General features: G+C 32.9%; 5 protein-coding genes and 1 non-coding gene across 6 annotated transcripts; 2 read left to right on the top strand and 4 right to left on the bottom strand.

The window, feature by feature from the left end:
- Positions 1 to 20,755: 20,755 nt before the first annotated feature.
- Positions 20,756 to 20,862, bottom strand: LOC139851064 (small nucleolar RNA R71). The gene has a single exon (XR_011760427.1). It is a non-coding gene; the product is annotated as a small nucleolar RNA R71 (small nucleolar RNA).
- An 8,369-nt stretch (positions 20,863 to 29,231) lies between these two features.
- On the top strand, positions 29,232 to 30,699 carry LOC139849778 (uncharacterized). The gene is made up of 3 exons (XM_071839402.1): positions 29,232 to 29,657; positions 30,209 to 30,367; positions 30,481 to 30,699. Exons 1-3 carry the CDS (start codon positions 29,232 to 29,234, stop codon positions 30,697 to 30,699), a joined length of 804 nt encoding a protein of 267 aa, XP_071695503.1.
- A 718-nt stretch (positions 30,700 to 31,417) lies between these two features.
- On the top strand, positions 31,418 to 34,169 carry LOC139847075 (cytochrome b-c1 complex subunit Rieske-4, mitochondrial-like). Its single transcript, XM_071836674.1, has 2 exons — positions 31,418 to 31,725; positions 33,332 to 34,169. Exons 1-2 carry the CDS (start codon positions 31,536 to 31,538, stop codon positions 33,961 to 33,963), a joined length of 822 nt encoding a protein of 273 aa, XP_071692775.1. The 5' UTR covers positions 31,418 to 31,535; the 3' UTR covers positions 33,964 to 34,169.
- Positions 34,170 to 34,625: 456 nt separating this feature from the next.
- LOC139847845 (protein COFACTOR ASSEMBLY OF COMPLEX C SUBUNIT B CCB1, chloroplastic) lies at positions 34,626 to 36,802 on the bottom strand. The gene is made up of 4 exons (XM_071837575.1): positions 36,421 to 36,802; positions 36,218 to 36,348; positions 35,099 to 35,251; positions 34,626 to 35,016 (listed from the first exon to the last, which is right to left on the bottom strand). Exons 1-4 carry the CDS (start codon positions 36,718 to 36,720, stop codon positions 34,827 to 34,829), a joined length of 774 nt encoding a protein of 257 aa, XP_071693676.1. The 5' UTR covers positions 36,721 to 36,802; the 3' UTR covers positions 34,626 to 34,826.
- A 562-nt stretch (positions 36,803 to 37,364) lies between these two features.
- On the bottom strand, positions 37,365 to 42,220 carry LOC139849777 (uncharacterized). The gene is made up of 6 exons (XM_071839401.1): positions 41,986 to 42,220; positions 40,004 to 41,623; positions 38,663 to 39,889; positions 38,324 to 38,393; positions 37,555 to 37,699; positions 37,365 to 37,469 (listed from the first exon to the last, which is right to left on the bottom strand). Exons 1-6 carry the CDS (start codon positions 42,218 to 42,220, stop codon positions 37,365 to 37,367), a joined length of 3,402 nt encoding a protein of 1,133 aa, XP_071695502.1.
- Positions 42,221 to 47,094: 4,874 nt separating this feature from the next.
- On the bottom strand, positions 47,095 to 49,692 carry LOC139849776 (replication factor A protein 1-like). Its single transcript, XM_071839400.1, has 9 exons — positions 49,674 to 49,692; positions 49,503 to 49,590; positions 48,765 to 48,880; positions 48,588 to 48,675; positions 48,409 to 48,502; positions 48,129 to 48,295; positions 47,902 to 48,022; positions 47,527 to 47,831; positions 47,095 to 47,179 (listed from the first exon to the last, which is right to left on the bottom strand). Exons 1-9 carry the CDS (start codon positions 49,690 to 49,692, stop codon positions 47,095 to 47,097), a joined length of 1,083 nt encoding a protein of 360 aa, XP_071695501.1.
- Between the last annotated feature and the right edge of the window lie 22,397 nt (positions 49,693 to 72,089).

The following is a 72,089-nucleotide window of genomic DNA, read 5'->3' as shown; positions in this document are numbered from 1 at the left end:
ATTTCATCGCACTTTTATTTACTGTCATTTTATTTATCACACTTCTAATTATCGTACTTTTTAATTATCGCAATTTTATTTATCGTCATTTTATTTATCGCACTTTAAATTATTGCACTTTTATTATCGTCATTTAATTTACGCTTTAAATTATGTCATTTGTATATTTAATATTTTACATTAGGTTTTAATTGCGACTTAAGACATAAAATCGACAAACCGGTCATTAAACGGTAAAAAAACCCCTTTTATAATAATAATACTACTTATATATATATATATATATATATATATATATATATATATATACAAATATAGTTTTAAAAATATAGCGTTAAACTTGGCTAGTTCCCTGTGGACGAACCGGACTTACTAAAAACTACACTAGTGTACGATTAGGTACACTGCCTATAAGTGTTGTAGCAAGGTTTAGGTATATCTCATTCTATAAATAAATAAATAACTTGTGTAAAATTGTATCGTATATACTAGTATTTCGAAATAAAAATATAACTATTTCGTACCCCTCTGCTTTAACATCATCTGTATAGACTACCGTTGTTTAAACGATGCCACAAAGAAAGATCATTTCCCACTTCCTTTTATTGACCAAATGCTAGAAAGTTTAGCGGGAAAGGAGTATTACTGTTTCCTTGATGGATTCTCCGGGTATTTTCAAATTCCCATTGATCTAAAAGACCATGACAAGACAACATTTACTTGTCCATTTGGTACCTTCGCATACTGACGAATGTCGTTCGGATTATGCAACACGCCAGGCACCTTTCAAAGGTGTATGATGGCAATCTTTCACGACATGATAGAAGGAAGTATGGAAGTCTTTATGGACGATTTCTCTATTTTTGGAGACTCCTTCGATTCATGCCTTTCAAACCTCGAGCGAATGTTAATTCGTTGTGAGGAATCAAATCTTGTTTTAAATTGGGAAAAATGCCACTTCATGGTGAAGGAAGGCATTATTTTAGGACACAAGATTTCTCGAGGTCGAATGGAAGTAGACAAAGCTAAGATCGATGTAATCTCAAAGCTTCCTCCTCCAACTAATGTAAAGACCCGTCCTAATCCATCCGGACGAAGTCCATATCGATTATAAACAATTCATAACAGTTGATTACATTGCGAGGTACTTGACCTCTATATGATACATTTTACACACATTGCATTCGTTTTTGAAAAGACAATCTTTCATTTCATCGAAAGTTGACGACATGTATACCATTTCATAATATATCTAACTATAATTGACTTAATAATAATCTTGATGAACTCAACGACTCGAATGCAACGTCTTTTGAAATATGTCATGAATGACTCCAATTAATATCTCTAAGATGAGCAAAATCACAGCGGAAGATTTCTTTCATACCTGAGAATAAACATGCTTTAAAGTGTCAATCAAAAGGTTGGTGAGTTCATTAGTTTATCATAAACAAACATTTCATAACTTTAATAGACCACAAGATTTCATATTTTCAATTCTCATAAATAAATGTCCCATGCATAGAGACAAAAATATCATTCATATGGATTGAACACCTGGTAACCGACATTAACAATATACATATATGAATATCCCCATTATTCCGGGATCCTCCTTCGGACATGATATAAATTTCGAAGTACTAAAGCATCCGGTACTTTGGATGGGGCTTCTTGGGCCCGATAGATCTATCTTTAGGATTCGCGTCAATTAGGGTGTCTGTTCCCTAATTCTTAGATTACCAGACTTAATAAAAAGGGGCATATTCGATTTCGATCATTCAATCATATAATGTAGTTTCAATTACTTGTGTCTATTTCGTAAAACAGTTATAAAAACAGCGCATGTATTCTCAGTCCCAAAAATATATATTGCAAAAGCATTTAAAAAGGGATTAATGAAACTCACGCATATAATTATTGTAAAACAGTTAATAAAACATTTGCATGTATTCTCAGCCCCAAAAATATAAAGAGTAAAAGGGAGCAAATGAAACTCACCTAATGTATTTTGTAGTAAAAATACATATGACTATATTGAACAATGCAGGGTTGGCCTCGGATTCACGAACCTATATCATTCATATATATATTAAAACATATAATCGTAATCGAACAATTTATATATATAATTAGTTATGTATTAAAATTAATATTCATATACAATTTTATTAATACTTATAATATATTATAATACTTATTCGATATGTAATATATTTATCGTTATACCAATATAAATAATATTATATCATGATATTAAGTAATATTAGTATACGTATATATTAAATATGTCCTTGTAGACATTTCTTTTGTTTACAAAAATATACATATAATAATATTAGAATTAGAATAAGTATAATAATAATAGTAATAATAGTTTAATACTAATAATAATGATAATGATAATAAATAATAATTTTTATTAAAGATGATAGTTTTAATAGACATGATAATTTTTGTACTAAGGATACTAATAATAATAATAATAATATTTAAAATGTTATTAATAATAATAATGATAATAAAGATAATACTTAATAATATTAACGATTAAGTTTTATGAGTATAAATTATAACATTCCTTTTTATCAATGTTATATAATAATAACTTCGTTCTTAATACATAATATTTTAATCATATTATTAAGTGTATTTGTAATCATTCTACACTTTTATATGTCCTACACGTTTTCAGGTGCGTATCAAGTTTATATCTATACTTATAAACACTATAATTATATCATTATGTCATGTCATACCTAATCATAAACATAATCATACTTATTTATCCATAATACAATAACTATAATAAAAGTTTCATTATTTTTATAACAATAACTATAATAATGAATAACAATAATTTAAACAATGATGATAATACTAATACTTAATAATAACATAACAATAATAATAATAATAATAATAATAATAATAATAATAATAATAATAATAATAATAATAATAATAATAATAATAATAATAATAATAATAATAATAATAATAATAATAAAAGAAAAGAGAACTACCTCTAAAAGCTCAAAAATATTAATAATCTGTCCAAGCCGGGACTCGAACCCTCGACCTCTCGTTCACCAAACAAACACCCAGACCATTGACCCATACACGTTCTTTCTGATTAAAACCAACCCCAATTTTATTTAAGCTATTATCGTATTCTTTCTTCTTTACCATCATCATCAGTATCCATTCAAACTAGAAATTCATTTGATCTTAACTATAATTACAAACATGATTTGGTATTTAATATCTAACACATAAACAAATATCAATGATTAATTTGATTAAAAATATATATATATATATATATATATATATATATATATATATATATATATATATATATATATATATATATATATATATATATATATATATATATATATATATATATAAAAAACAAAGAACAGCCTATGTCGCTGTTGTAAGCCAAAAAAAATAATTGGGTTATGAAAATTATAATGTTTTAGGTAATGGTTATAACATGAAAAAGATTCAAAATCCATCCTATAAGCTTTATAAATATTTAATTTCAACTGAAACAACAATTAGAACTCCAATTCGATCTTAGAATCTTTGTTGACTTTTGAAAACCCAAACTTTGACCTCAAAATTCTTAATCAAAAAAACGAATTGGGATTTAAGATTTTACAGAAAGTTTTGGTGAGGGATTCCTAACAACCTAGCATTATTACTTTTTGAAAAATATTACAAAATCGGTTTTTGATGTTCTTGGTCAAGAACAGGGGAGTACGTGCAGGAAGAAAAATAAATTCTGCTAAATTCTTTATTAAGCATTGATTTGTAATTGATAAGTGATAATTGAAGAGTGAATGAGTTACCTAACAACTGAGATAGATTAATTTATGTAACAATTTGGTGTCGACACAAGGAATCGACTAGTACCGAAAATAAATAAAAGAAATTAAAAAGTGATATAGACAGCTCACTGATTTTGGATTAGCTCTGTGCTTGGATTCGTTTATTCATCAGATTCAGAGACAAAAATAAAATTTATTACAGTATTATAGGTACTTGAAACACATCCAAATTCCTAATCCGTATATATATATATATATATATATATATATATATATATATATATATATATATATATATATATATATATATATATATATATATATATATAACATCATAAATAATTATATTAATAATAATCAATAATACTAATAATAATAGTAATACTATTAATAATATTATTAGGAATAATAATAATAATAATACAAAAAAATGATGATTTTAATAAATTTAGTAGTAATTAGAAATAATGATAATAATAATAATAAAAATGATAATAATATTATTAATAATGATAATAATAATATTGGCTATATTAATATTAATATTATTAATGATAATAATAAAAATGAAAGTTATGATAATAATAATATTAATATAACAATTATATTCAAACTTGTAATTAGATTTTAATATATTACAATTTATTAATTATATCATATTTATCAATTATATAATGTATTGAATCTTTAATATTTATATATATATATGTGTATATATATATATATATATATATATATATATATATATATATATATATATATATATATATATATATATATATATATATTTTACATATTTAACTCTACTAAATAATTTGTATTTTATTGTTTCACATTATTATATATACACATATATTTATATAAATAATATTAATAATTATAATTTTACTACTAGTTAACAAACTAAATGCGTCAATTTCATATCATAGTAGTTAATATTATCAATAGTACATATATTAATAATAGTAGTGAATGTATTATTAATTTAACTAAAATTAAACTTGTAACTATATTTAATATATTAACCTTATATTTCATTAATTATGTAATACCTAATATTTATATCATATTATAAGAATACATCTACTGTATATTTAACGTTTATATATTTTATAACAGTTACAATATAATAATTATTAATAGAAATCATTTATATATATTTATCTATATAGATTCCTAATAATATTATAGATATATATATATTCAAATATTTACACACAACTGTTCGTGAATCGTCGGAGATGGCCAAAGGTTAAATGATTTCATGAAACAGTTCAAAAATTCTGAGACTCACATTACAGACTTTGATTATTGTGTCAAAATCAAATAGAGATTAAGTTTAAATTTAGTCAGAAATTCCTGGGTTGTCACAGTACCTACCCGTTAAAGAAATTTCGTCCCGAAATTTGAGTGAGGTTGTCATGGCTAACAATAAAAATGTTTTCATGACTCATATGAGCTGGAATTTAGAGTTTTATCATCAGTAAGTGATATGGATAAAACAATTCATTTATATGAAGAGTACGAGTGAAGCTATCCCAAAATAGTGTAATGAGGAAAATAAATTTCGTCATAACTTTTGACGTAGAGGGTTGAATTTAGAAAAATAAGGTGCGTCTTAGCTTTTGACGTTGTCTTGGTTGAATTCCGAAATTCAAGGGATTTAAAGAAAATCTTCGAAATCTAAAAGATTTGATTCTTCGGCGAGTAAGGAAATTAAGATCTCTATAATTAAATACGGTGATCTGCCTCGATTACTCTGTCTGATATTTCCACTATACATTAAGCTCTTCCGTTCCATTATTCTCACCATTTCTATACTTTCTTTCTTACTTCATACATTCAAAAGATTGTGAAAATGCTTAATCCAGTTCTAATCCTTGATATTTTCCTAATTATCATTTCTGTCATCCTTCCTTTCAATCTTCCACCAGAAAAATCTGTTTGCTTTTAAAATAACCTTGGGGTGATACTATTCTTAATTATGCCGTGTCTTTATATTGCTATTCGTATTAATATCCACGGTTTGTAACTTCCGTGTTGTTATTGGGCTTTATATTTTCTCTTATATTTCAATGTTCCTATTCCTGTCTCCTATAATCACTGTCATCCACCATTAATACTCCCTCCTATTTGCTGCGATTTATACTCCAGATTCTATTTTGGAGCTTTGTTCTTCGTTTCTTCTTCTTGCGATTGGGCATCTCTTGTAATGGTTCAGAATTCACAGATATAAGTTTCAGAATAAACATTGTTAATGTCCTAAGAAAGAAACGGTAATAACACAATTTGACTTGTCAAATTACCAGAATTCAAGGAAAGATAGGACTATCAAGAAAAATATGTTCTTGATATGTTTATAGATTAGACAGAACGTAAGAGTCGTGTAACATGGCACATGATGACGTTATAATCTGTGAATCATCACGTTCCATTAGAAACTCAGCATGAATTACTGTAATATAATCACGTTGATCAAGTGTCATTATATTATACTAACTCATGCATCAGTTCCCAACATTACTTCAATAACATTCATATTTTAAGCTCAAAAGGTTACAGAATATAGAAACTAGCAGTTTCTATATGATGTAACACTGATAACACGAAGAGATTGATGATTTCAGATAAGAATAATTATAAAAATATCTTCAGAAATATGGAGGATATTTATAATGAAAGATACGATGATATCTCAGAATATCTAAGATCAGAGGATGATAGAAACTATTGTCTGCAAGGGTTTAGAGTAAGGAGCAAGATATTCACTAAAGACTTTAACAGACATTGAATCATTTGGATTCTTTGAAGTCAAACTTATTCTTTGTGATTTATCCACGGCTTTCTTTATAATTTCGCATAATATGCTTTTCGGTACTAAATTTTCTATTGAATGTTTCCAATATAATGATACACAGGAAGCACGAAGAGGTATATAATTTCGGACGAGAATATTTATGAAAATATCCTCGGAAATATTGAAGATATTGATGATGATATTTTGGAATTTCTAAGTTCGATGGTTGATGGAGAAAGATTTTCCGCAAGATTTTAACATGACTTCGGAGCAAGATATTCTCTAAAGATTTCAACGGATCCAGAATTACCTGAATCCTTTGAATATAGGGTTTGGTCCTTGTATTTGTCCTTGGTCTCCTTCATGGGTAGCTCAATCTGTTTTTCAATACCCAATTTTCTATCGAGCGTTCCTAACACTCCTTTCTATATCATCAAACTTTTGGCCATTTAGACCATCTACCATTTTTCTGTTTCCTCTACATTTAATGCTATTGTATATGAATCATCGGTTATTAATCCGAGGTGGTTTCAGGAGAATTGTGTTTTTAGATGATTAAGCGCTGATGGTAATAAGGTGGAATATGAAAGGTTCTCTGGTAACAATAAAAGAACACGCGTATATATCAACGTTATAATAAGGTTGTTTCGTACGAAAAGTCGAAGTTGACTTGCTGGAGCTGTGACAAACTTGGCTAATTTGAAAAGGGATCGCAAAGTTATTTTTGTTAATAAATGCCAAAGGATCTGACGCGGCTACGTGTTAACTTTTACTCAGTTGTCGAAAGTTTCTCAGGTGCATAACTATATGCATAAATCTTTCCTTCCATAGATGAAGTTCGATAGGTTCATCCTCTCGATTGAGGTGTTTTCAAGAATCATGAAAGGTTTGAACGCAGATTGTAATCGTCAGGATACAAATGAGGTTTAAGATGAAATCAAGTGGCAACTTGAAGAATTGTTTAGTTTCATATGTTATAGTCAATATTTTAATTCATTTTAATTGTCCAATGCTGGTAGTCCACGGTTGATAGTCCACAGTTAGCAATTCATTAATTCATATATAGTTTAATATATAATATTCGAATTAATTAATACGTATCGTGACCCGTATTCGTCTCAGACTCGATCACAACTCAAATTATATATATTATTTGAGAATCAACCTCAACCCTGTATAGAGAACTCGATCATTACTGCATATAGAGTGTCTATGGTTATTCCAAATAATATATATAAATGCGTCGATATGATATGTCAAAACCTTGTATACGTGTCCCGATATTTAAAGTGCGAAAAATAAATACAGAAATTAAATGACGATAACTAAAATGCGTAAAGTAAATAACAGAAATTAAATGACGATAAATAAAATTGCGAGAATGTAAATTGCGATAATTAAATTGCGATAAATAAAGTATAATCAGTTAGCTGGGAACAATTAGCTAGGAACAGTTAGCGTGGATTCTTAACAAAATTTCTCATAGTTAATTTGTTTGTTTCTAACAAATTTTATTTTGTCAAATGTTTTCTTCATTATGCCACTTGTTGGATTCTGATAAATCAAAATCCAAATATGAAATTGGATGGATATGGTTACTCTGTGGTGAACGGATTTGTATATCGGTGAATGTAAGCAGGATAGTAAATGACTGTTGAATCAGATTCGAAGAATGTACAGTATAACTTATTAATGTGAAATCTAAATATTCCTCAGGTATTACGTACCCGTTAAAATATTTTCACCATTAACAGTTTGTATGAAAGAATTTTTAATTACAATCTTTATGAAAATATATATACACATATATTTTCTTCAGATGTAATTATGGATTTAATGAGTCAATATAATATTAAACTTATTTAATTTTTCGGTTTGAGCTAAGATAAATAATCTCTAAAACTTTTAGAAACCACATATTCTTCGCAGAATATTTCTTCAATGAGGTTATGAATTAATACTTCATCGTTCATTGTTGTTGGTACTCCTTGGTATCCATGGTGCATATGACGTTGATGTTCGCGTGACAGATTGTGAAGTTGAGGTTTGCGATGCGGTTGTTTTTGGTGGTACTGTTGATGCCGGTGATGTTGCTGAAGCTGGCACATTTTGCATCATATTTTTCAAAGCTACAACTCGGGTGCGAAGCTCGTTGACTTCTTTGATTACTCCAAGATGATTGTCGGTAGGAACGAGCGAGTGAATAAGGTTTTGAATTTGAGATAGTATATAATCATAGCAAGATATTCAGAGAGTGAGGGTGAAAATGGTGTTTCGAACAGGTTCGCCGGTAAGTGATTCAGGTTCTTCGCCAAAAGGTGAATTCGGTTGGTGGAAGGAATCGCCTTCTTCGCGTCTCCATTGATTGAGTCAACTACGAATCCATCAGATGAATTAGGGATGGATGATTGGTTGATTCATTCTGGTGTCGTTGCTTCCGGAGCTTAGATGACTATCCATTCGGAATAACTGTCGGGATAACTATCAGAATAGCTGTCGGAATCCGAGGGACTCGAACTAGTTGAAGGATTCATCTTGTATGATCAGATGAAGGATTTTCGATAAGAAATAGATTATAGGATGTAGATTAGTGTCCTACAATACATAATTTACATATGCATATATAATACTAAAATCTCATAAGTTACGGAGGAATCTACAGAAGCTGTCAGGCAAAGATAACAATAACATATACGCTAAGATATGAATTTATCCATACACTGTTCATGCAATCTAGGCAGTAAGATATGTCTAGATTAAGAATGATAAGAAAGTGATTTCCTAAGAATGATAAGCAGGTAATTTTCGACACGAAATGATAAGCAAAACTTTTGACATGCAGACACGGTCTAAGTCCAGACTCACTAATGCATTCTAACGACTTATCAGTTAGACACACTAATGCAGACTTGGTTCGCTAAGACCACCGCTCTGATACCAACTGTAGAATAGTTGGGGACAACCACCGTCCCACCCAGTGCCTTCCCAGCTAACCGCCTGGTGACCACTGAGTGTACCTCGGTTACTGATTTTAGGGCCTGCCTCTCGGCTACTGCCAACCCTCGTAAGGGATCACAAGGAGTAAGAGCCAATGCTTCGTCACAGGTAACACTGTGAGAACCTCCTTTACGACTAACCCGCCACACATGGACGGCGTTATACCAGCTCTGATACCAACTGTAGAGACCCGTCCTAATCCATCCAGATGAAGTCCATATCGATTATAAACGATTCACAACAGTTGATTACATCGCGAGGTACTTGACCTCTATATGATACATTTTACACACATTGCATTCGTTTTTGAAAAGACAATCTTTTATTTCATCGAAAGTTGATGACATGTATACCATTTCATAATATATCTAACTATAATTGACTTAATAATAATCTTGATGAACTCAACGACTCGAATGCAACGTCTTTTGAAATATGTCATGAATGACTCCAATTAATATCTCTAAGATGAGCAAAAGCACAGCGGAAGATTTCTTTCATACCTGAGAATAAACATGCTTTAAAGTGTCAACCAAAAGGTTGGTGAGTTCATTAGTTTATCATAAACAAACATTTCATAACTTTAATAGACCACAAGATTTCATATTTCCAATTCTCATAAATAAACGTCCCATGCATAGAGACAAAAATATCATTCATATAGATTGAACACCTGGTAACCGACATTAACAATATACATATATGAATATCCCCATCATTCCGGGATCCTCCTTCGGACATGATATAAATTTCGAAGTACTAAAGCATCCGGTACTTTAGATGGGGCTTGTTGGGCCCGATAGATCTATCTTTAGGATTCGCGTCAATTAGGGTGTCTGTTCCCTAATTCTTAGATTACCAGACTTAATAAAAAGGGGCATATTCGATTTTGATCATTCAACCATATAATGTAGTTTCAATTACTTGTGTCTATTTCGTAAAACAGTTATAAAAACAGAGCATGTATTCTCAGTCCCAAAAATATATATTGGAAAAGCATTTAAAAAGGGATTAATGAAACTCACGCATATAATTATTGTAAAACAGTTAATAAAACATTTGCATGCATTCTCAGCCCCAAAAATATAAAGAGTAAAAGGGAACAAATGAAACTCACCTAATGTATTTTGTAGTAAAAATACATATGACTATACTGAACAATGCAGGGTTGGCCTCGGATTCACGAACCTATATCATTCATATATATATTAAAACATATAATCGTAATCAAACAATTTATATATATAATTAGTTATGTATTAAAATTAATATTCATATACAATTTTATTAATACTTATAATATATTATAATACTTATTCGATATGTAATATAGTTATCGTTATACCAATATAAATAATATTATATCCTGATATTAAGTAATATTAGTATACGTATATATTAAATATGTCCTTGTAGACATTTCTTTTGTTTACAAAAAAATACATATAATAATATTAGAATAAGTATAATAATAATAGTAATAATAGTTTTAATACTAATAATAATGATAATGATAATAAATAATAATTTTTATTAAAGATGATAGTTTTAATAGACATGATAATTTTTGTACTAAGGATACTAATAATAATAATAATAATATTTAAAATGTTATTAATAATAATAATGATAATAAAGATAATACTTAATAATATTAACGATTAAGTTTTATGACTATAACTTATAACATTCCTTTTTATCAATGTTATATAATAATAACTTCGTTCTTAATACATAATATTTTAATCATATTATTAAGTGTATTTGTAATCATTCTACACTTTTATATGTCCTACACGTTTTCAGGTGCGTATCAAGTTTATATCTATACTTATCGACACTATAATTATATCATTATGTCATGTCATACCTAATCATAAACATAATCATACTTATTTATCCATAATACAATAACTATAATAAAAGTTTCATTATTTTTATAACAATAACTATAATAATGAATAACAATAATTTAAACAATGATGATAATACTAATACTTAATAATAACATAACAATAATAATAATAATAATAATAATAATAATAATAATAATAATAATAATAATAATAATAATAATAATAATAATAATAATAATAATAATAAAAGAAAAGAGAACTACCTCTAAAAGCTCAAAAATATTAATAATCTGCCCAAGCCGGGACTCGAACCCTCGACCTCTCGTTCACCAAACAAACACCCAGACCATTGACCCATACACGTTTTTTCTGATTAAAACCAACCACAATTTTATTTAATCTATTATCGTATTCTTTCTTCTTTACCATCATCATCAGTATCCATTCAAACTAGAAATTCATTTGATCTTAACTATAATTACAAACATGATTTGATATTTAATATCTAACACACAAACAAATATCAATGATTAATTTGATTTAAAATATATATATATATATATATATATATATATATATATATATATATATATATATATATATATATATATAACAAAGAACAGCCTTCGTCGCTGTTGTAAGCCAAAAAAATAATTGGGTTATGAAAATTAGAATGTTTTAGGTAATGGTTATAACATGAAAAAGATTCAAAATCCATCCTATAAGCTTTATAAATATTTAATTTCAACTGAAACAACAATTAGAACTCCAATTCGATCTTAGAATCTTTGTTGACTTTTGAAAACCCAAACTTTGACCTCAAAATTCTTAATCAAAAAAAACGAATTAGGATTTAAGATTTTACAGAAAGTTTTGGTGAGGGATTCCTAACAACTTAGCATTATTACTTTTTGAAAAATATTACAAAATCGGTTTTTGATGTTCTTGGTCAAGAACAGGGGATTACGTGCAGGAAGAAAAATAAATTCTGCTAAATTCTTCATTAAGCATTGATTTGTAATTGATAAGTGATAATTGAAGAGTGAATGAGTTACCTAACAACTGAGATAGATTAATTTATGCAACAATTTGGTGTCGACACAAGGAATCGACTAGTACCGAAAATAAATAAAAGAAATCAAAAAGTGAAATAGACAGCTCACTGATTTTGGATTAGCTCTGTGCTTGGATTCGTTTATTCATCAGATTCAGAGACAAAAATAAAATTTATTATAGTATGATAGGTACTTGAAACACATCTATATTCCTAATCCGTATATATATGTTTTATATAAACATTATAAATAATTATATTAATAATAATCAATAATACTATTAATAATAGTAATACTATTAATAATATTATTAGGAATAATAATAATAATACAAAAAAAAATGATGATTTTAATAAATTTAGTAGTAATTAGAAATAATGATAATAATAATAAAAATGATAATAATATTATTAATAATGATAATAATAATATTGGCTATATTAATATTAATATTATTAATGATAATAATAAAAATGAAATTAATGATTATAATAATATTAATATAACAATTATATTCAAACTTGTAATTAGATTTTAATATATTATAATTTATTAATTATATCATATTTATCAATTATATAATGTATTGAATCTTTAATATTTATTAATTATATATATATATATATATATATATATATATATATATATATATATATATATATTACATATTTAACTCTACTAAATAATTTGTATTTTATTGTTTCACATTATTATATATACACATATATTTATATAAATAATATTAATAATTATAATTTTACTACTAGTTAACAAACTAAATGTATCAATTTAATATCATAGTAGTTAATATTATCAATAGTACATATATTAATAATAGTAATGAATGTATTATTAATTTAACTAAAATTAAACTTGTAACTATATTTAATATATTAACCTTATATTTCATTAATTATATAATACCTAATATTTATATCATATTATAAGAATACATCTACTGAATATTTAACGTTTATATATTTCTAGAACTCCTTGCAGTTGTATTTGCTTTCGATAAATTTAGATCATACCTTGTGTTGTCCAAAACGATTATTTTTACCGATCATTCAGCCCTAAAGTACTTGTTCAAGAAACAAGATGCAAAGCCTAGATTGATACGTTGGATTCTTCTCTTACAAGAATTTGACATAGAAATCAAGGATAAAAAGGGTGCTGAAAATCTTACTGCTGATCACTTGTCTCGTCTTGAGAATCCTGCCCTAGAAAAACTAGACGAGTCAGTTATTCATGACACTTTTCCCGATGAGTTTCTAATGAGAATAGAAACCGAATTTGAAGTTCCATGGTTTGCGGATTTTGCAAACTATCTCGCTGCAGGAGTTTTAATCAAAAACCAAACGTACCAGCAAAAGAAGAAATTTTTTGCTGACTTAAAGTTTTACTTCTGGGACAGTCCTAATCTTTTTCGAATAGGAGAAGATCAAGTTATCCGCCGATGCGTACATGGTAAAGAAGCTCAACAAATATTGGAGCACTGTCATCAAGGCCCCGTTGGTGGTCATTTCGGACCTAGCTATACAGCTAAGAAGGTCTTTGACTCAGGTTTTTATTGGCCAACTATTTTCAAAGATGCACACCATATGGTTAAAACATGTGATGTATGTCAAAGATCCGGTAACATCTCAAAGAGGGACGAAATGCCACAAAAAGGCATTCTTGTATGTGAAGTATTTGACATTTGGGGTATTGACTTCATGGGTCCATTTCATGCATCAAATAAATGTAAATACATCCTTGTGGCAGTTGATTACGTTTCCAAATGGGCCGAAGCAAAAGCTTTACCCACAAATGACTCCCGTGTTGTTGTAAACTTCCTAAAAACCTATTCTCACACTTTGGGCTTCCAAAAGCCTTAATTAGTGATCGAGGAACTCATTTCACGAATAAACTATTAGAAAAAGTGCTAATGAAATATGGAGTTACTCACCGTTTTTCAACTTCCTACCACCCTCAAACGAGTGGACAAGTTGAAAACACAAACCGAGGTCTTAAACGAATATTAGAACGAACAGTTAAGAATAATCCTAAAATATGGCATCGAAAGTTAGATGATGCGCTTTGGGCATTTAGAACCGCATTTAAAATGCCCATTGGTACTACACTTTTCCGATTAATTTATGGTAAGGCGTGTCATCTACCTGTCGAAGTTAAACACAAGACATATTGGGCTCTAAGAGAATGTAACACCGACCTTGTGGAAGCCGGAGAAAACTGATTCTTACAACTTAATGAATTAGACAAATTAAGACTACAAGCTTATGAAAACTCTAAAACATACAAAGAGAAAACTAAGAGATGGCACGATGCACGATTAAAAGAAAGGAAAGAATTCGAACAAGGGGATAAAGTATTAGTTTTCCAATCATGTTTTAAGTTTTCACCTGGGAAACTTAGATCCCGGTGGACTGGGCCATATATAATAAAACAGGTATTTCCATCTGGATATGCAGAGTTATATAGCAAAGACGGTGGAACTTTCAAGGTGAACGGTCATCGACTCAAGTTATACTTTGACAGAATCAACACTACGGAAAGAGACGAAATCACCTTCTACCCTAAGGACAAGTAAATTTGGGGTAACTTTAAGGTTTTCAACTCCATTCTCGATCTTTATTTTTATCCTTAAGAATGGGGTTCGTTCGGTCTTTCCCTAGCAGACACTAAAGAACTAGTCTTCTCCCTCCATTCTACCTTTTTATTTTCTTTCGTTCTTATTTATTTTTTTATTTTCAAGATGCGCGATCAATATGTTTACAACCACTTCTTTTTTATGTGCGATAATATTTTATCGAGGGATGTGGTATTAGATATAAAGAGTAGATGTGATCAGGCGAGAAAAGAAATAAGGCAAGAACTTAATGTGAAAAATTATGCAAAAGGCAAATCAAAATTAGCTAAGAAGCATCGAGCGCGTCATTTGGGCAAGTGTGTAAAATGTGGAAAACCGACTCACTATGGAGATTGCCCAAAGAACCAAACGGACTCTAATTACGAATACGTAACCTTGTACCGAGAAGGACCTTTTAAATGTTCAGAGGAAAATCTCTTAAACCAACGAGGGTACGCCTACGAAGCTATGGGGAGCGAAATGGTACGATTCTACTACGAGGCGAGTCAACGCGGTTTCACCCTCTAAATCTTTTTCTCGCTAATTATATGTTTGTGTGTGTTTGTGTTTTGTTGTGTTTTAGTTTGTATTTGTTTGTTGTGTGTTTTTATTAAAACGTTCTACCATTTAAAAAGTGATGAACCTTGAGTTCAACTTGTCTTCATTGAAGACGATAATGTTAAGTGTTACAACTGAATTGTCATTCTTCAAATTGCACGAAATTTCTTGTTGGATTCATAAGATATCTGTTAAATAGTAAACCATAAAAACAAAAGGAAAAAATATATATATATATATATATATATATATATATATATATATATATATATATACCTTTTTTTATCAATAACCGTAAAAATATATAACTTGTAATCTTTGTCATGGATAATGATAGGTGTAACAACCGAAATTATCTCTACCTAGTCGATAGAAAACAAAGTTTTAAGTTTGAAAATTAGTTGATTTAAAAGTATACAAAAATAGAGTGTAATTTAATCCCTATATTTTTTATTTTTCATATACTTGTCTTAAAATTTAAAAACATTAATCTTTTTAACACAAAAATATAGTGTTTTATTTTATTTTAAATTTGTCTTTGAAAAATATTAAAACTTTAACTTTTAATGCATTAAAATTTATAAATTAAATTTAAAAATTTATAAACGGATAAAGACTAGGTATAACAACCAAAATTTCCGTAACATCAAATATAAATTTTATAAAGGATATTTCAAAATTTTAATCTGTTATAAGTTATATATAAAAAAATTAATTTTAATGGTGTGTTTTTAATATTTTCTTTTGCTTTTATTTATATATACAAAATTTTTAAGTGTGGGGTAAAATTTTTTACTATTGAAGTACAACCTCATCTTGTGTGTGATTAACATGTTTGTTGACAGGTACCTATGATGATGATGATGCATTCGACATAACGAAACACGAAAGTTATATTGTGATAAAGGGATTGGATATGTTCATACGATAAACATTTTATGATCTCCAATTTTTTAACCAAGGAAGTTCTAACTACCTTTACACTTTTTATCCTCTCAAATTTATAAATTATTATCTGATTTTATGTAATGAGGGCATTACATAATCTTAAGTGTGCGGTGGGAATATATAAATTCTCGAGAACTTATAACTTGGCCATTTTTACGAAAATTTTGAAAAATTTTAAACAAATATACATAAGTTATTTGATTAAAACATCTAAAAAAAGAAAACCAAGTATAACAGAATTTATAAACCTATATGTTTAGAACCATTTATCACGTGTTTCTATGAAGTTTATTACAGATATCATTGCTTTGGAATGTATAAACCTGATTATCCCATTGATGCGAGTAATAAAGGATGATTCAAGTCCATCCTTAAAGGAAGTAAAGACTTTCGAATGTCGTTTTACTTGGTATAGCATACTTCCTAAACTATATCATTTCATACTAATATCATATCACAATATAAAAGTACCGTGAGAAGAGAAAGTCTTGAACTTTCAAACCCGAAAATAAACTTGGTAGGGTAAATCCAAGTCGTTATCCAGTACAAGACCGATTACGGTGTATAAGCTGGAGCAGGATCTGTCCCACGCGATAGCTCAGTCTTTGCAGTTTCAACCCATGAATTGAAATATACAAATTGTCGTAAAAGACCGATAGAAATATTGCGTCAGGGGGCGCCTGGTTATGAGTTCCATGATACTACAATCATGGAGGCGAATAGCTTACTAATCGCCGACTGAGACTACGATTTTCATTTACCCTTAACCGGACTTTGAGGTTAAAACCGGAAAACGTGTCTAGTGTAAAAACTAGCATGACATTTTAAAAAAATCATAAAACGTTATCACAAGATCCAATTTTCCCTAAGGATCCAAATTTTTAATTATTCGTGAGAGTTAAATCACAAAATTTCAACTTTGTTTCTGTTGTCAGAATTTCATTTCGTGTGGTATGTTTGTGATTCAATAAATATCATGTAGTGTTTCCAATGTGTTTCATAAATCGTGTGTTTTCATTTCGTGTGGTGTGAGTGTGATCCAATAAATTTCGTGTGGTGTGTGTTTTCGATCCGTGTGGTGTGATTTTCGTAAAAAAAAAAGCGAAAAAAAGAAAGAAAAAAAAGAAAAAAAGAAAAAAGCAAAAAAGAAAAAGAAAAAAAAGAATTGTGTGTGGATTGATTTGATATGTTTGATTCTTGTAAGTTTAGTATTGCTTGAGGACAAGCAACGTTCAAGTGTGGGGTAATTTGATATTGCTATAAATATACATATACTTCGTCGCAATATTAATACGAAATGTTATGATTTAAATTGTATTTTAGTACTTTTAAGTTTTTAATTAGTTAAAATGTGTGTAAAAATATAAAATGGCGTATGAAGTATTGTTGTGAAAAAAAGTGAAGATTTCAAGCTCAAAATGACGATAAAATGAAGCTCTCTAGTAAGCAACGAAAGACTACAACATCATGCTTCAAGACAACGATGATTTGGTCCAGACAACAGATTATGTGACAGATTAATATATATATATATATATATATATATATATATATATATAAACATAGAATGATGGTGCAATATTATACCAGATCAGTGATCCAGATTCAAGAGACTTGGACGGCTACTTTATGGGTTTAATAATCTTACTTTTCAGCCTTTACAACAAGTAGGGAATATTACAGATCAACATTTGGCTACATACTACTTCTACATCTAGCATTAAATACGGATTACTTGGACTGTGAGAGAAGACTAACTACTACATAATACAACATACTAGTTACACTAAAAAACTAGTACTTCCAAATTTAAATTTGCTACGTATCATTTTATATTTATTGGTTCCGTATTTCAATTTAATCTCAGTACTCCGTATGAGTTTATTTCTATTTCACTATCATTCCGTATTCATTTTAAGTTGAAGATTTAAGATAGTTTCAATATTAAGGGTATATTGTTCGTGATTAAGGGTACCATTGTTCGAGTGCAAAAGTGTTGTTATTGTAATTTTCAACCATTTGAAGTTAATGAAAGTGAAGATTTTCGTAAGTTTGTTCTACTAAAATTATTGTTATCATTTTTTATCATTATCATTATTGTTATTATTATGTTTGTATATTTATATTTTTATGTTCGTCATATTATAATGAGTAGCTAATTTCCTATAGTGTTTGCTTAGATGTAGAGCCCTAGTGAAATGGAATGTTATCATTTGTAAAAATTAAAATGTAACTTGAGTATTTTTAACATTGTGCCTAGCTAAAAGAACCATTGTTATGTAATTAGATATTTAATCCTTATCACTTAATTTATTAGATATAAATAGCGAAGGTTATTTCTATTAATATAAATTAAGCTTTAACACTAAAAGTGGTTTAGACGAACTTATGGATAAGTTATTAACACCAATTTAGAAATAAGGTTTGGTAGTTTGGGTAATATCATTAGTTATATAATAGTGAAATTATAAAAAGGGAAACCGTTACGATTTAAGGTTTTGGCGAAAGTCAAAACTAGGTTAGGTCTCAATTTAAATACTTGGGGTATAGTTAACTATCTAAATAAGATATGATGAAAATTAGATTTAATTTAGTTAGTTAAAACTTTATAATTTCTAAAGAAAATATAAGTTATATATAAAAACATTTTAATCAGGCTTAATCTCAAAACAATCCATGAATCTAGAGGCAAAACATTTAAGTACACACTCTCATTTAATTATATTACAAGTTATTATTTTTACTTATTACCATTCAGCAATATAATTGTATTATCATAAATAGTGTAATTTCATTTAATTCACTTTTAATTTAATGATTATAAATCTTGTAATCTTGTAATTTTAATTATCAAGTAAGTTAGTTTAATTAAGTTATTTTTTATTGTTATATTATATAATTTCTAATCCAAAACCCCCCTTTAAACTAGTTTAACATCAAAGACTATTAAAAACCATTAAACACTCCATCTCCTAGTGGAACGAATTGGATTTACCTATAAAACTAAACTACGCGAATAGGACTAGTTGCCTATATATGTGTGAAATCAACCCGAATTCATTAAAACACCATATATACAATAAATCAATTCGTGTAACAAAACAACTCAAATCCGTTCATAAATAAAGGTTACGATTCAGCACATCAACTTTTTGGCGCCACTGCCGGGGAGTTGGCAGTTAAATAAATAGATAATTTTTCTGATTCGTAGTAGTAGTTGGATTTGTACATGGACTCGATTATTGGAGACAAATAGTACCCAATTATATTGGGACCAAACGAATCCTGCCCCTCTGCTGCATCTTTTGGCTATTCGAAACGTGGGCAAAATCAGAAGGAAAATCTGTTTGTTTAAAGGTTTTTATCATTATTTTTATGTTATTCGATCCTCTCGAGGAAATTCATTTCCAAGAAAGTTCAATGTTTATGAATAAATCCTTTAGATCTTTGTACAAATTCCCAATTGTATGACCCGTTCAGGAAAGCCTAAACTCGTTAAACTTATTCTGGAACTGCAAAGAATTAATAAAGGACAAAAAAAAGTAGGAAGTACTAGTAATTTTAAAACACCGAAAAACACTAAAAAGAAACAAGTAGGTAACACTAGTAAACAGCCGAAGCTTATAACGGAATCTAAAACCATCGTCATTAAAGAAGAAATGGCTGAAGTACCGCCTGATCACCTGGCTGAAGTAACACCTGATCCTAATGACCTACCAATGTGGAATAGTAGACAAACTACTATTCCTAAAACACTTTCATCAGTTAGAAAACCCGAAATTTAAGCCGAAAACTTTGAAGTTAGAGGGCAATTCATGCAAATGGTTCGTGAGAATCAATTTGATGGAAGGCTTAATAATAATCCGATTGAACATATTGAAGGCTTCGAAGAATTATGTGAATTGTACAAAGCTAAAGGCGTTACTTCTGATGCATATATGCTAAGAATTTTTCCATATTCTTTAACTGGAGATGCAAAAGCATGGTTGAATGAATTAGAACCCGATTCTATCACAACCTTCAATGAGCTAAGAGATAAATTCATCTCCCGATTCTTTCCTCCCGCGAAAGCCGAAAGACTAAGATCCGAGATAACCATTTTTAAACAAAAATCGGATGAAAGTCTATACGATGCTTGGCAGAGGTTAAAAAGAATGCTACGAAACTGTCAACAACATGGACTACAAAAGAATCAAATTGTTCACATCTTCTATCGAGGAATTAATGAACATACTCGTAGTATCTTAGACTCCTCCGCAAGAGGAGTATTTCTGTATAAATCTCCAAATCAAACGTATAAATTGTTGGAAGACATATCTATTCACACATTTGAATGGACACCTTCTAGAGATCAACAACCTAGAAAAACAGTGGCAATTATTGATGAAGATTATGACACTTCTACAAGCATATCTTCTTTAGCAAACCAATTCAAAAAGTTTGGTAAAGAAATTGAAAAACTAAATTCAACAGTTTTAGCCTTGCAAGTAGAATGTGAAAACTGTGAAGAGCCACATTTCACAAAAGATTGTGATGTTAATGATAGGCTAATGGTTCTGATACCTCAAGTTAATTTTGTGGCCAATCAAAGATAAAACAATTATCAAGGAGGGAATTCCAATTATCAAGGAGGAAACAATGGATATCAAAATCCAAAGAATTTTGCCTTTCAAAGAAATGGACCACCTGGTTTTCACAATAGAAACCAACCTCCAAATCCACCTCCTCAAAACAATTTCTAACAACAACCGTTACCTCCGATACAATATCAACAACAAAACAATAACACGCAACAAGTAGAAAAGAAACCTAGTTTGGAAGAAATCATGTTAACTTTCATTAAAAATCAGTCGGAGACAAATGAACAGATGAAAAGACAAAACGAGCAAGTACAAAGGAATCATCAAGCGTCGATTCAAAATCTTGAAAGAGATATGGGAAGAATAGCCCAATTGCTTGCCGAAAGACAATCGGGAACTTTACCATCAAACACGCAACAAAACCCTAAGGGTAAGGAAACTCAAAACTCAAGTAACTTCTCGCAAGTAAATTCCATAACTACGAAAAGTGTTCCTATTCCTAACGAAAAAGAGTCTTCGGTGGAAGAAGATGAAGTGTCAACCATAAGTGAACCTAAAACTCAACCGCCATTAAGAGAATACAAACATCCAATTACATACCCACAACGTTTGAAGAAAGATAAATTGCAAGCACAGTACAACAAGTTTGCCGAAATGATTAAGCAAATTTGTATCAATGTACCACTTGTAGATGTTCTCGCGGGTATGCCAAATTATGGAAGGTTTATCAAGGATCTCGTAGCCGATAAAGGCAAATATGAAGAAGTTTCTTTATTGTTATTATTAGTTATTATTAATGCTACTAGTATTATAATTATTAAAAGTATTATAATTAGTATTGTTAACATAGTTATAAATATTATTATTATTATTATTATTAAATATCGTTATTGTTAATATTATGTTAATATTAATAATATGACTATTATCATTATCATTTTTAGTTATTATTAAGTAGTACCATTAAGTATTATTAGTATTATTAGTAATACCATTTTTATTAAAAGTAACATCTGTACTATCATTATTATTATTATTATTAGTAGTATTACCAGTATCATTAAAATTATTATGATTACGAAAATAAAGGTTTAAAGATATTGTTAAGGTTATGTGTATAAAAATAAAGATTTCATATACGCAAAAATGTATGTAAATTACATAACTTAACTATATTAATATTTTTATATATACATAAAATGAAAAAAAAAAATATATATAAATAAATAATGAAATTTATAAATTATTAATATAACAAATACCTCATTAACTATAATATATAGATTTATTCAATTACGAGTATGTATTTTAATATATATACAAATGATATAGGTTTGTGAATCCGAGGCCAACCCTGCATTATTCAGTATCGTCGTATGAATATTTTTACTACAAAATATTGTAGAGTGAGTTCATTTGATTCCCTTTTACTCTTTACATTTTTGGGGACTGAAAATACATGCTCTGTTTTTATAACTGTTTCCTAAATGCTTTTGAGATATATTTTTGAACTGAGAATACATGAACTATTTTTATAAATGATTGACGAAATAGACATAAATATTCAAAACTACATTCTATGATAGAATTATTTAGATTCAGAGGTTCGATTTAGTAGTTAACGGAGAGATGATTTTGTATTGCGTACGCATTAGCTCCCGTTTTAACTACCATCGGCGGGATGATTTTGCATTGCATGCACGCACTAGCCTTCGATGTATTGTATTGTATTATAGTCGACTTTGTAGTTGGTAACGGAGGGATGATTTTGCATTGCGTACGCATTAGCCCCCGTTTCAGCTACCCTCGGAGGGATGATTTTGCATTGCGTACGCATTAGCACCCGTTGTAAGAATTATATTGTATTAACTACCACGGTGAGATGATTTTGTCATTGCACTACGCATTAGCTACCATTGGTGAGTTGTTTGAAAGGTTCCGGTGTTCTTCATATGAATGATTTTACATCAGGAATAGACCTGCACAGATTGTTTTCTAATTATGAGTATCTTGTGGTCTATTATATTATTGAAAATGATTGATTATGAAAAACTAATGAACTCACCAACCTTTTGGTTGACACTTGAAAGCATGTTTATTCTCAGGTATGAAAGAAATCTTCCGCTGTGCATTTGCTCATATTAGAGATATTACTTGGAGTCATTCATGGCATATTTCAAAAGACGTTGCATTTGAGTCGTTGAGTTCATCAAGATTATTATTAAGTCAATTATAGTTGGATATAGTATGAAATGGTATGCATACCATCAACTTTCGATGTAATGAAAGTTTGTCTTTTAAAAACGAATGCAATGTTTGTAAAATTTATCATATAGAGGTCAAGTACCTCGCGATGTAATCAACTATTGTGAATCGTTTGTAATCAACATGGACTTCGTCCAGATGGATTAGGACGGGTCATGAAATAGTTAAATGTCTCCATGAAATAGTTAAAAATTTTGAGACTCAACATTACAGAATTTGCTTATCGTGTCGAAATCATATAAGAATTAAGTTTAAATTTGGTCGAAAATTTTCGGGTCGTCACAGTACCTACCCGTTAAAGAAATTTCATCTCGAAATTTGAGTGTGGTTGTCACGGTTAACAATAAATATGTTTTCATGACGAATATGAATTGATGAAATAGAATTTTATCATCATTGAGTAATACAGATAAAACAATTCGATTATTCGAAATGTATGAGTGAAGCTATCACAAAAGATTGAGATAGAGATTTAAATTTTGATGTAGTCACGGTGGATTTTCCGGAATTCAAGGGATTTTAAAGAAATCTTTGAAATCTAAATAGGATCTGATTCTTCGGGATTTAAGGAAATTAGGATCCTCTTTGAAATAATGAGGTACAACTTAAATCAATTGGAATTGAAAATGTAAAATACTAATAATTAAGTTACAATTAAAATGAATATATGTATAAATATATATATGATATTATTATGAACCAATATATGATTCCTATTAATAATTATTGAAATATTGTAATAAAATGTATAAATAATAAATATTCAATAAAAGTTGTTATATAATATATTACATGATAAAAAAATTACATAAATAATAATATATACATAATTGTTGAAGTAGTATTATTACTTTCACTATATTTAATAAAATATATAACAACATTAATAATATGATGATATAAATATAAAATTTGACGCATACATAATGTTATATTATTATTATTATTATTATTATTATTATTATTATTATTATTATTATTATTATTATTATTATTATTATTATATTATTATTATATTATTATTATTATTATTATTATTATTATTATTATTATTATTATTATTATTATTATTATCATATTATTATATTACTATTTAACACATACATATTGTTATATTATTATTATCATATTAATATTTTTATAATTAGTATCAGTATTAATATTAATGATATTATTGTTATAAATCTTATAATTATTATTATCAGAAATATTATTTATTTGTTAATCTTATTTATAAAATTATTATTAATATAATTAGTATTATTATTACATTATTTAATTATTAGTTATTAATCATTAATTATTAGAATTATGAATATTATTATCATTAATATTAATTTTATTATTATTATTACTTATATACTTATTATTAGTATTAATACAAGTATATATTTTTTAATACAAATTAAAATCAGATGCATATACATATACCAAATACATTACGTGTATACTCAGATACATATATAGATATATATAAAAATACAGTATAAATATATATAGATATAGATAAATACGCATAATAATTAAGAGAATCAAAATTCTGTTCATGTTACTTTCATACTATTTCTGATTTATGAAATTCGTACAAATCAAAATCTTGACACTAGGATGAATCCAAGTTTCTGTTAGCAATCTCATTCAGTTTTATATTTTTTTATTTTATTTTTGTACCAGATGATTGAACCTGTCAACTAGTAGAGCGATATAGCAAACGAATTTGGTCAGTTATATTAGTTAACTCATTCTGTACTTCATCACCATTATCAATTAAAATCACTCCAACCCTTTGTCTGATCGAATTTTTAAACAAAAATTTCAAAATCAAAATAAAGTCCCCTTTTCTTGAACCTTTTTATCAAAACTTCGAATTTCAAACCAAATTAAAAATCTAAAAATGTAGAGTTGCTAGAAATCCCTTTCTAAAACTGTCTGCAAAGTTTCTGATTCTAATTTGTTCTATCGGATTCCAATTATCGAGTCAAAGTTTGATTTCAAAAGAGTCAACCAACGTGTTCATAGCAAAATTTGTATTTGTTTTGGTGTTTCAATTCAAACTGACAATCTAGAAAGTTTTTAAGAACGTTTTACCACCTATTTCATGTTATAAGTTTCTTCTAAAACAAGCTGGAACTCGAATTCAAATCTTGAGTTCATATCGAGTCAGAAGTCTGTTATAGTGTCATTTTAAATTTCAATCTTTTGATTTAATTAACTTAATCAGTCATTTGTTATTTTGTATCATTTATATAATCTAAAATAAACGAGTTTTAACAGTAACGAATTCGAATTATACCCAAACGATTTGTTTTCTGATGATGAAGAAGAACATACACATATACAGTTTATATCAAAATAAAAGGGATATAAAACAGAAATCGGGCAACAGCCCAACTGGTTTAGGGGAGTGACGGGTTTCGAGAGGTCTCGGGTTCAATTCTCGCTTGGTGCAACTATTTTTTTTAGAGCTCCTAAGGTAGTTTTAAATACCAAAATTATTATTATTATTATTATTATTATTATTATTATTATTATTATTATTATTATTATTATTATTATTATTATTATTATTATTATTATTATTATCATTTACATTATTGTTATTATTATTATTATTATTATTATTATTATTATTATTATTATTATTATTATTATTATTGTTGTTGTTGTTAATATTATTATTGTTATTATTAGCTATTATTAATGCTACTAGTATTATAATTATTAAAAGTATTATAATTTGTATTTTTAACATAGTTATAAATATTATTATTATTAAATATCGTTATTGTTAATATTATGTTAATATTAATAATATGACTATTATCATTATCATTTTTAGTTATTATTAAGTAGTACCATTAAGTATTATTAGTATTATTAGTAATACCATTTTTATTAAAAGTAACATCTGTACTATTATTATTATTATTATTATTATTATTAGTATTACCAATATCATTAAAATTATTATGATTACGAAAATAAAGGTTTAAAGATATTGTTAAGGTTATGTGTATAAAAATAAAGATTTCATATACGCAAAAATGTATGTAAATTACATAACTTAACTATATTAATATTTCTATATATACATAAAATGAAAAAATATATATATAAATAAATAATGAAATTTATAAATTATTAATATAACAAATACCTCATTAACTATAATATATAGATTTATTCAATTACGAGTATATATTTTAATATATATATACAAATGATATAGGTTCGTGAATCCGAGGCCAACTCGGCATTGTTCAGTATCGTCGTATGAATATTTTTACTACAAAATATTGTAGAGTGAGTTCATTTGATTCCCTTTTACTCTTTACATTTTTGGGGACTGAGAATACATGCGCTGTTTTTATAACTGTTTCCTAAATGCTTTTGAGATATATTTTTGAACTGAGAATACATGAACTATTTTTATAAATGATTGACGAAATAGACACAAATATTCAAAACTACATTCTATGATAGAATTATTTGGATTCAGAGGTTCGATTTAGTAGTTAATGGAGAGATGATTTTGCATTGCGTACGCATTAGCTCCCGTTTTAACTACCATCGGCGGGATATTTTACATTGCACGCACGCACTAGCCCCCGATGTATTGTATTGTATTATAGTCGACTTCGTATTTGGTAACAGAGGGATGATTTTGCATTGCGTACGCATTAGCCACCGTTTCAACTACCCTCGGAGGGATGATTTTGTATTGCGTACGCATTAGCCCCCGTTGTAAGAATTATATTGTATTAACTACCATGGTGAGATGATTTTGTCATTGCACTACGCATTAGCTACCGTTGGTGAGTTGTTTGAAAGGTTCCGGTGTTCTTCATATGAATGATTTTACAGCAGGAATAGACCTGCACAGATTGTTTTCTAATTATGAGTATCTTGTGGTCTATTATATTATTGAAAATGATTGATTATGAAAAACTAATGAACTCACCAACTTTTTGGTTGACACTTGAAAGCATGTTTATTCTCAGGTATGAAAGAAATCTTCCGCTGTGCATTTGCTCATATTAGAGATATTACTTGGAGTCATTCATGACATATTTCAAAAGACGTTGCATCCGAGTCGTTGAGTTCATCAAGATTATTATTAAGTCAATTATAGTTGGATATAGTATGAAATAGTATGCATACCGTCAACTTTCGATGTAATGAAAGTTTGTCTTTTAAAAATGAATGCAATGTTTGTAAAATTTATCATATAGAGGTCAAGTACCTCGCGATGTAATCAATTTTTGTGAATCGTTTGTAATCAACATGGACTTCGTCCAGATAGATTAGGACGGGTCATGAAAAGCGGAAAGAAAAAACTGTGTGTTTGTGGAAAGACGAGCGACTTGGTCCCATGATTTCATAAATCATTCACATCTGATAGAAGTGCCTTTAGGGGGGAAAAAGTTTACGAGGATATGCGACAACGGTATAAAGTTCAGCAAAATAGATAAATTTCTGATCTCTGAAAAGTTCAGTAACTTATGGGGCGAGGTGGCAGCCATTGCTTTAGAGCGTAAGTTGTCCGATCATTGCCCTATTGTATTAAGGGATCGAGTTATAGATTTCGGACCGAAACCAACAAAGGTTTTTGATGAATGGCTCACAACTGAAGGATCGGGCCGGTTGATTCAAGAGGCATGGAACGTGAATGTTTCGGGTAATAGGCTTGATTGTGTTTTTAGGAACAAATTGAAAAATGTTAAGTTAGCTCTAAAAGAATGGAGTAAAGCAACTTTCGGGAAATTGGACAAAGAAATCAAGGATCTAAAGGTGGAGGCGGCTAATTGGGAACTAATAGCCGAAAGTATGAATTTAACAGATGAGGAAAGGGATGTGTGGATGTCAACCCGGAGAAATTGGATTGCAAAAGAGAAGATCAAAACCAACATGGAAAAGCAAAAATAGCGAGTAAAGTGGGCACTTGAAGGAGATGAAAAGACCAAGTACTTCCATTCTTTTATCCGAAGAAGATACTCTAAAAGAAACATCCGAGGACTTAATGTGAACGGGCTTTGGACTGATGACCCGATTATAATCAAACAAGAAACCTTTCGGCACTTTAAAAGACAATTCGAAAAAAGGAGTGCAAATAAGATGAGGCTCATGGACGGCACGTCTACTGATCAGGAGTAGCAAACGCTACTGCCATTTCATTTAAGCACTGATCAGGCCGATTCCCTTGAAAAAGTGTTCACAGAAAAAGAAGTTTTTGATGCCATTTACGAATGTAGTTGCTCGAAGGCCCCGGGCCCGGATGGATTCATCTTCAAATTCTACAAAATGCATTGGGACTTGATAAAAATTGATCTTGTGAATGCCATTAATTGGTTCGGGGATAAGTGTGAGATTTCGAATGGTTGCAACGCGTCTTTTGTCACGTTGATTCCAAAGGTGGCGGATACGTTAGGGCTAAGCAATTTCCGACCAATTAGCTTGATCGGGAGCTATTATAAAATTCTAGCAAAAATTCTCTCGATTCGATTAAGAAAGGTCATACCAAATCTAATCGGGGAAGAGCAAAGTGCGTTTTTGAAAGGGAGGTTCATCCTTGATAGCTCTCTTATTGCAAACGAGGCGGTTGATTTTCTCAATAAATCCAAGAAAAAAAAGCCTACTTTTCAAGGTTGATTTTGAGAAGGCCTTCGATAGTTTATGTTGGAATTTTCTCTTAGAGATGATGAAAAGGATGGGGTTCAGGGTAAAGTGGAGGAAATGGATCTTGGCTTGTCTCAATTCGGCATCTATCTCGATTCTTGTTAATGGCTCGCCTACCGACGAATTCTCGCTAGGAAGGGGTGTTAGACAAGGCGACCCCTTGTCACCGTTTCTTTTTATTATTGCGGCGGAAGGGTTGAACTACTTGACCAAAAAGGCTATTACAAGTGGGTTGTTTAAAGGGGTGGAGATCGGCTCGAACAAAGTTTTAATCTCTCTTTTGCAATACGCGGACGACACAATTTTCCTAGGGGAATGGTCTAAGCATAATTTTGGTAATCTCATGAAACTCCTGAAATGTTTCGAGAATGTGTCGGGTTTAAGAATCAACTATCATAAAAGCTCACTCTTCGGTCTAGGGGTAGTAAAAGGAGAAGTTGAAATTATGGCCAACAAAGTAGGTTGCAAAGTTGGTGATTTCCCCTTTTCTTATCTTGGTCTTCCCATCGGCCGAAATATGAATAGGGTGGAAAATTGGAGACCAGTGATTGATAAATTCAACTCAAAACTCGCGGATTGGAAAGCTAGAACGATCTCGTATGGTGGAAGGTTGACGCTTATTAAGTCGGTCCTAAGTAGTTTGCCGTTATATTATTTCTCGCTCTTTCGTGCTCCTTTGAGTGTCATTAAATGTCTCGAGAGTATTAGGAGCAACTTCTTTTTTTTGGGGGGGGGGGGGGGGGGGGACGGGTGAGGGTTCAAAATTGGCTTGAGTTAAATGGGACGAGGCCCTTTTACCTTACGGTGAAGGTGGCCTCAATATCGGGACTTTGAGGGGTAAAAACTTGGCGCTCTTGGGGAAGTGGTTTTGGAGAATTAAAAACGAAGCTAACTCCTTATGGGTGGCGGTTCTAAAAAGTATTCACGGATTTAACGGGCTACTCCCACCTTCGGGCCTAAACCGCCCGGTAGGGAAGAGTGGCGTTTGGTTTAACATTTTGCGTGTAGGTTACAACAGAGAAAAGTTGGGCCTGGATTTTGCAGGCTCTTTCGTCAAGACCATTGGAAACGGAGAAGGACTCATGGCTCTTTTCAGTACCCATCAACGAGAAATACAAGAGACTCTTCCATTTAGAGTCAAATCAGATGGCGATGGTGCGGGATCGGGTGACATGGGCTGATCAGGAGTGCAACAGTGGGATTGGAGTCGAACACCGGGTGGCAGGGCTGCTACTAACCTCGAGCATCTTTGTAATGAAATTGACTTGTATGTGAAACAGGATAGGATCAGGGACTCATGGATTTGGGGCTTAGCATCAGATGGGAAATTCACAACAAAACAACTTTCTCGGATTATAGACGATAAGCGGTTGGAAATCAACTCGGGAGAAGAAACGCTCGTAAATCACCTCGTTCCGATAAAAGGTACAAATCTTCATATGGAGGGTTCTAAAAAGGCGGATTCCGGTTCATACCGAACTCGACAAAAGAGGTATTGATCTAGATTCCGTTAGGTGTCCTCTATGTGACGATGATGTGGAAACAATTGACCATATCTTCTTCTTTTGTCGGCATTCTTTTTATATTTGGGAAAATGTATATAAATGGTGGGGGTTGGGTGCGGTCACAAATCTTAGCTTAAATGAAGCCTTTCGTGGGAAGTGCAACCGTACTCTATCTCCGCTAAGTTCGAGTATTTGGCAAGCTTTGGAATGGAGTTGTGCGTATTTAATTTGGAGCAATAGAAATCAAAAGATCTTCAAAAACCGTTGTTGGAATAGTGCGACGGTCCTTATGGAGATTCAACTTAAATCCTTCGAGTGGCTCTCAATTCGGATCAAGAATCGAAAGATGGAGTGGCTGTCCTGGATGTGTGATCCCTGGTCTTGTACTGTTTAACATATTTTGTCTTTCCATTTAATGTATTATAGTTCTTGTATCAGTTGCTCCCTTTGCAACTTAAAGTTAAGTGTTGTGTGCACTGTATGCTCGAGTTTTTGTAATCGGTTCGCCCCCCTTGGCCTTTTCGTGATATATATATATATCCGATCTTTGGAAAAAAAAAAAAAATAAAAAAAAATTCAGAAGTACTCCCTATTACATTAGTTAATTTATTTAATAAAAAAAAAGATTAAAAAGTTGACAAAATAACAAAAAGTGTAGTTTCATCCATCCATCGAGTCACACCGTGCCCGGTCTTCGTCACTCAGGAAAACAACACATATTTCTAGAGAGAAGCGATAATAGAAAATTTAGAAATAAAAATAGAAATAGCAAAAAGGGGGTAATCCCATTCAAACCCTAGAAACCGACTTAAACACGAACAAACATCAAGATGTTGCGAGCCGGAAGCAGGAGATTAGCAGCGTCTCTCACGTCTCCTTTTAGGCACGCTAATTCTGCATCATCTGTTTCTATCATCTCCAAAAATACGCACTTCGATGACGTCACTCCTGCCCAATCCGATCTCCGATCTGACCACGCTTCATCACTCTTTTACCATCATTTCAATCTCATGTCCAGAGGTTTGTTGCTTATATTTTATCTGAATCTATAACTGTATCTTAATTTGTTCTAATTTTGAATGTATATATTGCTAATTTCGTTCTAATTAACTTTCCAATTTCATTGATTTAAGTTTCTGTTATTCAAGCATCCGATTATCGAATGTTATCTTTGAAGAATCGAGAGAATTTATTACTCGTGTTTGCTAACTTAGGGTTTTTTTCGTTTATCTTGTAGAAGACATATCGTTTGTGATTGTACGTTTGATAAAACTGAATGATTTAGCGCTGAATGGTTCATAATACGAATGATTCTAAGGTTTTGAATGGAAGTTGCTTCTGAATGACAATAAATTGCTTGATAATCATTTTATACGAATAATGTAAAAAATGTAAAATTATCTTATTAACCTTTGATAAATGTAAAAACTACAATATATATTTGTTTTATAAGTGATCTTCATATAATTTAAAGAGAATATTACATAAAATTTTGGTGCTTAATGGTTAAGAGATAATTCCAGCTATGAATGCTAAACCATTCAGCAACACCATCTGTCATTCAGAGGTTAGAAACAGACACACTGAATGCTGAATGATTCAACATTCAGCGCTGAACCATTCCATTAAGAGGTAAACAAACACACCCTAAATTGCATAAAAAAACAATTCATTCTAATGTTAAAATGATGATCGGTAATTTTTCATGTAACGTGGGCTCATAAAAGTAGTGTGTGGAAGGTGGACTGTTGGAGTTACCCTAGATGAATGTTACTTAGGAGCAAATTTGTTACTGCAGTAACTTTATGGGTAGAAATATAAGGCTGTAGGTTTAAAGGTGTTGTTATCCTTGATGAATGTGTATGGAAATTTTTCAAGCATGTTAAGATTGGACAAGTTGATAATTACTGTACTAAGATGAATATATTTGATATCTTGATAAGATATGGTTATGTTCTAGTCTATATGCAGAGCAAAGAAAATGATGATCAATTAAATAGTTGTGATGTAGCTGTAGATATTGTTGCTTATCATTGTTTAAGTGTTCCTGAATGTCACCAGAATTTTATATGGTATTTTGATATTTACAGTGTTATGCAAACGCATAACAACAAAACTTGGCGTTGCACTGACTAATTAGTTTACAAATTTGTCACCTTTCAGAATCTTCATGGTCATCTTATTTCATCTTTTAATAAAAGTAATCAGATGAAGCTTTTTGATTATATATACCAGCTATATTTGATTCAGACTTCAGACTATATGTATTGTATGTATTAATAAGATACAGCCGTGTGTTGTTCAACTGTTAGTATCTTTTGATCATGTTAGAGATTTAGTGGACCGAAAGACATGTTCAAATTTTATGAAGGTTTGGATCAATAAGATGGCAAGCACGTTCTATGGTGTAGTGACAAGTCCTATTATCATGATTATTATTTTTTCCTTTTTGTTGCTTTCCTTCTATATAATTTTTTCTTCATAAATTAGGCTACAGAGATAATGAGACAACTTGTTGTAGATTTTTCATTCAGTTAATCTGTACATAATTAGATACTACTTAACCAAATGGCTTAAATTTAATTGTGATTATTATTATTTGTAAATTTAATTGTGATTATTGCAGGATTTGCATCCAACTCAGTAACTCCAACTTTTGAGGACAAAATTCCACCAACAGTAGCAGCCATCACCAACCCTACTTCCAAGATAGTATACGACGAACACAATCATGAGCGTTACCCACCTGGCGATCCAAGCAAGCGTGCGTTTGCATATTTTGTTTTGACAGGTGGCAGGTTCGTATATGCATCCCTAATCCGTCTCCTCGTCCTCAAATTCGTCCTAAGTATGTCCGCCAGTAAAGACGTTCTCGCTCTCGCATCTCTCGAAGTCGATCTCTCCAGCATCGAACCGGGGACCACAGTAACCGTTAAGTGGCGTGGAAAGCCCGTTTTCATCCGACGCCGAACGGATGATGATATAAAGCTGGCTAATAGTGTTGATGTATCAACTCTTCGGGACCCGCAAGAGGATGCTGCTAGGGTTAAGAACCCTGAATGGCTTGTGGTGGTTGGTGTGTGTACTCATCTTGGTTGTATCCCGTTACCAAACGCGGGTGATTTTGGTGGATGGTTTTGCCCGTGTCATGGTTCTCATTATGACATTTCTGGAAGGATTCGTAAGGGGCCCGCACCGTATAATTTGGAGGTGCCGACTTACAGTTTCTTGGATGATAATAAGTTACTCGTTGGTTGAAGATGGTTTGAAAAAACGAAACATTTTGTGACATTTACGATGTCCGGCATATTTAATTTTCTGGCCTAATGGACCTGTTTGCTACTTTTGAAATAGCCTCTTACACATTTGGGCTTGTTCAGTTTATATGTTTTTGTAACGTTGGATAATTCATTTCATGTTTCTGATGTTGGCGATAATAAGATTGATTACTTTACTTGTGACGATGATATCATGTTATTAACACGATTACATGATGTAACATCCATCATGTTACCGGACAATTTTTTATTTTTATTTATATTTTTTTTTTATTTTTAGGTTTTTGATCATTGACGTGTTTATAAGACTGCAAATCTGCAATACCCATTGTTGTAAAAGAAGTTGGTTGGGTCTTGTAGGACTAGTCGGTCAAGTTAGGACTAGTCAATCAAGTCGGGGACTATCCGTCTATCCAGACGTGAATCAACTATAACAATGGCTGATTTTGACCAAATTAATTTGAAATTTAACCGATTTTGACCTATTGACCGACTCAACCTAGTTGGGTGTACTACTTTAAAATCCCGAATAATCAGAGTTGAGTCAAAAAGCTGTTGTGATTTAGTTTTGTTCATAATCAGCGCTGTTAGATCTTGTATGATTCTCAGAATATGAAGTTAGTTACTCCATTTGAGTTCAAAATTAACAATTTAAAAACTGTTCATTCAAATGTCAAAAAACTAATTGCTGCAACTTTTAAAATACACATCCAAACTCCTCTTATTCCTCTCTTTTGGAATGTACCTTGTATGACTAACTACAAGTAATGTATCAATTTTTTATCAGTAAATGCAAACAAATGTAGTTGCTTAACAAATACAGGTGTCAATAATTGATATATATCATCTCTCGAAGATGCCTTTAACGTAAACCATGCCTTTCTCGCTCAACTTCAACTCCTTTCTCATCTGCTCAACCTGCTGATCATCTCCTTGAACAATTATCTCCGACAGGGTTGTTCCATCTTCCGCCAATATCATTTTTACCTTTATTTGCTCTTTTCTCGATGCTCGTTTCCAGTAATACGCCCCACTGTTCCAATTCTCCTATTCAGATCTTTCACGCAGGTAGTACATTAATAAATAAACAAGTAGAAGATTAAAAAACAACTTACGCCAATGGACTCAAAACGGTGAGGGCGAACCAATTGTTGCCAACATCAGGAACAGTGATCGTAAGCACTAGTGCTACGCTAGCTAAACTGATACAGGTGCAGAATGTTAAGAGTGCTGCTTGCCCTCTGCTCGGAACCATCACACCTTCAAACCTGTTGCACATCACATTCAAATGAAATAATTATAAAATAAAATAAAATAAATATTTAATTGCAAGTGTACTTTCATACGGAGTATTTTTCTAATGTATACCGTATATGGCTTACTCGAGTACTATTGTATATATGTAAGCAAACGAAACAAGCAAGAACTGGATTTGTTCACACATGCTTCTAAGTTCTAGCTTTAATCGCACTAACGACTAGTTCATGAACAGGTAACTAGACAAAAACCGTGTTTGTGTTTGTTTATTAAGAAAACTGAAACGTTATGTTCTTACGTTCACTCGTTAAAAAACATATACATACTATATATGTAACTTGAAAGTTGGAAGATTGGAAGCTCAAAACCAACTAGAAACATATAATTAGGTTTTAAACAAGTGAAATAACGAGACACCTATTGATAACCGACATAAATGAGCTTTCTGTCATACTTTCGGTCAGACGGTTAGCCAACTGTTCGGTTTGTTGATAACTAAGGGTATAAATTAAATGAGTCGAGTTGCTCGTGAATTACTCGAATTCAACTTGTTAAAAGTCGATTTGAGCCAAGCTTAAACGAGCCCGACCTTGAAGATCGTTAAGTAGCAAGCTCAAGCTCGAGCTTAAAAAACTTATGAGCCTAAACTAGACATTAATTTTTTTCCATAGATTATAAATTATTTAAAAAAGTACGTTGTGTTATTTCTTTATATAAAATACCTATTATATAAACGAGATGAACTCTTGCCGAGCTCGAACTTAGATATATTAAGCTCGAAACGAGTCGAATGCCATTTTAAACGAGTTAAGTTGCGCCTCGACTCGACTCGACTCGTTTACACCCCTAGTTATAATCCCTTAAGTGTATCTAACTTCTAATAATAAATGGATTTAGTGCTTCAAAATGGAATTAACTATTATATTCAGTAATTAACAAAAATTGACTTCCAATGTTAACAAAACAAACGGACTTACGTTATCGTCTCTCCTTTATCTACCACCGAGAAGTTATTCCGAGTAAAAAACGACAAAATCTCTCCAGCAACCTGATTAGGCGGTTTATTTTTCCCTTCAATTAATTCCTCCACAAATGTCTTCTTCACCACCTATATTAAACCCTAATCATAATTAACCACTAATTAACTATCATAATCATAACTAGTAATAACAAAACAAACCTTAGATTTCACAGAACGTTTAATGAGTGACCAAACACCAGGTACAGAAATAACAAATAATCCAAGAGAAGTGTAATAGCTGGCATTAGAATAACCGACAGCTGCGTCTGCAAGTAGAAACAGAGGATTTTGAATTGCAACTGTTGCAGTTTCGTGAAGTGATGCGGAAATTGCGGGAAGATGATGACGTGACTTGTTTGATTTTGAGTTCCATGGTTGATTGAAAGAGGGTGATTGTTTGGTGAGTTTGAATTTGGAAGGAGTGTTTAGAGATGGAAGAAGCAGCTTAGCTACTGCCATTGCTAGAGTGCTATGTTTTTTAATTGGTTGGAGTTGGATGTTGCTTCATCCTTCCTTGTTATCCTCTATTTAATTAAATGAATGTATATGTATGTGGAGACTGGAGTAGTATTGTTTTTATATATATATATATATATATATATATATATATATTTTAATTTTAATTAACCAATTAGTTTATTTTTTTTATTTTTTTTGAAAGGCAAGTTAATTTTATTAAATAAAAACTACACGAAAAGAAACTAGCAAGAAGCTAGAAATAAAAAAGCACGAGACTACATCCAACGACTACACCCAACTAAAAACTCACAACAATTAAGTACTCGAAAAATAAGAAACACAATATCGCGAGGACATAAAGTGACGCACACCACGACTAGACAGGCAGCTACGTATCAGACTCCGAGGACGCACAGGAAGAACAGCATGAGCAGCAACCAATTAGTTTATTTACTACGGAGTATACTATATTTTATACTTTTTATATTTATTATTTAAAATTATAATTTACCTATTGAAGTGATTTTAACTGAATTCATAAGCTTTTTTTTTTTTTTCTTTATTTCGGAGTAGAATAATGACTTTTTATGTTATAACTAGGTTTATTGCCCGTGCGTTGCACGAAGAGGATAACGGTTGATGTGTTACGTTCGGTTGTGCCATGGCTTGAAGGCTGGGTCCAGGAGGGTGTGGTTTTTGCTGTAAAAGTGGAGGTTTTGTTGCAAGGCGGTTAAACGTGCAACATTGTGCTAGAGATTTTATCCAAAAATGTAGTGGACAAAGTAAAATATAAATGAACCAATTATTAAGTCGAGTCCGTACACATACACATACACATGAGTAAACATAACTGTAAAATGAAAATTTGCAAGGAAGATCCATGAACTGAGCATTATGTTGCAGCATTGTTGTATTCATAAGTAGGTGACTCCAATGATCAGGCGGTGGGTACTTTCCTGGCTGTTCAAAAGGAGCTGACCTGCAGTTGAGCGACTTGTTAAAACTACAATGTATGCAAGTGAATGAAATATTGTGTGAAGATGAAAAGTAATAAAATTCAGGCTAAGGGCCAGACAAAGAGTCACCTTCATCCCATGCCCATTTTACATATTGAGTTTTTCCACCATAAGCTTGTATGTTATTAACTAAGCTAAACAAAAGTCTTACTCCAACTTGTCTCCCTTCTGCAATCATGTAAATCTAATGCCTGCAATGATTCCCATTTTATGAAATTAATCAGGTGACTTTTCTACAATGGATGAAGTCTGTATCACAGTTATTGTATGTATCACAGTTATTGTATCATGAATTCCGAAATGAATGGAAACTTACATTACTACCCGACACATAAGATATAGCGACTATATACTTTAAAAAAAAAGTTGCATAAAGAATGCTATAAATAATGCTAACAGTAAAAAGATTTAGAATCAGTATACAAAAGTCATTATCTTGAATCTACCCCTATCAATAATGATAACATCCATAAAAAATTACACTATCTTCCAACATACAAAATCACAATTGTAAACAGATTAGCAGGGTCTTTATACCTTGAATGTCAGCACATTGTTAACATTTATGAAAATAGATGAAAGTGTACCTTATGTAAAAGGAAGTAACGGGCCGGATATAATTTGCATTGTGCCTGTTAACACGGAGGCGCGGGTTTCCTGCAAAAGGTTTTTTAGTTAAAAATATAAGGTATGGGAAATCGGCATTCCAGCACCAGTTAGGTTCCGAGTTTTTAGAATTATAGTGTGTGAATGTTGTGTGTAAGGAGGTTACTGCTAATTAGGGTTAAGAAAAATAAAGTGATAATATTCAATTAAAATCGAAATTATAAGTAGGCTTAAGTGTTACCGTTATAGTTGGTGGTTTAAGTTGTTGAACGTTTCCTTGTATACGATATTTCTTGTGTGGTCCTTTAAACAATCAGAACTGTCATCCATCATCACGATTTTCAGGCCATCGGGGTCGGTTACGCGTGAGAGAGCTACATACAATTGACCGTGGCTGAATACAGGTTTAGGGAGGTATAGGCCTACTAATTTCAACGATTGCCCTTGACTTTTGTTTATCGTCATCGCATAACATGGCCGCACTGGGAACTGGATTCGCTGCATGACAAAGGGCCATTTTTTTTCTGTTGAAGTAAGGACTATTCTAGGGATTATGACCATTTTCCCTATATGTGATCCAGTGATGATTCGAGCGTGAAGGACAAACTTGGTAAAGTCGGTTATGATGAGGCGTGTGCCATTACACATCCCTGTGCTAGGGCTGAGATTGCGTAGTAGCATGACTGGCTGTCCAATTTTGAGTTTCAGTTTGTGTGGGGGTACGCCGGGGAAATTTAGCTTGTTTAAGAATTCAACCGGGTATGAATAGTGTTGGTCGATGTTGTCGGTTGAGCCCTTGCAAATTTCATCCGAGCTTTTAAACGTCATCTTTGCACCTTGCAATTTTTTGAACATATGTTTATTGATTTCAGCAGCATCGTCATTTCTAGGGGTCAAAATTGCCCTTTCACGCAGATAATCTTCATCTTCTTGGCTACTAATGAAGTTTGGGAATATTGTGTCTACAATTGCCTCAATGGGGGGTTTGTCAGATTTGACAATGAATTCAGCGGGGATGCGTATCCAGGTTGGTTCATCCTCTCCATCTTTACACAATGCGGGGACCTTCCCTTCACCTATATCTAGAACCCATTGGTTGAAAGTGCGTTTGCGGGCATCAATTTGACCATCGACTGTGTGTTCGTTGACCCGCATAATACGCGAAAGTGTATGAAGCTCGCAATGCTCCCATAAATCTGATCTATTGATGCACGCGTGGACGACCTCTTGTCTTTTACCTTTTGTAACAACGGGGAGTATTTGTCTGAAGTCGCCGCCCAATAAGATAGGCATTCCGCCGAATAACTTAAACCTGTTTGCATCATCTTTAGCTCCTAAAATATCTCTTAATGTTTTATCTAACGCTTCGAAAGCGTGTCGCTGCGTCATGGGAGCCTCATCCCAAATAATTAAGCTAACCTCTTGGATAAGCGCCGCTAGGTGTGTTTTTTGTTTAATTCCACATGTACTGTTTTCCATAAGTTCTAGGGGGATCACAAATCGGCTATGGGCAGTCCGGCCGCCGGGCAATAGGAGAGATGCAATACCTGTTGTTGAGACAGGAGGCTTGTTATTAAGTTTTCATGAAATGAAAGTCACTGTTTGTGGTAAATATTTATGATAATGTAATGCCTAAAAAAAAACCCAAGTAATGTACGTACCTGAGGATGCAACTGCGAGAACAATCAGCCTTTCTGATCTTAGTTTTGCGAGAACGGTATTATACAGGAATGTTTTGCCAGTCCCCCCGGGACCGTATAAGAAAAAGAGGCCTCCTTTTTTTGTAGTAACTGCATCTATAACCCGTTGATATATCGTTAGTTGTTCGGGATTGAGTGAACGGAACAGGTTTTCATGGAGCAGGTGCATTTCTTTTATATTGTAGTTTAGCTCCTCCCGAATTAAACGGTTGTCCATTTGGGTTAGCATAGATGGATCGGGCTGTGGTAGGTCGGGGTAATCATCCAGGGACTTGCCATTTCTATTTAATAAGGCTTGTAATTCCAACAGACAATAATTTTTAATTTGGGATTCTGTCAGAATTAGATCAGGGAAGTTAAATAGTTTCCTTCTTTTATGCAAGATGTCGTCTGACAAAGCCTCCCAACTTGATTCCCATAGTTGAAGCGGTTTGCTTATGTTACAAAAGAGTAACATAGTAACAAATAACTCACGTAGCTGTGAACCCGTAGCCCATATTTTTGCTTCTGAGATAGCCTCGGTCCATTCCTTGTCGTCATTTACTAACCCATATGCAAAGCACGCGTCTTTAAACGTTCGGTGCAAAACACCGTTCACTGTACGTAGTTCTTCAAAACACCGGGGGCCCTTAACTATATTTAGTAACATACGCAGGTAGTAACGTTCCCCCGATGCAGGGTTTGAGTAGACAATGCGACCGATGCAGGTTCTAAGTTTTCTCGGGCTCCATATTTTAGCATCTTGATTCCATACATAATGTGTAGGGATTTTTGCATAAGTCAGGGTACGTGCAAACTCATCTTGCTTGTTCAATTCAAACCATTGGGTGAACATCGTCTCTTTAATACTTTCCCTTTGTAAAAGTGCAGGCAGTTTTTGTGAGTCATGGAGAGTGATCGATTGCTGATTTGGCAGGTGGTATGACAGCTTAATGACGGATGGTTTAGAGTAGTGGATGTCGAACGAAAACAGTCTCCAAACAGCCTCGCAGGGGGATAAATAACGGCAATCTAGATAATTTTTTATCTCATCAACATCAATAACCTTGTCTCCACTGGACTCATCACCCGGAATTAGATTTTCTTGGATGACAATTGTTGCTCGATCAGGGCCCTTGTTTAAATATTTGAATAAGTATTTTATTGCCCGAGATCGATTACACCACTCAACGTTGATATGGGCATTGTATTTTAGTAACAGGTACCTGTTGTAGGGGACAACGGAGCTGTTGTCAAGGGGGGTGTTGTTTTTAGTGAACCTGACGCCATTGTTTCGTCGCCTATAGTTAGCATATCCTTCCTCGTCAATTGTAGTTTCTGTACAATACGGCTTCGGAAAATGCTTGGAACATTGTCGATCAATAATGCAGGGAGCGTTCATATGGACGCCACCGCACGGACCATGTAACATGTATTCAGTAACGGCCCGAAACCCCTCCGGGTCATCTTTCTCAGATGGAATCTCAGCTGTTATTATGTCATCAATAGCAGCGGGTGTTTTGCATTTGTGAGCAGAGATCAACCATATTAACATGTGTACATGTGGCAGGCCCCGTTTCTGGAACTCAATGATATGAATACCTGTAACAATGGAATTCAATTAACAAAATGGTAGTAAACTGTGGGCCTGCTAATGAAAGTGTATGTATCATGTAGGATTGTAAACATTGCGAAAAAATTTGAAGTTGCCAATTATATAGAATAGGATCTGGTGAGGAGCAAATTATTTTTAATATAAGCTGTCGACTAAAATGTAAAAATATGTAATTAAAACTTATTATTAATAAATAGGGAAATGTGTTAAAAAATATACATAAAATATATAAATAGATAACATGAGCTTAAACAGAATATTCAAAAAAAATATGGACATTTATAATAGTTTATTACGATTTCTGAAATATAATAATATTATAATACAGGAAAACAGTCGGGAAAAATACCTGCTTGGCATGTGCCAAAAATTTGTTTTTTCATTATGTCAGCCATGAGGTCGTCTAGTTTCATCTTGAATACTCGAGCGACAATGTCGGGTCGGTCAGCTGATTTTTGCCCATCGATATAGGAGATCATCGTATCGACCTCGGGCCAGCGCGGGTTGGAAGTGAAAGTGATAAACAAATCGGGGTTATCATATTCCCGGCATAAAGCCATTGCATCCTGGTAGTTTTGAACCATGTACCGTGGGCTGCCTGTGTGCGAGGACGGCAGAATAATGCGTTTCCCAATTGAAGTGGCTGATGTATCTCCCCTTGTAACAGCGTCACAAACATTGCTATACAAATCAAGCCGAAGTTCATTTTGGTGATGTCGTAGCCACTTCAACCTTTGTTCTTCTACGGCGGTGTACGCGTCAACCAAGTATTGCTAGAATAACCGACCTCCTCTAAGAATTGTTGTGCCCTCGCTTTCCCGTTGCTGAATTCGGTAACAGTAATATTCTCGCATAGTAACGTGGCCACGGGTTGTTTGCCTTCTGCCACTGTTTGTGTGATACGGGATCTCTTCATGGTAACCGGTTTCACCATAGGGAAATAGCAATGGGTATTGCAATGCCATATATAACTGGTGAAGTTCAGATATGCGCTGTGGGGTGTTATTTTTTTTTTGAACAATGATATCCCTTGTTGAGTTACAGTGGCCAAAGTCCCCGGTAATCAACGCAGCGACCTCAGCGACGTTTGGCGTGTTATATTGGCGCGAGATTGTAACCTTTGCGAGTAAACGGAGCCCACAATCTGACATTGTATTGTTAGCTGACCAATCACGTGCCATACGAAAAGCTTGTGCGACAGCGCTCGATTCATCGAGCATGGCAATCAAGTTACGTGTAAGGGTTTCATCAATTGTCGTGCGGGAATCATCACCAACGAAAGCAGACATACGGTTTTTTACTTCATTTTGAGTGTCATAAAAGTACAATTGTGCGTATTTTGGCCGGCCACCCTCTGGTAAAAGTGAACCGATTTTATGGTATGCTTGACCACTTATACGAAATGTATAAGGACCCCGACCCCGGTTGACAGAGTGGTCGATCTTAGCACCAAACGACGTGAAAGAAAACATGCTATTATAAATCCTTATTTGTTCCCGAAATTTTGCGCCCGTGGGGTCGTTGTAGTCAAGCAGGTTTTTTAACAATGTGGGAGGTTCGTTTAATTTCGGTAGCAATACTTTGCCACTTTGGCAGCACATTGAGAAGGACGGATTTCTTGTATGTTTGGGTTTGTTGTTCCTTTCTGCGTACCACATCGTAGCGTCACAGTTACGGCATTTATGGGCTGGAGGTCCTTGGTAATAGTAAGACACGGGTGTACCTAAAAGAATGAGCAAACAAAGTTTTAGGTTATCAAGTAAGTGGACAAAGTGTGCCAAATGGGCTGTAACGCTGAAACACCCAAAACCCACTACTTAAATACTCACTAAAAGTGGGTTGTGCATTCAATAAGTGGTTAGAGGGGCGAATATGAACCTGATGAATTTAGTGCGCTTTGCAAAGTAGGTTTACCATGCCGCGGTTTCTGTGTACCTAATCTACCTGTTGAAGAAGAAATATTAGAGTTTATGAATGAGACCACATAATAGGAGAAGGGAAATGTTATGTAACATGTGTCTTACTTGTTGGTCTACTTGTATGGGCCTGGCGATCGCTGTTTAAAAGAAGATTTCCTGTCATATGAGGTCTGTGAGTGTCATGTGTGTAATTGACAAACAAAAGCAGGCTGATAAAAATATAATATTGAATAATAGCAGATGCAATACCTGGCTCGAGGGTTGTTTCATTTAACTTCAATCCACAAAACATCCATGTTCTGCCATCAGTTGTAGGAAAAGGTTCTGAGTAAAATGTTATAGGACCACTGCATAAGTCTGGAAAGGAGACATTCTGAAAACGGCCTGCTATTTCAATTTTTGAAAAGTAAGTAGAGGTAATAGACTTATATACAGATATATATACATGAATCTGTGTATGTATACATCTATAAACATACATATATGTAAGCTCACATATATATAGGTTAAGACACTTGTTTATATATCTAAATAGTTATATATACATTTACATATATAAATATAGAGTTATGTATATGTATCTGTATGCCGGTATATATATGTATGCACAAAACATCCGTGTATATGTATCTGGCATAGGAGGTCTGTGAGGGTCATGTATGTAACTGACAGATAACAGAAGGCTGATAATTATATAACATTGAGTTAGAGCAGATGCGATACCTGGCCTAAGGGGTGTTTCATTTAACTTCAATCCACAAAACGTCCGTGTTCTACCATCAGCTGTAGGGACAGTGGTTGAGTCAAATGTCAAAGGACCATTGAGGAAGTCTGCAAGGGATACATTCTGAAAACTATCTGCTATTTCAATTTTTAAAAAGTAAGTCAAGGTAAATTTAGGAAACTATATGAACATAAGCATAAACATAAGCATGAAAACAACAAATGACGTACCTTTGGGAATGTTGGTGGAAGATGATGTAATATCAGGTCTAGCCATATTAAATGGATGTTTTTGGGGTTGGCGCTTGCCTTTTTTTTGGGCAGGCTCAAGTATATAGGCTGATGAAGTAGATGAGGGTCTTATAAAGTGTATGTATTCAGACAATGGTCCTAAGAGGTGTGTGAGCTTTTGATGGAACAACAGTTCTTGGTAATTCAACTCAATTGATTAGCATAAGGGTTAGTAATTAAAAAAAAAGGTTAAAGCATCCTATAATTAATTAGCATAATTAGTAGGGTTTGTTAAAAGAAGTTGAAAAACCTTTGTGTGTGTATACATACATACATACATATATATATATATATATATATATATATATATATATATATATATATATATATATATATATATATATATATACACACACATATATATATATATATATATATATATATATATATATATATATATATGTATATATATATATATATATATATATATATACACACACATAAATATATACACAGATATGTACATATGTATGCAAATATATATATATGTATGTATATAAACATATATATCTGTATACACCTATATATATACATCTATATGTATATATATATATATATATATATATATATATATGCACATATTTATACATATATATAGGTAAAGAGCCTTGTTTATATATCCAAACAGTTATATATGCATTTACATACATAAGTATGGGGATATGTATATGTATCTGTATGCAGGTATATATGTATACACAAAACATCCGTGTATATGTATCTGGCATATGAGGTCTGTGAGGGTCGTGTATGTAACTGACAGACAACTGCAGGCTGATAAATATATAATATTGAATCTTAGCAGATGCAATACCTGGCTGCAGAGCTGTTTCATTTAACTTCAAGCCGCAAAACACCCTGGTTCTACCATCAGTTGTAGGGGCAGTTGCTGAGTAAAAGGTTATAGGGCCATTGAATAAGTCTGCAAGGGGTACATTCTCAAAACTGCCTGCTATTTCAATTTTTTCAAAGTAAGCAAAGGTTAATTTAGTAAACTATATAAACATAAACATAAACATGAAAACAACAAATGACCTACCTTTGGGAATACTGTTGGAAGATGATGCAATATCAGTTGTAGCCATATAAAAGCAATGTTTTTTGGGTTGGGTCTAACTTTTTTTGGTCAGGCTAAAGTATATAGGTTGATGAAGGAGAGGAGGGTCTTATAAAGTGTATGTATTCAGACAATGGGCCTTAGAGGTGTGGGAGCTTTTAATGGAACAACAACTCTTTGTATTTCCAAACAATTGATTAGCATAAGGGTTACTATAACTTACAAAAAGGTGAAAGGATCCTATAATTAATTAGCATAATTAGTAGTCTTTGTTAAAAGAAGTTGAAAAACCTGTGTGTATGTAGACATATATATATACAAACATACATACATATATATATATATATATATATATATATATATATATATATATATATATATATATATATATATATATGTATATATACATACATACATACATACATACATACATACATACATACATATATATATATATATATAGATACACATAAATATACACACAGATATGTACAGATGTATGCAAATATATATATGTATATATATAAACATATATGGCTGTATACACATATATCTATACATCTATATGTATGTATATATATATATATATATATATATATATAGATATATATATATATATATATACTAAACAGTTATATATACATTTACATACATAAATATAGAACTATGAATATGTATCTGTATGTAGGTATATATATGTATACACACAGATATCTTCAAATATCTGGGGCTTAAAGGGCCACTAAGATAGGTATGTTCAGGTATACAAAGTTCCAGGGAGGAGAGCTGGGTCTAGGAAGATAACACCAAAAAGAAAGGGTGGGCTAAAAGTAATCCACATTCTAAGTAGCTGCAGGCTTTGAATCAGAAAACATGAATGCCATCGAAAAGTAGGCAGGCATCTAACAACGTTACGAACGTATACAGCAACAAAGGTAGGCATAAAGTGTTTGCATGTTGCAAAATGGCAGTTTGCGATAATAGGTTCGAACGTATCTATAAAAGTAAGTGCAGATGGGTTGGTTAGCAGTAATTAACTACTAATAATGCAGGGTAAAATAGACACCCTGATCATAAGGCCTCCTGCCACAGTATAAATGGTGACTCTTTAGCAAATGTTGCATCATGACTAACGGTTCATAGTGGCCGACAATTTAGCACTCTAATATAGATTTATCTATCAACCAATGTCAGCTTTTTTAGTTGGAGGCAAAAAGTGCACCTTAGACCATTGTTGTTGGTTACAACAGCCCAATATAGGGAAAATGGATTGTGGAGCTAAAGAGTGGAGCAAATGCTATATATAGCAATGGAAATTACATTTAGAAACCGCACATTATGTTTATTAAAGTTGCATCATAAACACACAAAAAAAAGTACTCCAAACAAACCATGTTCAAAACTTCCAATGACATAAAGGAAAGGGCTCAATAGGTGAGCTATTTATTGACAAATCAAGCGAAACCTACTATTCAGAGCACACAGACTCCTTCTCAGGCTGGCTATCTTCATCAGCAGGGTCTTCATCCTCCGAGTCGGTCGTGACAACAAACCTAACCAACAGTATAAAAGGTAGATGTAAGAGTTGATACAGAAGTGTAACGAAGAGCACAGGGTATGTGTAGGGTTGTTTGTGCATTAATCGATGATCATACAGACATACAAATACAAACATATAGACATATATACATACATATATACATATGTGTATATATACATGTATATATATATACACACATACATGAATACAGGAATTCATATATACATGTATAGGGATATATATATATGTATATATTTATATATATACATATATATATATATATTTATATACGTGGCTCTGTGTGTGTATGTGTTGGTGGCAGATATACAAACCGGAGGACGGGGAGAAGAGGACACTTACTTGCGCCGATTGGAACGCTCCAAATCCTTTGCTGGTGTAGGGACCTCTATGGCCCTCTTTGGTGCTTTGGGCGTTGAAAATGCGGGAGCAACTACCGAGGATGACGTTGACCCTGGTAGTGCAGGCCTTTTCATGTCAGTTGGGGAGGGCTGCTCTGTGGGAACCAGCTCGTCCACATAAACCTTAATACAATTGAAACTCTCGTACGGGCCCTGATCATAGTACGATTCCGTCTTCAACAGGACCAATTGTGTGGTCCCTAGCAGGTTTGCAAGTGCATTCGGAAGCACAGTGTTACATGTTTCCTGAAGATTATACGTATTGTTAGACAGGTGACAGTGGCCAAACAAAGTGAATGTAAATGTCGTTTATTACCTCATCGACTTCAGCTAGTAGAGCCTTCGCAGTGCTCTTGGTCAACGTCTCGGTAGTGTCGTCGAAGAGCACGATAACCGTTTTCGCCGTCTCATCTCTAACGTCACATATAACGCGGAACCTGTTGATTAGCAGTTGGTATAAAATTAATCAGGATGACAACCGAGGTTTTGAAGGAAGAACCTCTTGTAAATAATGTCCAGTGTGGCGGAAAAGGTGACAAATACCTGGTGATTGGTTCAGGAACATTAGCCTGGCACGATTCACACCAGTGGTGTCCAGATCTCCTTTCGAGACCCTTTCTTGCTTGACAAACACTGCAAGTATTGTAGTACCAAAAGTTTTTCATCCGGATGTTGACAATTTCAACCTTACATTTGAATGCGTCCCCTGTCTAAACGTGTATCAAATAAATGTGATTTAGGCGAGCTGACTACATTAAATGGGAGTAGTGGGTGAAAACAAAGTTTTAGCAATACTCACGATGTTCTTCTTGCCCTTGCGTACCATATCTAGAAGCTCACGAAGTGTCCCCTCAGTTGGCGGCGGCAACTGCCACCCTGGAGCAGAAGGTTGAACAATCACGGGGGTTTCAATGGCACTGCAAGGATAGTCGAGCTGTAAGTTAAGACGGGTGGTAATAGACAACATATAAACAAAGTTGGTGATGTAATTGTAAGTAATACCTTACTCTCTGCTTGAATTCACTGAGTGCTGGTATTTGGAGGTCGTCTATAAGAAGTGTGGCGGACGTGCTTGAGAGAGTTATCGCATCTACGAATGAATGGGAGCTAAATTTAGTACAGCATATTATAAATCTTACAAAGATGAGGTTGGTGATGGCCAAAACCTACTATTGTAACCCTGTTTGACGGTAACCGAGCTCAAGAGAATGTAGTAGGATGCAGGTGCGGAGGGCTGCCTCTCCAGGAAGGCGGGCCCCAAACTGCCCCAAAGTGTAGTTCGGATCGCTTTACCCCTGCATATAAATAAATATCAGCCAACTCTTATCCTAGTAGGTGCATGGTGTGATTTGGTCGGTGAACAACAATTATATCACGATTGACAGCGATAGGATTTGAGTGTATCAAAGATTGCCTAGGGAAAATCTAAACCTATTTTTCCTATTTTATTTCTGTGAACCTAAACGTTGCGTTAGATTCTTAATCATGTACCTGTTACTAAGCATTTACACATTTAAATTGGTGATCAGTTATTCGACGATTAGCAAGTCGATTTATGTAACGTAATATACGCTTTCAAATGCCACAATGTAGGTAGACTGTGAGAAAGTAGTTTTTTTACCTCATGGCCTTGTCGCTAAGACGGCAGGTTAAATACTAAAATTAAAAAGTGGTTGGTTTTTTTTTTGGGTGGGAAATAGCAATTGTATTAATTGAAACGGTCTTTAGCATAGCAGCAAAGTTATGAAGCGGAGACGAATGAAACTAAGACATTGCAAAAACTTGGTCCATTCAGAAGGCAAACAATCGAAAGCTAAAACTAACAACTTTAAAGAAACGGAATATGGGCTGAAACATGGAATTGTGGCCTGGTACAGTAGTTGAGATTCGGTGTCAAAAGAAAAAGTGTGAGCTTACCTCTCGTTAGCCAGATCAAATTCAAGAGTGTTGGATCCTGCTTTATGCGGATCGGGTGCACCAATGTTCACAGCATAGCCAACTACATCTAAAAGATAATGATAGATGAGGAGTACATTAATTGGGAAAAATGTAATGTATTAAAAAGGGAAAGAGTGTTGAAATTTATACCGACAACAAATTTGCCCATTGTAGGCTCCAAGTCCTCGAGTTCAATACAATTGAAGGGATGGCGCGTAAAGCCCGTGGTGTCAGAAGTTGACTATCTCCTGAGGAAAGTGGAGCCGGTGAGCTCGATCATGAGGCTGTTGTCCTTCATGATACGATATTCAGTTCGGTTGGCGATGACATCAAAGCCATGCAGCAAGTAAACAACACCGTCCTTTAGTCGGGCAATGAAGTGATGTGCAACATTGCTTTTGGCAGTCAACTGAATGATGTTGCCCTGCATGACCAAACAAAACACTTACATAATCCATAGATTCAGTAAGAAAATGGGGGGGCGTCGCTGAACACAGGTATATAATTTGTATAACCAGAGTACCATGAAGTTCCCCAATTTTAAAAAATTCCCAATACATCACACTAACCCTCTACAATGGCTATTATAGGGGACTCAGGTACCCAACTTAATGTGCAAGGAGGCGAAGTTACAGAAACAATTAACCATAACAATCCTAGGCAATAGGGAAAAGACTCGGTGCATGAGGGAAAAATACAGTTAACACTTAGCAAATATAGTCATAATCGGATTTAAGAAATCAATGGCCCATATCTATACATACCTTTTCGTCTGAGGCAATAAAATCCGTGCTCAAATATCTCCCGTAAACCGTATGTGTGTCCCAACTTCTGCAGATCATCAGCTTGACCTGCGATTGTTTTCCTATTTCCAACTCATTGAGGAAGGCGTATGCGTTTGTGTTAACCTCAGATGCAACCTTAGCTTTACCAGATGCCATTGCAATAGAAATTGAATTATTAGTTATTAATATGCATAACAATAAAGCAGGCAATTGAAATTTATACACACAAAGAATTGTACCGTATAGGGGAGGTGAACCACATTCTGAATTTAGATGCAATTGAAACCGAAGGCTACAAAGCGATTCGTTTGGTTACATGCAGAAGTAACAGACAATTGCAATTGAACCAATTGGGATAGAAATCAATGAACATAATGAAATTGAAGTTAATGCAAGGGGTAATGGAAGGATCGACAGAGGGGAAGAAGAGAAGGGAGGCGGTTTGTTTTAATCGCATTGAAATTATTTTTTTTTTTTTTGACCAAACCTAGGAAGAAACATAGTTAAATGAAAGCATTTGGGCCGGCGGTTTTTTTTTAAACTTTTTTTAATAATTAAGATAATTAAGAATTGAAGAAACCTAATAAATAATATAATAATTTGTTTTATTTTGAGGGGAAAATTATTTTTTTGAGGTAAATACCTACATTTATATGGAGCTCATTTATTGACTAAGGAGTCAATATTTATATATGTATAGATTGAAAAAACAATACTTGTATCCTAAGTTATAAAAATAAGTGTTTACACCTCATCTTTTCATATTTTGTATTAGTAAAATTGATTACTAATGTAGCTCTTGTTGTGGCTAGATGTTTCTTTTTATCAGAAAATGTACAATCTTTTTTTTTAACAGTGTTTGGATCACCCGAGGGGACTAAACCACCCGTTGCGATCATCTCCCGTTTCGACTATGCCGATGCATAGTTCTGACCTCCCCTAAAGGAGACATGTCACCAACCGCTGGACCGCATCACAACTTCAGAAAATGTACAATCTTGAAGTGATTTGATGTGTTTTAAATGGTTTTGGTTGGTAGATGACGTGTAATGGTTATTTTTTATATATAAATACAAACTAAGTCGCGAGTTTATGTACAAACACGGCCAATGCAATGGCCTGTAAGTCTGTAACACGATACAACGAGAATTATACCTAACTATATACACATAAAATACAAAATGACTTGAAAATACTAACAGCATAATTATGACTTTAAGTTTGCAAAGCTTCTTGGATTATCTAGCTACTCGGGCCATTCGATTTTTGTTCCTTTAACCCGATTCGATATCCATTCGAACGTCTTCACTTGGATTTCATTCAAAGCGACTGGTGCGTTCCAACATGTGTTCTTGAAAGCCTTTTGGGACCAGTTTTTTTATATGAGATACCCACACGCCCACTCGACTGATTGCCATAACTTGACCCCGTATGATGACAATAGAATACCCGAACTTCCGTTGAAAAGTATTATGAGATAAATCTCTGATGATCATTCCATTACATATCCACACTATAAATACAAGTATGTACTAGGGTTGTACAATACAACATGGGCTTATACTATAAACTAAATGGGCAAGCCCAATAAATATAATACATATATTACATATACACTAATACGCCCCCGCAGTTGGAACGGGAGTTGAAGAACGGACGTTCAAGCTGGACTTGAAATCTGTAAAGAGGCGAGAAGGCAGTTGTCATAACCCGTCCTTAACCATAAGAACGAGTTAAATAACGTATGATTTCATTGCGAGGTATTGACCTCTATATGCGACATTTTTAAAAGAACAACTGCATTTATTTTACATTACAAACCATAACTCTTATTTTAATACAAGTTTTAGACAATATAAAGATGATTATCGTTTAGCGATAATCTTATACTTACAAACTTTACATGTGATGATAACAATACGATTTCTAGCATATTTTACATTACAATTCCTCGGATATGCAGTTTTATTTTTGACACAAATATGCATACTCAAGATCTTGCTTAAATTCAACATGTTGCAGCGGAAGCTTTTAGTTATCACCTGAGAATAGACATGTTTAAAACGTCAACATAAAGTTGGTGAGATATAGGTTTAATGCCGGCAGCGATATAAATATAGACCACAAGATTTCATATGTAAACATTTTAATAAGAATATTCTAAGTGGTTGAGCACTTGGTAACCATACTTAACATTTAATCACATCGCATATTCCCTTTATTATGAAATCTTACTACACCGTACCAAGTGTAGTCACGAAACGAAGTACTGTGCAACCGTTGAATACTGGTCGTCCAGTCCGGTTGGGGTTGTCAGGCCCGATAGATCTATCAACAGGATTCGCGTTTACAATACCGCTGTAAATAATAGTTACCAAGCTACAGGGAAGTATGCCAGTGGTACAACTCAACATAGAATATATTTTTCAGTTACTTGTGTCCATAACGTAAAACATAAAATACATGTATTCTCATCCCGAAATATTTAGAGTTTAAAAGTGGGACTATATACTCACTTTTGCCTTGAAGATATATATATTTTGACTTGGTCTCCGGTTGATATCACGAACCTATCCATATATAATATATCAATACCTTTTCTTTTTAAAACAATCGTCACATATATATACTTATTATACTTTTAATACTTTTAATAATTTCTTAGTCCGTAGTTAGCAGTCCGATGTTAGTAATTCAATTTTAATGGTTCATTTTTAGGTGTTTAATAAACCCCCAATGAAATAAATAAAACCCCCATCGTATATGTATTGGTCGAGATTAATCTTGACCCACGGTACCGGTGTTGTCAAATGACGTGTTGCGTACATAAAGTACCGGTGTTGTCAAATGACGTGTTGCGTACAATCATGGGATCTTATGATTAATCTTCTCGTATTGTTTATGGGTGATCCTGAACCATATAAAATTAAATTATGAGTACATATATATAAAATATCATGTTATTTTAGAAAGATGTGATTTTTTTTAATTTTCTCCAATTATTTTCGTGGCTAAACTAGTCTTGGATATCCGATTTTGTTTTGGTCATAGTTTCTTCGTTACAACTCCGTTTTCGTTGGTTCAACTTGCCACTTCCTTGGATCGAGTCCTTCTTTAAGAATATGAACTATAAATACCTTAGTTTGTATTCGAAATCACAGGTCATAGGTCAAACTTTGGTGAAACTTATGAAGTTAATCATTTTCCATCATGTAAACAACCTTAAATGATTATTTTTCTAAAAATACTTATACTTTGAGTTAAATCATGATATTTTTATGTGTTATCATATTCATAGTAAATATCATTTTTCCAGAAAATAAACCTCCAATTCAAGGTTTAAGATAGTTTTTAATTATCCAACCCAAAACAGCCCCCGGTTGCACTCCGACGTCGTAAAAACAGTTTTTAAGGTGTTCTTTGAAAAACCAAGTTATACCTTGTTAAATTAGAATATATTTATGATATATTACAGGTCTTGAAGTATTTTAAAAGTTAAGTTAGAAGGGTCTATTTAGTTTGCCAACAAGTTTGAAAACATTCAAACTATGTTCTTGTTGTTAAAATTTTATACCATAAAATAAGATAGCTATACATATATGAATCGATTAAGGTTATGAACATAGTTACTACCTCAAGTTACTTGGACAAGATTGCTGTAAAATAGGAGTAAAGACCTAGAACCAAAAGGGTGATGGAATTGGATGAAAGATTGGAAGTAAACTTGTGTTCTTGGAAGGATTCTTGAAGTGTTTTTGTAAGAGTTTTCTTATGGTGATTAAGTGATGTTTTTATGGCTAGATCTTCATGGATTTTAGCTGAATGGTTATGGAGTTTCTTAAGAGTGTGTTTTTGGTTAAAGAAATGAGGTAGTAAAATTTGAAAATGGAAGATGTATTTAAGGCCATAAAAACATGATTAATGGAAAAACATGGACAAAATTTCATGTTGTATTTTTATGTAATTAGTCATACTAAACATCAAAAGTAGTTACCTTATACATAAGGCATGAACAAGAGAGTTACCTTATACATAAGGCATGAACAAGGGCTGGTTGGTGGTGATTTGATGTGTATATACCAATAGTAAATACGTATAGAAGCTAGGTATGATACGAGTACATGTACTCTAGATATACGTATAGAAATTTTGTGAAAAATGAAATGAGAATTCAAATATAGCTATCTTTTGTGAATATACTTATATTGTTTTATGTATTTAAGTCCTTAAAAAGTGATTAAATACATTACATATACGATATATGTATAAACATTATAGGTTATAAGTATTTATGTCAAATAACGTTACGTATGGTTATCGTTTTGAAAACTTAAGTTAGTAGTTTCAAAATATACTTATAACTTATTGTTATTAATACAAAATAAGATATTAAAACATCCTCAGATCATGTTAAATATGTATATATACATATATATACACAAACGTATAATTATCATATATTATATAGTTCATGATATCATCGGTCAAACTAGACGGTCAAACGTTGTGTAAAACTCATTTCAAAAACATAAATCTCAACAATTTGGATTGCTTATCATGTTGGTAAGGTTTAATTTAGGTAAATATTAATCTTATAAGTATAAATTGATCGAAAAAGTCCGGGTCATTACAGTACCTACCCGTTAAATAAATTTCGTCCCGAAATTTTAAAATCGTACCTATTTTGCGTCATCGGGAAACAAATGCGGGTATTTTTGTTTCATTTGATCCTCTCGCTCCCAAGTAAACTCGGGACCTCTTCGTGCATTCCAACGAACTTTAACGATCGGTATGTTGCTCTGCTTGAGCCGTTTAACTTCACGGTCCATGATCTCGATTGGTTCTTCTATGAATTGTAGTTTCTCGTCAACTTGAATTTCTTCAAAAGGAATGGTGAGGTATTCCTTTGCAAGACACTTTTTAAGGTTTGAGACGTGAAATGTATTATGTACTCCGGCGAGTTGTTGCGGTAACTCGAGTCGATAAGCTACCGGTCCAATGCGTTCGATGATCTTGAACGGGCCTACATATCTTGGGTTCAGTTTACCTCTTTTACCGAAACGTATTACACCTTTCCAAGGTGACACCTTTAGCATAACCATGTCACCGATCTGAAACTCTAATGGTTTCCTTCGGACATCGGCGTAGCTCTTTTGGCGACTACGGGCTGTTTTCAATCTCTCCTTGATTTGTACTATCTTCTCAGTCGTTTCGTGTATGATCTCGGGACCAGTTAATTATCGATCTCCTACTTCATTCCAACAAATAGGAGATCTACACTTCCTTCCGTACAATGCTTCGAATGGCGCAGCTTTAATGCTCGCATGATAACTATTATTATACGAGAATTCTGCTAATGGTAGATATTTATCCCATCCGTTTCCAAAATCGATCACACATGCCCTGAGCATGTCTTCAAGAGTCTGAATTGTTCTTTCACTCTGCCCGTCGGTTTGCGGATGATATGCGGTACTCATATCCAAACGAGTTCCTAGTGCCTCCTGTAGTGATTGCCAGAACTTTGAGGTAAATCTACTATCACGATCAGATATAATGGAAATAGGTATTCCATGCCTTGAAACTATTTCCTTTATATATAATCGTAATAATTTCTCCATTCTATCCGTTTCCTTTATAGGCAAGAAATGTGCAGATTTGGTAAGACGATCAACAATTACCCAAATGGTGTCGTATCCCCAGGCAGTCTTTGGTAACTTCGTGATGAAATCCATGGTAATACCGTCCCATTTCCATTCTGGGATTTCTGGTTGTTGAAGTAATCCTGACGGCTTCTGGTGTTCTACTTTGACTTTGGAACAAGTTAAACATTCCCCAACATATGTTGCAACGCCTGTCTTCAAATTAGGCCACCAATAATGCGTCTTAAGATCTTGATACATCTTTCCAACTCCAGGATGTATCAAGTATCTTGTCTTATGTGCCTCATTCAATATTAACTTCCTTAATCCACCCAACTTTGGTACCCAAATACGGTTTGCAAAATATCGAATTCCATCTTCCCGCATAATGAGTTGTTTCCCATACTTCTTCATTATTTCATTTCCTATGTTTTCTTTAGTAAGAGCTTCTCGTTGAGCCTCTTTGATTTGTGAGTTGAGATTCATGCGAATTTTTATGTTCATTGCTCGTACTCGAATTGGTTCTCGTTCCTTTCTGCTTAAAGCGTCAGCCACCACATTCGCTTTCCCGGGATGATAACGAATTTCACAATCATAGTCGTTTATTAACTCGACCCACCTACGTTGCCTCATGTTCAGCTGTTTCTGATCAAAAATATGTTGAAGGCTTTTATGATCAGTAAACACAGTGCATTTAACCCCATACAAGTAGTGTCTCCATATCTTCAATGCAAACACGACTGCTCCTAGTTCTAGATCATGAGTCGTATAATTCCGCTCGTGAATCTTCAATTGTCGGGATGCGTATGCAATAACTTTCTTTCGTTGCATAAGAACACAACCAAAACCTTGTCGCGAAGCGTCACAATATATTTCAAAATCATCGTTCCCTTCTGGTAACGATAAAATAGGCGCCGTAGTCAACTTCTTTTTCAGTAATTGAAATGCACTCTCCTGCTCAGAAGTCCATTCATATTTCTTCCCTTTTTGCGTTAACGCTGTCAACGGCTTAGCTATTCGGGAAAAATCTTGAATAAACCTTCTATAATAACCGGCTAAACCCAAAAATTGGCGTATCTGCATTGGTGTCTTAGGAGTCTCCCATTTTTCAATGGCTTCAATTTTTGCTGGATCAACCTGAATTCCTTTGCTACTAACAACGTGGCCAAGAAATTGCACTTCTTCCAACCAGAAAGCACACTTAGAAAATTTAGCGTATAGCTGTTCTTTTCTCAACAACTCTAATATTAAAATTAAATGCTGCTCATGCTCTTGCTCACTCTTGGAATAGATAAGAATGTCATCAATGAAAACAATAACAAACTTATCTAAATATGGACTACAAACTCGATTCATGAGGTCCATGAATACAGCTGGCGCATTCGTCAATCCAAACGGCATGACCAAAAATTCGTAATGACCGTAATGTGTCCGAAAAGCAGTTTTCGGTATATCTTCTTCTTTGACACGTAATTGATGATAACCCGATCTTAGGTCGATTTTCGAATAAACACATGATCCTTGCAGTTGATCAAATAAGTCATCAATTCTCGGTAGTGGATACCGATTCTTGATAGTTAACTTATTTAATTCACGATAATCTATACACATCCTAAAAGATCCATCTTTCTTCTTAACAAACAAAATTGGAGCTCCCCACGGTGAAGTGCTTGGTCGTATGAATCCACGGTCTAGTAATTCTTTTAACTGACTTTGAAGTTCTTTTAATTCGGACGGTGCAAGTCTATATGGCGCACGAGCCACTGGTGCAGCTCCTGGTACTAAATCTATTTGAAATTCTACAGATCTAAATGGAGGTAATCCTGGCAACTCTTCCGGAAAAACTTCAGGATAATCTCTTGCCACAGGCACGTCGTTGATGCACTTCTCTTTTTCTTTCTTTTCAACTTTATTAACATGTGCTAGAATAGCATAACATCCCTTTTCTAAACACTTCTTGGCTTTCAAACAGCTAATGAGTTTTAACTTTGAGTTACCCTTCTCTCCATAAATCATCACCGGCATTTTATCCTTACAAGGAATGCGAATTGCCTTCTTGGCACACACAACTTCAGCTCCTACTTTGGACATCCAGTCCATGCCGACTATTACATCAAAACTTCCTAATTCTACGGGTATCAAGTCAATTTTAAACGTTTCTCCGGCTAAATTTATTTTACAATCACGACAAATTTTATCGGCTTTAATTAGTTTACCATTAGCTAACTCAATCATGTACTTAGCATCTAGAGGTAATGATGAACAATTCAATTTAGTGTAAAAATTTCTACACACGTAACTTCTATCGGCACCAGTATCAAATATAATAGATGCTGATAAGTTATTAATGGTAAACGTACCCGTAACAAGCTCCGGGTCTTCACACGCCTCTCTAGCATTAATAACAAATGCTCTTCCACGTGCAGATCCATTATTCTTCTCTGGATTCGGACACTGGCTCTTATAGTGACCTTGTTTTCCACACCCATAACAAGTAATGGTAGCCAAAGCAGTTCTATTTGCATTGGTGTCAGGAGTCTTGGTACCATTTGTATTTGTAACGAGAGCCCTACAATCTTCAGCAAGATGACCCTTTCGATTACATTTGTTGCATACCACATTACAGTAGCCAGAGTGATGTTTGTGGCATCGGTTGCATAAAGGATTTTGTCCTTTGTAACCAAAGCTTGAACCACTACCTGCACCTTGCATGGTTTCTTATTTCTTAAAAGATTGTTGTTGGTTACCTCGATCATAATTTCCATTCCACTTTCTTTTGTTACCTGATACCTTCACATCAGTATTGGATGCTTTCTTATCCATGATGACCTGATCCATTAGCTCGTTTTCCATGGTTATAGCTTCATGAATTGTCTTAGGTTTCGATGCTGTAACGTTTGCCTTGACCTTTTTGGGCAAACCATCTTTGTACATTTCAATCTTCCGTTCCTCGGTTGGAACCAATTCAGGACATAGCAAAACTAATTCCATGAATCGCTGATTGTAGTTGGTGATTTCAGTACCAATAACCTTCAGACTTCGTAATTCATCTTCCAACTTCCTAACCTCGTTCCTTGGACAATATTCGTTGATTAACATTGTTTTGAATTCTTCCCATGGAGTATCATAAGCTACATCTCCTCCTACAGCCTTCACAAAATTTTTCCACCACGTGAGTGCACTATCTTGTAAAGTGCACGATGCATACTTGGTCATGTCCTTTTCAACACAACCACTGATTTTAAACACAGTCTCCATCTTTTCTATCCACCGGGTTAAACCGATCGGTCCTTCCGTTCCACTGAATGATGAGGGCTTGCAAGCTTGAAAAGTCTTGTAGGTACATCCTACACGAGGATTTGGGTTAACTGCAGCAGCTCTTGCAGCTTCGACCCATAACATTCTGTCGTTCACTCACTGGTTGATGAATTCCTCGACTTCTTGTTCCGTCATTCGATTCAATCGCGCCATTTCCTAATGAAAGAAAATAATTATTTACATGGAATATTATAGATGTAGTGTGTATTTATAGTACATTATAGCTTGTTAATAATATGAACCAGGTATTATTATAAAAGCCTTTTCTTCTTATTAGCATTTTATAATTATATCTAGGGTAGTACCTACCCGTTAATGTTCATACTTAATAGCTTAGTACAGAACCAATTACTACAATCTAAATAATACTTAACCATGGAAAATTATTGCATTTCATACTTCACTATTTTACATATGCTTATCTTACATCGAATATTAAGCACACCACACTAATAATATTATACAAAACATTATATGATCCCATGGTTTAATACGGCAGTGCATCGTTTGGTCTATTTTCTAGGACGTTTAGGTTCAAGGAATGGCCTAACGCTTATCCTAGCTGTCTGCCTATATTTTGGCGGTGGGGCTGAAGAACTGGATGCCGGGATAGAACGAATAGGAATAGCGGGAATAGGGGTGGTAGTGTCTAGTGGAGTTGGTGCCACATCATCCTTACTAAACTCAGGATTTGAATTTTCTAATTCATTAGCCTTTCGTTTCTTTCCTAGTTCGAACTTGTCTTTCGTAATTTCTTGTATTTCTTCCTCGGGTTCACTTTCCTTCTCTGGTTCACTTTCCTCCTCGGGTTCACTTTCCTCCTCGGGTTCACTTTCCGGGTTCTTTATTGTTGGTTCATCCGGAATTTATGAGTCTTCCCCAAAGATATTATTTTCGTCATCGGATAGGTTAATGACTGAAACACCATCTGAAGATTCTGATTCGGAGTCGCTGAATGTGATAATAAGTTTTGAACTCGACATCTATCACACAACAACTAACCCATTAGTACTACATAATATTTACATATAAATTTTAACCAACAATGATAAGCAATGGTTGTTAAATTAGATCCGGTCAAAGTCCAGACTTACTAATGTATCCTAACGACTTATCAGTTAGACACACTAATGCAAACCTGGTTCGCTAAGACCACCGCTCTGATACCACATGTCATAACCCGTCCTTAACCATAAGAACGAGTTAAATAACGTATGATTTCATTGCGAGGTATTGACCTCTATATGCGACATTTTTAAAAGAACAACTGCATTTATTTTACATTACAAACCATAACTCTTATTTTAATACAAGTTTTAGACAATATAAAGATGATTATCGTTTAGCGATAATCTTAGACTTACAAACTTTACATGTGATGATAACAATACGATTTCTAGCATATTTTACATTACAATTCCTCGGATATGCAGTTTTATTTTTGACACAAATATGCATACTCAAGATCTTGCTTAAATTCAACATGTTGCAGCGGAAGCTTTTAGTTATCACCTGAGAATAGACATGTTTAAAACGTCAACATAAAGTTGGTGAGATATAGGTTTAATGCCTGCAGCGATATAAATATAGACCACAAGATTTCATATGTAAACATTTTAATAAGAATATTCTAAGTGGTTGAGCACTTGGTAACCATACTTAACATTTAATCACGTCGCATATTCCCTTTATTATGAAATCTTACTACACCGTACCAAGTGTAGTCACGAAACGAAGTACTGTGCAACCGTTGAATACTGGTCGTCCAGTCCGGTTGGGGTTGTCAGGCCCGATAGATCTATCAACAGGATTCGCGTTTACAATACCGCTGTAAATAATAGTTACCAAGCTACAGGGAAGTATGCCAGTGGTACAACTCAACATAGAATATATTTTTCAGTTACTTGTGTCCATAACGTAAAACATAAAATACATGTATTCTCATCCCGAAATATTTAGAGTTTAAAAGTGGGACTATATACTCACTTTTGCCTTGAAGATATATATATTTTGACTTGGTCTCCGGTTGATATCACGAACCTATCCATATATAATATATCAATACCTTTTCTTTTTAAAACAATCGTCACATATATATACTTATTATACTTTTAATACTTTTAATAATTTCTTAGTCCGTAGTTAGCAGTCCGATGTTAGTAATTCAATTTTAATGGTTCATTTTTAGGTGTTTAATAAACCCCCAATGAAATAAATAAAACCCCCATCGTATATGTATTGGTCGAGATTAATCTTGACCCACGGTACCGGTGTTGTCAAATGACGTGTTGCGTACATAAAGTACCGGTGTTGTCAAATGACGTGTTGCGTACAATCATGGGATCTTATGATTAATCTTCTCGTATTGTTTATGGGTGATCCTGAACCATATAAAATTAAATTATGAGTACATATATATAAAATATCATGTTATTTTAGAAAGATGTGATTTTTTTTAATTTTCTCCAATTATTTTCGTGGCTAAACTAGTCTTGGATATCCGATTTTGTTTTGGTCATAGTTTCTTCGTTACAACTCCGTTTTCGTTGGTTCAACTTGCCACTTCCTTGAATCGAGTCCTTCTTTAAGAATATGAACTATAAATACCTTAGTTTGTATTCGAAATCACAGGTCATAGGTCAAACTTTGGTGAAACTTATGAAGTTAATCATTTTCCATCATGTAAACAACCTTAAATGATTATTTTTCTAAAAATACTTATACTTTGAGTTAAATCATGATATTTTTATGTGTTATCATATTCATAGTAAATATCATTTTTCCAGAAAATAAACCTCCAATTCAAGGTTCAAGATAGTTTTTAATTATCCAACCCAAAACAGCCCCCGGTTGCACTCCGACGTCGTAAAAACAGTTTTTAAGGTGTTCTTTGAAAAACCAAGTTATACCTTGTTAAATTAGAATATATTTATGATATATTACAGGTCTTGAAGTATTTTAAAAGTTAAGTTAGAAGGATCTATTTAGTTTGCCAACAAGTTTGAAAACATTCAAACTATGTTCTTGTTGTTAAAATTTTATACCATAAAATAAGATAGCTATACATATATGAATCGATTAAGGTTATGAACATAGTTACTACCTCAAGTTACTTGGACAAGATTGCTGTAAAAGAGGAGTAAAGACCTAGAACCAAAAGGGTGATGGAATTGGATGAAAGATTGGAAGTAAACTTGTGTTCTTGGAAGGATTCTTGAAGTGTTTTTGTAAGAGTTTTCTTATGGTGATTAAGTGATGTTTTTATGGCTAGATCTTCATGGATTTTAGCTGAATGGTTATGGAGTTTCTTAAGAGTGTGTTTTTGGTTAAAGAAATGAGGTAGTAAAATTTGAAAATGGAAGATGTATTTAAGGCCATAAAAACATGATTAATGGAAAAACATGGACAAAATTTCATGTTGTATTTTTATGTAATTAGTCATACTAAACATCAAAAGTAGTTACCTTATACATAAGACATGAACAAGAGAGTTACCTTATACATAAGGCATGAACAAGGGCTGGTTGGTGGTGATTTGATGTGTATATACCAATAGTAAATACGTATAGAAGCTAGGTATGATACGAGTACATGTACTCTAGATATACGTATAGAAATTTTGTGAAAAATGGAATGAGAATTCAAATATAGCTATCTTTTGTGAATATACTTATATTGTTTTATGTATTTAAGTCCTTAAAAAGTGATTAAATACATTACATATACGATATATGTATAAACATTATAGGTTATAAGTATTTATGTCAAATAACGTTACGTATGGTTATCGTTTTGAAAACTTAAGTTAGTAGTTTCAAAATATACTTATAACTTATTGTTATTAATACAAAATAAGATATTAAAACATCCTTAGATCATGTTAAATATGTATATATACATATATATACACAAACGTATAATTATCATATATTATATAGTTCGTGATATCATCGGTCAAACTAGACGGTCAAACGTTGTGTAAAACTCATTTCAAAAACATAAATCTCAACAATTTGGATTGCTTATCATGTTGGTAAGGTTTAATTTAGGTAAATATTAATCTTATAAGTATAAATTGATCGAAAAAGTCCGGGTCATTACAGCAGTCCCTTAGTGAATATGTCGGCATACTGTGAAGTAGTGGGGACATGCAATACGCGAATAGTACCCGTAGCAACCTTATCACGCACAAAGTGTATGTCAATCTCGATGTGTTTCGTACGCTGATGTTGTACCGGGTTGGTGGAGAGATAAAGCGCACTCACGTTATCAAAATAAACTAATGTAGCAGTGGAGAGAGGTGAGTAAAGTTCGCGGAGGAGATTACGAATCCAACAAGTTTCGGCAACGACGTTGGCGACTGCTCAATATTCTGCTTCGGTGCTTGAGCGGGAGACAGTAGCCTGGCGTTTAGAAGACCAAGACAATAAGTTGTCTCCTAGAAAAAATACAATAGCCAGATGTGGATCGATGAGTGTCTGGACAGCATCCCCAATCGGCATCTGAATAGGCAATGAGCTTAGTGGTAAGAGACGAAAATAACTGAAGACCGTTGTCAACAGTTTCGCGAACATAACGGAGGACCCTTTTGAGGGCATTGAAGTGTGGTTCGCGTGGGTCATGCATAAATAAACATAATTGTTATACCGCATATGTGATGTCTGGCCTAGTAAAAGTCAGATATTGTAACGCGCCTGCCAGACTGCGGTATAATGTAGGATCCGAGACAGGAGGACCATTAGGTCCAAGTTTGGACTGAGTGTCCACGGGAGTGTTGCATGGCTTGCAGTGAGACATGTCAGCACGATCCAATATGTCGAGTGCATATTGTCGTTGAGAGAGAAACATGCCCTCGGAGTTGCGTGTGGCTGAAATCCCCAGAAAGTAGTCAAGAGGGCCAATATCTGTCATGGAAAATTCTCTGCTAAGAGATGCGATGATCTGCTGAAGAAGGGTCGTAGATGAAGCCGTTAAGATGATATCATCCACATACAGAAGTAAGTACGCAATGTTGCGTCCCTGTCTATATATAAAGAGGGAGGTGTCACATCGGCTATGAAGAAATCCAATCTGAATGGCATACTGAGCAAATCGGTGGAACCAAGCCCGAGGAGCTTGTTTGAGTCCATAGAGATCACCGTGTAAGAAAGCAAACATGTCCCGGGTGTCGTGAATCGTGAAATCTCGGGGGCTGATGCATGTATACAGTCTCTGAGAGATCATCGTATAAGAAAGCGTTCTTGACGTCAAGCTGATGAATGGGCTAACGTCGAGAAACGGATAGACTAAGAACAGTCCGTATAGTTGTTGGTATAACTACCGGACTAAATGTCTCTCCACAATCAATACCTGGTCTTTGACTCTTCCCGTTAGCAACTAAGCGAGCTTTAAACCTGTCCAAGGAACCATCAGAGCGTAACTTACGTTTAAACAACCACATAGACCGAACAATATTGACCCCTGTGGGCCGCGGAGCCAGAACCCAAGTACCGTTTTTAATTAAAACATTATATTCATCAGTCATTGCTTGTTTCCAATGTGGGTTGGTAAGGGCTTGGATGTGATATGTAGGCGTGTCAATGGGGGTGTTAACGTGTAAGTTAAGGCGAGAGATGGGTTTCATTTTGCCGGTTTTAGCTCGTGTTTGCATAGGGTGTTGGTTTAGAGTAGGAGTGATGGGATTTGTGTTATTTGTGGTAGTAGCTGGTGGAGATGGTGAATTCGGAGATGAAGGGGTCTCCGAAAGTGTAGGAGAATCAGGCGGTGTGGGAGAAGTAGGGGGTGTGGGAGATTCAGGAGGTGTGGTAGTAGTTGAAGATGGACTGTGCGGAGTATGATGTAATGGGTGTGGTATGAATTCACTTGGGATTTCGAGAAAGGAGTAAGATGGAGGAGTGTTTGGTTGCATGGAACCGAACGGAAAAATAGTTTCGTCAAAGGTGACGTGGCGAGATATGATGATCTTTTTGGTTTCTAGGTCTAGACATCGGTATCCACGATGGTTAGACGGATAACCGAGAAAGATGCAAGGGGTGGAACGTTTTGATAGTTTGTGAGTCGTTTGAAGGTGTGGTAGCAAAGGCAACCAAAGACACGGAGATGAGTGAATTTAGGGTTTTTGTTGAAGAGACGGGTGAAGGGTATGTCGTTTGAGATGGAGGTGGACCGTAATATGTTAAGAAGGTGAGTGGCCATGTGGAGTGCTTCCACCCAGTATTCTGGGGGAAGACGAGCATGGAAGAGTAGGGAGCGGATGCTATTATAAATGGTTCGGATCATGCGTTTCGACATACCATTTTGCTGGGATGTATGGGGACAAGAGAAGCGAAATTCAATGCCGTTAGTGGCAAAGAACTCATGGAATAGTGAGTTATTGTACTCACCCCCGTTATCACATTGAAGTGCTTGAATGGTTTGATTAAAGTGATTTTTGACATAGGCGTGAAAGTGGACAAATTTAGAGTAAGCATCTGACTTTTTACGAAGAGGATAAACCCATAAAAAATGTGTATAATGATCGAGTAATAGCAGATAGTATTTAAATCCTCCTACACTAGTAATTGGGGATGTCCATAGGTCAGAATGTATTATCTCAAAAGGTTTAAAAACAATAGTATTTGAACTATAGAAAGGTAATTTAGCGTGTTTACCAAGCTGGCATGCATGACATAAATAATTATTTGGGTTTTTATTACAATTAAAAAAGCCACGAGAAACTAAAATGCATAAAATATGATCTCCTGGATGACCCAGCCTAGTATGCCAAAGTGGTTGACTGGTGGAGAGAAGTGCGGTCTTGGTGAGTCCGGAAGAGGTGACGGGATAGAGGTCGCCGTCACTATCGCATCGTAGGAGGGTGTGTCTGGTCCGGGCATCCTTCACAGAAAAACCAAAGTCATCAAATTCAATAGTGGTTTTATTATCTTTGTTGAACTGTTTGACGGAATTTAGGTTTCTGACAATATTAGGTGTGACAATTGTAGTGACCCGAACTTTTCCATGTTTATATATATTAAATGAAATTGATATTTACATGATTAAGTGTTTCCAACATGTTAAGCAATCGAACTTGTTAAGACTTGATTAATTGAAATAGGTTTTATATAGACAATTGACCACCCAAGTTGACCGGCGATTCACGAACGTTAAAAATTGTAAAAACTATATGATGATATACATATGGATATATATTTATATATATATAGTTATCATGATATTATGATAAGTATGTACCTCATTAAGTATTTTAACAATGAGTTATATACATAAAAATGAGACTATTGAATTAAGAAACTTGAAAACGGTATATATAACGATTATCGTTATAACAACGTCTTACTAATTACATATGAATCATTTTAAGATATTGATACATTATATATAAACATGTTAAATGATAAGTAAACATATCATTAAGTATAATAACAATGAACTACATATGTAAAAACAAGATTACTAGCTTAAGGATTTCGAAACGAGACATATATGTAACGATATTTAACTGTATATATATCATATTAAGATATATTAATACATCATTATATCATGATAATGTAATAATTTAACATCTCATTAGGTATAATAAACAATGAGTTAACAACATTTAACAAGATCGTTAACTTAAAGGTTTCAAAACAAAATTTACATGTAACGACTAACGATGACTTAACGACTCAGTTAAAATGTATATACATGTAGTGTTTTAATATGTATTCATACACTTTTTAAAGACTTCAAGACACTTATCCAAGTACTTCTACTTAACAAAAATTCTTACGATTACATCCTCATTCATTTTCATCAACAATTCTACTCGTATGCACTCGTATTTGTACTTGTACAATACACAACTTCTAAATGTATTTACTATTGGTATATATACTCCAATGATCAACTCTTAGTACCCATGTGAGTCACCTAACCATGTGGGAACCATCATTTAACATCTAGCATGACTTATGAGCAAGGAAACAAAAATAAGAACTCCTTTTAACCCCACTCACCTTCACCACTCACCACCTACTCCATTTCACTTCCAATTTTCTTCCCAATTCTCTCTCAAAACACACACACTCCTCCATGAACGTCTAAGTTACTATTTTTCCAGCAAAAATCATCAAATACAAGCTTTGGTTATTACCTATAATCATCATAAAAACAATTACTCAAGAACACTTCCAAGTTTACAAGTTTACTTCCAAGTTTCCTAATCCATTCCAAGCAATCATCTAAGATCAAGAAACCTTTGTTATTTACCGTAGGTTATCTTTCTAAATCAAGGTAATATTCATATTCAAGCTTTGATTCAATTTCTATAACTATAACTATCTTAATTCGATTAATAATCTTACTTGAACTTGTTTTTGTGTCATGATTCTATTTCAAGAACTTCCAAGCCATCAAAGATCCTTTGAAGCTCAAGTTATTTTTTCATCATTTCCAGTAGGTTTACCTACTAAACTTTAGGTAGTAATGATGTTCATAACATCATTCGATTCATATATGTATAACTATCTTATTCGAAGATTTGAACATGTAATCACTAGAACATAGTTTAGTTAATTCTAAACTTGTTAAGTTAATCCTTCTAACTTGACTTTTAAGATCAACTAAAAACATGTTCTATATCTATATGATATGCTAACTTAATGATTTAAAACCTGAAAACACGAAAAACACCGTAAAACTGGATATACGCCGTCGTAGTAACACCGCGGGCTGTTTTGGGTTAGTTAATTAAAAATTATGATAAACTTTGATTTAAAAGTTGTTATTCTGGGAAAATTATTTTTCTTATGAACATGAAACTATATCCAAAAATCATGGTTAAACTCAAAGTGGAAGTATGTTTTCCAAAATGGTCATCTAGACGTCGTTCTTTCGACTGAAATGACTACCTTTACAAAAATGACTTGTAACCTATATTTCCGACTATAAAATTATACTTTTTCTGTTTAGATTCATAAACTTAAGTTCAATATGAAACCATAGCGACTTGAATCACTCAAAACGGATTTAAAACGAAGAAGTTATGAGTAAAACAAGATTGGATAATTTTTCTTGTTGTAGCTACGTGAAAATTGGTAACAAATCTATATTAATCATATCCTAGCTAACTCATATTGTATTATACATGTATTCTAATATATTATTAATCTTGGGATACCATAGACACGAATATAATGTTCTGACATATCATATCGACCCATCTATATATATATTTCGGAACAACCATAGACACTCTATATGCAGTAATGTTGGAGTTAGCTATATAGGGTTGAGGTTGATTCCAAAATATTATATATACTTTGAGTTGTGATCTAGCCTGAGGCTTGTATATACGAGTGTAGAGACCCGCCCTAATCCATCTGGACGAAGTCCATACCGATTATAAACGATTCACAACAGTTGATTACATCGCGAGGTATTTGACCTCTATATGATACATTTTACAAACATTGCATTCGTTTTTAAAAGACAAACTTCCTTTACATTGAAAGTTGATAGGCATGCATGCTATCTCATAATATATCCAAACTATAAACGACTTAATAATATTCTTGATGAACTTAACGACTCGAATGCAACGTCTTTTGAAATATGCCATTAATGACTCCAAGTAATATCCCTAAAATGAGCAAATGCACAGCGGAAGATTTCTTTCATACCTGAGAATAAACATGCTTTAAAGTGTCAACCAAAAGGTTGGTGAGTTCATTAGTTTAACATAAATAATCATTTCCATCAATTTAATAGACCACAAGATTTTCATTTCTCATAAATATACGTCTCATGCATAGAGACAAAAATAATCATTCATATGGTGAACACCTGGTAGCCGACATTAACAAGATGCATATAAGAATATCCCCTATCATTCCGGGAAATCCTTCAGAAATGATAAAAACAACATCGAAGTACTAAAGCATCCGGTACTTTGGATGGGGTTCGTTAGGCCCAATAGATTTATAAAACATTTTATAAAATTATTCTACATTGAGGTGTAATAAAAATATTTAAAGATACAACTCAGATTATAATTCATAATTCGTAATCCATGCTAAAAAGCATATAATAATCCATGCTAAACAGCATATAATAATCAATAGTTCTATTCCACAACCTGAGGTGTAACCAAAAATATTTGTTGATACAACTCAACATAGAATTTATTTTTGACATAACTATTTTGTAAATCAAAAAGTTCATTTATTTATCCCAAAAACACTTAAAGAGTTTTAAAAATGGGATCAAATGAAACTCACGCAAAATCAGTTTTTGTATTTGTATTTATTTCATACAACAGTTATAAAACAGCGCATGTATTCTCAGCCCAAAAATGTAAATTGCAAAGCAATTAAAAAGGGAGCAAATGAAACTCACCTAATGTATTTTGTAGTAAAAATACATATGACTATATTGAACAATGCAGGGTTGGCATCGGATTCACGAACCTATATTAGTTGTAATTATATTAAAACACATAAATGAATTCGAACAACTTTATATATATATATATATATATATATATATATATATATATATATATATATATATATATATATATATATATATATATATATATATATATATATATATATATTCATTAGTTATATACTTTTTATATTAATAATATATATTTCATATTTTCATTAAAAATATAAATTTTGTTAAAAATGATAATAGTTATAATATTTGATTTTACTAATAAAGGTAATAATTATATTAATGATAATAATAATGATATTTATAATATTAACTGTAAAATATTAATTTTATTCTTAAAGATATTTATGATAATGATAGTAATAATAGTAATAATAAAGAAAATCATAATTCTTAATAATGAAAATTTTTGATAAGTATAATAACTCTAGTCAAAATGTTAATTTTAATAAAAAAATAAAAAAATGATAATTTTGATAATTTTCATTAAAATGATACTTTTGGTAATAATAATTATAATAGTAATAATACTGATACTAATATTAACTACTATAATATTTTTTGTTTTACTAGTAATAACAATGCTAATATCCATTAATAATACTAATGTTAATAATACTTATACTTATCCGAATAATAATAAAATAGTAAAAATCATATTTGTTAAGGATGTTAATAATATTAATAATAATTTTAGTTATAATCATATTAGTAATAATGAATGATACTTAATACTCAACGTAGCATTAATAATAATAATACTCATAATACTTGTAGTAATAATAATAACATAACAATAACTATATCAATAACAATAACAATGACAACAATAATAATAATAATAATAATAATAATAATAATAATAATAATAATAATAATAATAATAATAATAATAATAATAATAATAATAATAATAATAATAATAATAACAACAATAATAGTAATAATTTTATTAAATTATACCTTTGTAGCATTAAAAAGAATTAAACTGCCCGAGACGGGACTCGAACCCGCAACCTCCCACTTATATGCAACACCCTAAACCACAACTCCCTTTCTGTTTTTCTGTGTTTATTACTAACTCATTTTTATTTAAACCGAATAGTTTTTGTTTCCCTCTTCCTCCTTTATCTTCAGATCGACAGGGCCAACCATACCCATACAACACAGCTTCGAATTGTTTTAGGATTTATGAACAAAACAAATTCGTCATTGAGGTGGTTTTATTAAATAGAGAAAAGGAAAATATATATATATATATATATATATATATATATATATATATATATATATATATATATATATATATATATATAACAGTTACTGAACACTATTGTGACGATCGCTCCAAATCCATATGGACGAACACGTCATTCATTGATTTCATTGCGAGGTATTTGACCTCTATATGATACGTTTTGTAAACATTGCATTCTTTTCAAAAGGTACACAATAAATGAATATCAATTTCTAAGGTTTTCAACGTTTGATGATTTCTACATATAGACAATCACCATAAATAATAGTTTACCATAACATATTCGTTGACAATGAAGTCAAAATAAGATACACGGTGATGATTTTGTGAATGCAAAGTTTTCTTGATTAAAGCATGTATGACTTCATGCACATAGCTTGTGTAACAGACTGAAACCCGGGCTAGTTGTAAGTTGCCTATTTTACCCTTAGGGTTTGTGCTTAGTCTTAAGTGCTTTTATTTCAATTATTTTATTAGTGTTTTATTTTAATTGTGTTGTAACCAGTTTGTGACAAGGGTCCCAGAACAGGTTTGTTTATTTTATTTGGACCTCGTTTGGGTTACCTAATCTTGTGCGAAAGATATCAGATAACTGGTAAATACCCGTGTGTTGTGGGGTATGGGTTTTAACCCCAAAATAAGTGTAGAGGCAGCTAATTCCCCTCATTTTGTTCCTGAACCTTCCTCCCATTCTCACTCTCACCTAACCTCATCTTCATCATTTCAAACAATCCTAAATCATTTGATCTCGAATTGAAGCTTGATTTTGGTGTCAAAACGTTCCTTGTGTCATTGTGATTCTAGCAAGGTAAAGTTTGTAAAATTTCATGATCAAATCTGTGATTAAATGGGTTTTTAAGTTAGTTTTTGTTAAAATGGGGTTTCGTGTCAAATTGGTTCAATTTGTTGTTGTTTGTGCATAAAAGTTGTGGGTTTATGTTTCTAAATGTCTAGTGTAAAAGATGTAACCAGTTTTGAGGTCAAAAACGTGTCCAAAGTTGAGATTTGGTGATTTTGGGTTGAAACCCGTCACTTTGCTGCTGTTGTAGCTGATGAACTACCTTCGGCCGATGGTAGTTGACCATCGACCGATGGTGAGGGACGATCGGCCGGTGGACAG

This window comes from Rutidosis leptorrhynchoides, chromosome 5 (genome assembly GCF_046630445.1).
Source record: "Rutidosis leptorrhynchoides isolate AG116_Rl617_1_P2 chromosome 5, CSIRO_AGI_Rlap_v1, whole genome shotgun sequence".
Classification (NCBI taxonomy): domain Eukaryota; kingdom Viridiplantae; phylum Streptophyta; class Magnoliopsida; order Asterales; family Asteraceae; genus Rutidosis; species Rutidosis leptorrhynchoides.
Note: the sequence above shows the minus strand (reverse complement) of the source record. Positions and strands in the feature narration are given on the sequence as shown.

What these genes read in the sequence shown, in the direction of transcription:
- LOC139849778 (XM_071839402.1), top strand. Translation starts at nt 29,232, where the DNA reads ATGGGGTTCAGGGTAAAGTGGAGGAAATGGATCTTGGCTTGTCTCAAT. An exon ending in TTGAAATTATGGCCAACAAA is followed by an intron (nt 29,658 to 30,208) that starts GTAGGTTGCAAA and finishes TTTTGCGTGTAG; the next exon opens with GTTACAACAGAGAAAAGTTG. An exon ending in TGGCGATGGTGCGGGATCGG is followed by an intron (nt 30,368 to 30,480) that starts GTGACATGGGCT and finishes TATGTGAAACAG; the next exon opens with GATAGGATCAGGGACTCATG.
- LOC139847845 (XM_071837575.1), bottom strand. Translation starts at nt 36,720, where the DNA reads ATGGCAGTAGCTAAGCTGCTTCTTCCATCTCTAAACACTCCTTCCAAA. An exon ending in GATAAAGGAGAGACGATAAC is followed by an intron (nt 35,252 to 36,217) that starts GTAAGTCCGTTT and finishes GATGTGCAACAG; the next exon opens with GTTTGAAGGTGTGATGGTTC. An exon ending in ACCGTTTTGAGTCCATTGGC is followed by an intron (nt 35,017 to 35,098) that starts GTAAGTTGTTTT and finishes GAATTGGAACAG; the next exon opens with TGGGGCGTATTACTGGAAAC.
- LOC139849777 (XM_071839401.1), bottom strand. Translation starts at nt 42,220, where the DNA reads ATGGTTCAAAACTACCAGGATGCAATGGCTTTATGCCGGGAATATGAT. An exon ending in GTTACTTCCTTTTACATAAG is followed by an intron (nt 37,700 to 38,323) that starts GTACACTTTCAT and finishes GCTCAACTGCAG; the next exon opens with GTCAGCTCCTTTTGAACAGC. An exon ending in ACAGTTATGTTTACTCATGT is followed by an intron (nt 37,470 to 37,554) that starts GTATGTGTATGT and finishes TAAAATCTCTAG; the next exon opens with CACAATGTTGCACGTTTAAC.
- LOC139849776 (XM_071839400.1), bottom strand. An exon ending in GAATTCAAGCAGAGAGTAAG is followed by an intron (nt 48,503 to 48,587) that starts GTATTACTTACA and finishes CTATCCTTGCAG; the next exon opens with TGCCATTGAAACCCCCGTGA. An exon ending in GAGCGTTCCAATCGGCGCAA is followed by an intron (nt 47,180 to 47,526) that starts GTAAGTGTCCTC and finishes ACTGTTGGTTAG; the next exon opens with GTTTGTTGTCACGACCGACT.
- LOC139847075 (XM_071836674.1), top strand. Translation starts at nt 31,536, where the DNA reads ATGTTGCGAGCCGGAAGCAGGAGATTAGCAGCGTCTCTCACGTCTCCT. An exon ending in TTTCAATCTCATGTCCAGAG is followed by an intron (nt 31,726 to 33,331) that starts GTTTGTTGCTTA and finishes TGATTATTGCAG; the next exon opens with GATTTGCATCCAACTCAGTA.